Raw genomic sequence first — 67,221 nt, forward strand, 5'->3', positions numbered from 1 at the left:
GTGAGAAGCACATTGTTTTTATTGCTTAGAGGAGTATTTAAGTGGACCCCCGAAACCAACTTGAAAAAGTGTTACAAAAATTAAGGAAGGTATTTGTAGCGGCAGGAAGTCACAGTGCAGGTTTTCTATGATCCAGGCAAACAGGTAAAGGAGAGTCCAGGAGCCCTTGGTGGCTTTTCAGACTTTTATTAGGATTTTACCAGGTACACAGCAGGCCGGGGGGCTCGGGAGCCAGGAGGCTGGCAGGCCTCCCAGCCCCCAGCAAGTCTTCACTCTTTCTGGGCTCTCTGGCATTCTCTCCTCTCGTTCTCCTTGTTCGCTCTGCTCTACTTCTGCTTCTGCTACTCCCGTTCTCTTCTCCTGGTTCCCCATGATGCTGCCCTTATAAGCCCCATCTCTGCCCAGGTGTGCCCACCTATGCATGCCCACACCCCACTCCAGGTGTCTGCCATCAGGCATGCACGTAGGACCGCAGGGATCCATCATCAATGCTAATGGCTGGAGGGCAGAAAAGCCTGACATTCAGTTACCCTACTTTGAGGGCTACACTTGATACAGTCTAGGAGGACTGGGTCTTCTAGGTGAAATTGTGGGCATGAGAATCTGAGTGACCCTGGAAGGCAGCTGGCTCATAAAGTTTCATTTGGATGAAGCACAGCAAAACAATATGGAATAAAAGGCTGAAATCTTTTCCAGTATCTATAAGAAGCTCATGGGCAAGGCTGTTAATTTTGAGTTCCCAGAGTTTCAGTTGTGAACAGAAATGACAAAATGAAATATCATTCACCATAAAAATAAGTCCAACATGAGAGTCTGTGGGGTTCTGGGGGGGAGAGGGGGGAAGGGTATTGTGTTCTCCCTTGCAGCCATTACTCTAGCTGACACTTTGGATGTGGTTGAATTGTGTTTTCCCTCACTCCTTAAATTCACACATGGAAGTCCTAACCCCCAATACCTCAGAATGCAACCTTATTTGGAAATAAGCTCTTTGCAGATGTGATCAATTAAAAATAAGCATATACTGATTTTGGGTGGGACCTAATCCAATAATTAGTATCCTTATTATAAGAGGATAACTTGGGGACCTCCCTGGTGGCACAAGGGGTTAAACACTGCACTATGAAGCAATCTGCAGCCTCTGCAGCACAAGTTCGATCCCCGGCTGGCCAGGGAGCAACCCACATGGTGAAGCAGACCTCTCCTGTCTCACCCACTGCTCCCCTCAGCAGTGTGTTTCAGTCAGACTGCCTGTTCTGTTCCCCACTCTGTCCCTGATGAATCCTCTCATCCCCCCACATCTCTGGCCTGTACCCCAGCTCTTATATGCATAAATAAATAAATCTTTTTAAAAAAAAAAAACAAGAGGGTAACCTGGATACAGAGACACACATAAAAAGAAGACAACATGAAGAGTCGTAAAGAGAAGTTGGACATCTACATGCCAGGAGCAGATCTCTTTCTCACAGATTTCGGGAGGAGCCAACCTTGCCAACACTTGGAGTTTAGACTTCTCCCCAGCACAACTGTGAGACAAATTTTTGTTGTTTAAGGTATTCAGTTGGTGGTGCTTTGTTATGGCAGCCTGAGCAAACAAATACAATGGGAATAGAGGTCAGCTCCCAGAAGAGGAGAGGGACTGGCAGAGACCAGGCAGACTGTTATAGTCCAACAGGGGAATGAAGCTTCAGCTTCAGGGAGGAATGAAAATGAAAAAGAGGAACTGAAACAATTCCTGGTGAATTGGAGGCAAACTCAGTGAAGTTAAAGCTGTACGTGAAGCTTTCCCAGGACTCAGCTCCCAAACATGAAAGATATTATACCAAACACAGAGCGGCAAGAGCCTAGGAAGGCTGGTGGCATCCATGGGCATTGGCCACGTGGCTGGGTCAGGTTGTCGAGCAAGTGGAAGTTTCTAGGGGGTGTTTATAGGCAAGGCAGTTGTGTGAAAGAGGGTTTAAAATGTATCAAATGAAAGGAAAAATTTTGTCTCAAATTTAGGAGAACTTTTGATTTTTAAAGTAAAAATCTTGAATTTTAAAACATCACAGGAAATTTGGAAAATAAAAAAGAAAAATATCTCCTCCAAAGTTCCACTATCTAACCCAAATTAATCATACAATTCCTTTGTCTTTCTTCATATCTGTATGTTTTAGTAGTTGGATTTAGAAAATATGCATATAATTTGCGTCCTTATTTTTTGAGAAATAAAATTACAGTGCAAGCATTATCCCATTTGCTACATGATTTCTCATAAACATTACCTTTAGTGACTGCCTATGTCCATGAAATGGATGAACCATAATGAATTATCCCACTATTGTTGGATGACAAGGTTTTTTTTTTTTTTTTTAAAGAATTGATTTGGGGGTGGGGTACATTATCAATGCACACTGGGATGACTGGGGGAGCTTTATTTTTTTTTTAAGATTTATTTATTTGTACAAGCACTGGGGTACAGTCAGAAGCATGGGAGGGTGAGAGAATTCATCAGAGCCAGAGCGGGGAGCAGAACAGGCAGACTGATGAAGTACACTGCTGAGGGGAGCAGCGGGCGGCAGGAGAGGTCTGCGCGCCATGTGGGACCCTCACCCGGCAGCCGGGGATCTAACCGGGAATCGAACCGGCGCTGCAGAGGCTGCTGGCAGCTTCGCAACCCAGCGCTCAACTGCTGCACCACCGGGGAGGCCCCTGGATGACAAGGTTGTAACTGGTTTTTTCCTTATCACTATTCCTTCCAGTACTGAGAGTCTCTCATTCTATGATTGGCACTGAGAAATGAAAACCATTTCTTAAATTATTTTCTCCATCTTTAATTCCTCTTAAGAGGGACCTCTTGAGACATCCTGATGTGTTACATTGAATTTCCTGTATTTTTCTGTGAATAGCACTTTCACTAAATGATTTTAAGAAATTTCTGTCTAGTGTCTATCTTGGACAATATTTTTTCAGATGTAACAAAAAAGAAAAGAAAAATGCAAAGTTGGTTTGAAGAATTTCCATTTGCCGTACACCAAGATTCCACAGGACAATGATCAAAATAAGGAAATTAACTATGATATAATCTTATCAAATCTACCAACCTGATTCAGCTTTCACTAATTGCTTCACAGTATTCTTTTTCTAGTCCAAGATCCAATAAGGATCCAGGATGCATTCACCGTAATATGTCCTTAGCCTCTAATCTAGACGAATTCCTCAAACTTTCTTTGGTTTCACAACCTTGAATCTTTTGAAAAATCACTGACCAGTGATTTTTATCATATAATCCTTAATTTAGGTTGTTTGTTTTTCTTCATGGATTTTTTTGTACCACCATGTGATGATCTGTCCCATTACAGAGAATGTTAACTTTAATCATCTGGGGAAGGTGGTGTCTGTCAGGTTTCTCCACTGTAAAGTTGGTATTTTTCCTTACTATTTTGAGACTATGTAAAAATCCTTTTTCTCATACTTGCACTGACTAATTTGAACTTTCATTGATTGATAATTCTTCCCTGAACTAATTATTACCATGGTATTTTCCAGATGATGATTTTAAAAATAAGCTTTATTCTTTCTAGGGTTATTAGTTGCAATTTACCTTGGATAGGCATTATAGATTTCCTTAACCTATCTGGCTCTGATAATCCTTTTGTTAAAGCAAATGAAGAGGATATTTGCCTACCACCCATTCTGTGCTGTTCCTATTATCAGAGCACATGAAGATCAGTAAAGGTAGATCTACCCAGACAAAGGCATTCAGGTGACAGGGATCTTCAAGTATCTGCACTGATTCCTGATTTTCTGCCTCATTCTGCCTAAAGATCACAGGCATTGAAAATACCATGTGTATCATTATATTATCACTATAAGGTAATAAAGAAGTAGAAAATTCACCTCCATTCTATAGATGAGAGATATGAAAACCAGGGTGTTGATACAATGCCCTAGATCAGATAGTGGCACACCTGGGACTAGATCCCAGTGCCTGGAGGTTTTTAGTTCCTATCTGAGCTGTTCTAAAAATTACATTACTTCTGGATAACATGCTACATCTTCAAGAAAAGATATTGTTTTTAAGCAAAATCATTATTAAAAGGACTATCATTTCTTTGGTTAATGATTTATTTTTTTATCCATTCAAATGATGTTTGTTTTTCTTCTGGCTAATTATGTTGTATACTTTAATCCATTATAATCCAATCGATTATTTGCAAACAGCAATAATAGTTACTCCAACAAAAGCTCTTGCAGCTATACATTGCAAAAATATGCTTATCTCAAGCTGATTTCTTGATGATGAACTTAAATTCTTGATGATTCTTAAATTCATTATCCAGAATGATTAAGAAGTTCTGATTAACTGAACATTGCTAAATATAGCAGGATCATCACCTACAAAGATTCCAAACAAAAGATGAAGGAAAGTATTCTTTAAAATCTGGCAGTATATTACATTGTATGAACAGTGGCTCTCATTGCATAAGCCTCATTAAAAATCATCTTCTTGATGATTACCCTGTTTTCTTGTCATTTATATTTTTCCTAAAAATAGCAAGTAGGAGAAAAAAATTTTAGATTATGTGGACTTGCTGGTGATTGGTACCTTGAATTTATAAAATTACTAATATATCTGTGGTTAGACTAGCTTCCTTTCCTTAGGGCGCCAGTAATTAGAATTACTGTAATGGGACAGTAAGCACCTGCATTCATTCACACAGGCAGGACCCCCAGGGCAGACTCCCCTCTGGAGTGGTGGTGTTTTGTTTTATTTTTAAAATCACCTGTGTCCCCAGTGCTTGCCCCCTTTCTTGGCACTGGCTACATATTGGTGATTGATCTACGGACCCTGTGAGAGTCAAACTTTACACCCAGGGTGAGCCCAACTCCCTCCCCCTACCCATTTCAAAAAACAGTATATGCTCATTATAGAAACTTGTAAAACACACACACATACACACACACAGAGCAAAAATAAAGCTGTCCCCATCTTGCCAGCCATAGAAATGATTTATGCTATAAAGATGAATATTTCCCCATTTATTATTTCTTTAAAAACAAAATTTTTAATTAAATTTTTTACATCATTGTTCATTTTTAAACAATATTTGCTTCCCCCCACCCCCTCAGGTGTAGTCCCCGTAGAGTTTCCTTCAACAATGCACCTGTGCACCATCACCTCAGTCCCCTGTGCTCTTCCTTCCCTCTCTCTGATCCCTCTCCCTCCTCCTCCCCTGCAGGATGTCTCTGATTTGTAATTGTCTGTTTTTGCTTTGTTGTGTTTTGTACTGTTATTATTTTTTTTACACTGATGTATTATTTGGTTCACTTATATTCCTGCTATAAGTGAAGCCATCCGATATATCCATGTTGCTGTGAATGGCATGAGTTTATCTTTTTTGATTGCTGAATAATATTCCATTGTGTATATGTGTCACATCTTCTTAATCTAGTCATCAACTTTTGGGCATTTGGGTTGTTTCCAGGTTTTACCTACTGTGAATAGTGCTACAATAAACATAGGGGTACAGGTGCTCTTTTGAATCAATGTTTCTGTGTCCTTTGGGTAGATCCCTAGCAGTCGAATTGCCAGATCTCAGGGTAGATCCATTTTCAGTCGACTGAGGAACCTCCAGACAGCTTTCCATAGTGGTTGGACCAGTTTGCACTCCCACCAGCACTGCAGGAGAGTTCCTTTTTCACCACATCCTTGCCAACGTTTGTTGTTGCTTGTTTTTTTTTGATATGTGCCACTCTTACTGAGTAAGGTGGTATCTCAATGTGGTTTTAATTTGCATTTCCCTGATGATAAGGGATGTTGAACATTTTTTCATATGCCTGTTGGCCATGTGCATTTCCTCTTTGGAGAAATGTCTTTTAAGTTCTTCTGCCCATTTCTTGACTGGATTGTTTATTTTGTTAAAACCAAATTTTTAACTGCAATAGAAGGAACCATTTTGTAATGTGACACATTTTAACCATTTCCTTGTTGTAGGTCATAAGTTTGCCACCATAGGAGAGAACATAATCCACAGTAAACTCCCTAGTAAAGTTGATTATCAAGTTACTTTCAAAAAAGTCTATACCCATTTAAGTCTACTTGCTATTGCCCCATATATTTTCATTTTTATTTTATATAATTTTTACATGATTTTTCATTTTTGCACAATGTTTGTATTCTCATCTTGGTTATATCTCCATACAATTCCCACTCCCTTCATTTTGATCCTACTCCGTCCCCAACCCCCCCCCCCCCGCCATAGTGTGTCTCTGGTTCAGAGTAGTTGCTTGTTGATTTTGATTTTTACTTTATTATAATTATATTTTTCCTGGTCCTTTATTTAGGTTTTCTAAATTCCTGCTATGAGTGAGACCATCCAGCATTTTCTTTTTCTTTCTGGCTTATTTCACTGAGCATGATGCCTTCCAGCTTCATCCATGTTGATGCAAATGACATTAGTTTATCTTTTTTGATTGCTGAGTAATATTCCATTATATATATATATATGTATTACATCTTCTTGATCCAGTCATCTATTTTTGGGCATTTGGGTTGTTTTTACAGCTTAGCTATTGTAAATAGTGCTGCTATAAATATGGGGGTGCAGGTGCCCTTTTGAATTAATGTTTCTGTGCCCCATATACTTTAAATACTGACAGTTGAGAAACAAGGATTTCAAAACTCCTTTCCTTTTAAGCAGGCCCCGGTGTAGTGAGAGTGAACTAACCATTTCCTCTGGACTTAACTTTGTGTCCCTGTGAAGGAGAGGGTAAATCACAGGGGAGTGAACAATCTGGAAAACATGGCTGGAAACCTCACCCTAAATTGAGGAGAGGGCATTCACCTTTAAACAAAAAAACTTGTGAGGTAAAGCAAAGAAGTAATGATACCCCAAATTAAGTATTAAAAAAAGACAAAAGGACTAATATTGTTACGCTGATCATTGTCACTTATGGCTTCAAGTTAAAAAACATTTTCTCTTTAAAAAGAGAAAATCAGGCCTCCCTGGTGGCACAGGGCCAGAGCTATCAAGCTATGGCCAGCCCCTGCAACATGAGTCGGATCCCTGGCCCTGGTGCAGCAGACCTCTCCTGTCTCACCCGCTGCTCCCCTCAGCAGTGTACTTCAGTAGATCCGTCTGTTCTGCTCCCCACTCTGTATCAGGTGAATCCTCTCACTGCCCACACTACTGGCTGACAGCCCACTTCTTGTATGCATAAATAAATAAATCTTTTAAATAAATAAATAAATAAATAAAAGAGAAATCATTCTAGTTAAAAAGAGAAACTATTTTGGAGAAGACTCAGTCAAAAGGAGAAAGTTCTTAAAAGTTAACATTCATTTCTTCTCTGAAGTGTATGTATATACACTTATATATATATATATATGTTTCATTCTGAAACAAAAGTTTTATTTTCATAAATAATGAAAGTCCAAACTTAAAAAATTATTTACCCTTATAAAGAAAATGCTACTCTTGCTTGCCTTTTTCTGCTGCTGTGTCTTCCACCTCAGGTACTGGTAGACCAGGTGTCAGATAGGAAACTTGGCTCCACACCCAGTACAGGTAACCTTCAGTTCCTAGAATTAGCAGGCACAGTGTCTTCAAGGTACCATTTAAAAAGACTATGAGCAATCATGAGCATCAAATGTATCATTACCATTGCAACACAATAGATTATTTTAAACTTAACCCTTAACAGAACAATTAATTTCCAGGCCTTCAGTCAAGCAAGATTGCAGCTACTTGGAACTCTGGAAAGCTCCAGGAAGAGAGACCTGGGCTCTGAGCCAGTAATTTACTGGGAAACCACTATTTTAGAAAGAGGGATTTTTGGAATACAGTGAGAACAAGATAGAAATCAATCTTTATGTGGGACAATTTTGTTGAGAAGCCTGAGTAATTGACCCTTGTTTCATTGATTGTCATGAATCCAATTCCAGCTTATTTTCCAATCACAAACCCATTTATTACATTTTACAGTTTGATGGCTCATGAATGAACATTGTAAGCACCATTAATCAAAAAGAGGAGATTTTAAGGAGAATTGTGAAAATGTACTTTTACTAACATGAGGGTAGCTGTGAAGACAGGATTGATCCCAATTCTTTGTACATTTTTAAAAAAATAACCACATGGTTAACCCTGCAATTCTTACTGTATGATTGATTGAGAGAGACCTAGGCAAGTGGACCACCATTGTTTCTTCCAAGTCAATGATACCAAAGCAAGTTTATCAGCGGACCAAGAATGAGTCATATATATCTAGGGTCCTGATGTTTCTGGGTGCTGGGAAGTATAGGAACCATCGCAGTCTTTTTGTTACCGGAGACAAGGAACCTAAAGATATGCCAACAAACAGGAGAGGCACATGCAAGGGAGTGACAAAGAAACAGAGCAGGAGCTCCTGGGTTAACATGACTGAAGTTTGCCCACTCTGAACTTCTGTTACAAGAACACAAGAATGTTTTTGGTATTAAAGAAGAGTTTCTGTATCTTGGAACCAAAAATATTTATTTTACAGATGAGTAGAGGTATCTTATATGTAAGCAATGCATGGCTCATCGTTAGAGGCTGTGTCTTCCTTCTGATGCAATATTATAAATGGTAGTCAGTTGCACATACTAACTTAGAATGTGCATTACACGATACACTTGCAGACAGCAATACTAGGAAACAGAACTATTCAAGTATATAATAGTTTATAATGGGAGGGAGAAGAGAAGTATTTTCACAGTTATCACATTTTTCTATGAGAAAATCTGCTCCAAGTTTCAAACAGGCACCTTTAAAATAAGTGATGAGAGATCCTCTGGGTCTCAGGTTTCTCATAAGGTGTAATATTAGATGAAGTTTAAGGAATCTTTTAGCTTTAACGTTCTATGATTCTTTGTTACTGGTTCATTTAAAGTGAGTAAAAGAGAATCCCTATAATCGCACAGGCTTCTTGAATAATATGGATGGCATTTGAAGATTGTTCATTTCTTGTCCAGCAAGCTGTATCTTGTTTGTTTTCATAGCAGTTGATGACTTACCATCATTATTATAACCATTTTTAAAATTCTAGAATAGCTCTCTCATCTTGCCTCTAAATATTTATACACAGAATACCTTATTTCCTATAGCAAACTCACTTTTTGATTTGTCAGTTTTATGGAAACCTGAGATCTGAACAGGCTCATATTTCTAAGCAAAAGCAAATACTTATTTCCTCCTTCTCCACCCCGGATGAGTGAAAACAGGGATTTTTTTTTTTCTTAGAGTAGAGGTGTTTGGCATCTTGATGTTTTCAACACAAAAATGCAATGGTTTATAATACTATTGGTTCAGCACTTAAGTTAGAGATTAAAAAACAAGTGACCAACTAAACACAGAGAGCAGCCTGAAATAAAAATATTCATATTTCAAGTCATGGTTAAGCAAAACCTACCTTGCCTGAAAGTGTGGTAGGTGATCGCCTACCTGGTAGGAGTTAAATATTACTTAGAGACTCTGTCTCCTAATCTTGCTCACTAGATCACCAAGAGACTGAAATTCCACCAATCACTCCTTTAAGAAACTGTACTATACAAAATCTCCACTGAAACAACAATGTATCACCCTGATGGGCTGGTCATCATCCCATTAACTCTCAGTAGCACACTGGCTTAGATCAACCTGGTTGTTAGCTATTGGGGGGAAAAGGGGATGGATTGTGGGCAGGGAAAAAGGGAGGGAGTTAGCTCCTGAGAGCTCCTGGTGGTCACCTAGCACAGGGTATGAGAACAGGGACCAGAGGCAGTTTGACTTATCTTACACAATTACTTGGATCTTCCCATATATGTTGAGTCAAAAGAAGTCAATAGATCCCATTCTTCTGGAGTGTTAGAGGGTGTGCATTGGAATCTTCCATATCATTCCTATTCTCTGTTCTGTTGTGGCTCATTGTATGGCCCTCTACAAAGAAGTGTCCAGAAGACACATTTGCTGTGGCCTGGGAGTTGCTCTGACAGCAGAAATTCAACTGGAGGCAGCTTCTCTCCCCTGAATTTACTAAGCATTATGTCCCAGATGATGCCTTGAAGAGGCATCACTGAAGGTAAGCCCCTGAGTTGGTGCAAGGGGGAAGGAAGTGAGAGACAATAATTTTTGGTTTCTTCCTTATCTTCAGTTCACAGCTCCTATAAGTACAAAAGAAGTGAAGAAAATGAAAGAAAATAGGTTACAGGCATTTACACTATGTGTTGTGGAAAGAAGTAAATTAAGCTGATGTCAGTCTGGGTCTGTGCTATGGATCTATATGGGGTGCATCTTAATAGGTAGGCTATTCATAGTGACAGCTTTCTAAAAAAGGTTTTTTAGGGTTGGAACTTTACCTATGGTAATCATGTAAGGTGCTCCACCTTTTATAGTGTTGTGGGAAAGCATGTTAATTAATTTCCGTAGCATGTTTTGTCCTGTTCCTGTGTATTTGGGGTGGGAAGACTCTTGGTGTGGATGATGGCTGTTTTCTTCAGCTAGGTCACCAGTTCGCATATTAGGCACTTCCCCTGAATGAAGAGAAGCCTGGATTATCCCAAACAACACAATGGAAAACATAAATGATAGTATTCTTGAGTTCTGCAAAAAAGAAAGGAACTTAATTTAAATGAATCCCTCAGAAGTGACATTTATTTTTCTCATACTCTTTCCCCTTTTTTTGCTTTTTTTTTTTTTAAGATTTATTTATTTATGCGTACAAGAACTGGGGTACAGGCCAGAGATGGGGTGTGTGTGAGAGGATTCACTAGAGACAGAGTGGGGAGCAGAACAGGTATATTGTGAAATCCACTGCTGAGGGGAGCAGCGGGTCTTTCCCCTTTTTTTGGTATGCTCTTATCCTATTATATTTTTAATAGGTGCAGTCATAAATCTGTTTCTTTATGTTACACCTAATGGTTAGTCTCTTGAGACGGAAATCTGTTCCTTAAAATTAGGATGACAACCAGAGATGTGTGCACTCAGCCGTGAAAATGGAAGTGACACCCACGCTTCTTATTCATGGTGCTGGGGATGCCACTGACGTTTAAAAAATTCTTGCTGATTTGTACTACTAGCCTTTAATTCTTCTTTTGAATTGCTCTAATTGGCTTAATAAATTATTGACTAATATAGACAATGTAATATTTCATCTTATTTGCCAAGAATAGTTAGTTCTTTTAATCATCAGCAAAATTACATTTTTTACTTCAATGTATTTTATCATATTTTTAATTTCATTTTAATACATATATTTTACATTATTGTTCATTTGGTATAATGTATGCTTGTATGCTTTCTCCTCTCAGGTGTACTTCCTGTAAACTTCCCACCACCAATTCACCCATGAACAATCACCATAGTCCCTTGTGGATAATATAATATTTTACTGTGGCTGAATTAGGAGAAAAAATGTGGAGAGGGGGTGCTCCGAAGTTGGTGGTAGTAGAGTGTAGTAAAATATAAAGTCTATAAAAATATAAAGAGAAAAAGTCTTGCAAGTAAAGGAATGATTCCCACTGCATTAACAGTCTCAGAGCAACTCCTTTGTAGGTCCAAGCCTACAATGCCTGGGATTAGAAAGTGCCACGGGCTACAATTGGGATTAGTTTTGTATTAGGATTTTGGGATAAGAAATTGATTTATGCTATCATTTGATAATCAACTCTATTTAATGTAAACTCCTCCTTAAAGCTGATATTCAAACTTTCTGTTTGAAGATTCTATTTAGGAGGATGTAGAAGAAAAAGTTGCATTTAAAAATATCATGTAGAGGGCCTCCCTGGTGGTGCAAGGGGTTAAGTCTCAGCACTATGAAGCTATCCATAGCCACTGCATCATGAGTTCATCCTCAGCCAGGGAGCTACCCACATGGCACTGCAGACCTCTCCTGTATAACCCGCTGCTCCCCTCAGCAGTGTATTTCAGTCAATCTGCCTGTTCTGCTCCCCACTCTGTCTCTGGTGACTCCTCTTATCCCCCACACCTCTGGCCTGTACCCCAGCTCTTGTGTGCCTAAACAAATAAATCTTTAACAACAACAACAAAAACTATTGGCACATTTGCCATTGTGAAAACAGAATATTGGAATGTGCTGTAACAGAAAGGGTGTTTATGACTTAAATAATCCCCAATAAGGAATGTATGATATTCTATCTCTTCTTTATGCCTTTGATCACCTTCTTTTCTTTTTTAAGCCCTTGGTACCTCCACTCTCCTCATCTCCTTTGCCTGAAGAAGCAGCCTGAAATAGAAATTTGTGTTATTATTTATCAAACAGTTCAAGTAGTCTGCATTTGAGCCAGGCACTCTTTAAACAGGTTATAAACATTAAGTCACCTAGTCTTCATAACAATTCTTTGAGGTAGTTACTATCTACCAGCTCCTCTCCCCCTTTTTAACAGATGAGAATAGAAGGATATTAACAATCGTGTAGGACACACAGCCAGCGAACAGGCTGTAGAGCTGTGATTTGAACCTGAACCTCCAGGTTGTTAATCTCAAATATACACTTACTAAATTTAGCCACCTGCTGAGGTTATAGACAGATTTGTTGCTGATGCATCAGTTCCATCACTGGGTAGGATCTTACCTATTCACAAAGACTGCTTCACTTCTACCCAGAGAACACTTAGCTCTCTAGAGAAAGATACCTTTGAAATGCAAAGGTTGTCAGCTTTATTTGTGGATCCACACTGTGGTTTTGGTTAGTATCTGCGGGCATCTGCTAAGTGGTTCAATCTTTTAAAATGGTATAATATTCACACTGTTTTTGTTGGATAATTGCATGCCTTTAATTTGTGGTATTCTAAACAGAGCAGTAATCTGGTTCAGGAGTAGCCAAAAAAAGTTATTTGATATCCATTAAGTCAAGTTTCTATTTTTATTCACTTCTGTAGAGGTGAATATTATTATGGTCAGGAAAAAGCGACATCATAATACACTGTAATGGATATCGCCTGACAGGATAGTTTTTTAAAAAAGGTAGGCAGCAATTCTATTTCTCTCTTTAATAGGTGAATACAGTTTCCCCCTTAGAATTATAACATTTTAGCTCATGAATCTATAAAAAAAAAATCACAACTTTTTAAATTCATGAACTGGAACAATTATTTTTTAAAAAGAGATATGTAAACCTCTGCTACTTAAAATGTTTACCTTATGCAGACAAATAAAAAATGAAATCACGTAAAATAATTACTTACTTGGTAAATACAAAGTCCCTACATAGTAACCATATTGGAAGTAAGGGTTTTCATCTTTGCTGATTGCTATTCATCCGTGTTCTGTGATTTAGTTGACTTGTCTTATATTTAAAGGCAAAGATTTTTTTGATAGTATCTTCCATGCAAGGACAATTCAGTGATTTGCAAACATGAGCCTAAATTAACTCTTCAGTCTTTGGAGATGAATCATTCCTTTTGTTTAGCCCACTGGTGTAGTATTTAGATTAACTTGTAGGTTAGTATTTAACCTGACAGAATTCAAAAAGCCAGATCAGACATATGATAACGGTCTTCCGGGACCCTGACAGAGTTACATGCAGGGAGGAGGACCCAAGTCATTAGTTTGTGATTAATGTTTGTAGAAAGTAATATTTCTACTATTTTATGAATGGAACGGCAGAGGCACTGAGGGGTTAAGTGGCTTCCCTAGATCACAAGGCTGTTTTAGTAGATCCAGGAAAATCAGGCACTCACGCAAGTTGACTAATTTGGCATTCAGTTCTCACCAACTTTAAATTTTGTAAGTTACAGTTCTTATAGCTGCCCATAGACAGCTTATAGACTGAAGACAGAACGAAAATGAGAAGTTGTGATAATCACTTTCTAGGGGAAGGTTTGTTTGAGCTAACAGGGCTGACATAGGGGCTAATGTTCCACATGGATCCCAGTCATCTCAGACCCACTAGTGCTCTGCTGGTCCCCCACAGCTTCTGTCCATGAGGATTCAATCAGACTCTGACCACTGGCCGGGGTGGGGGGCAGGAGGACTGTAAATCTGGGGAAGCTGCAAGTATTCGGGGTCTTGAACTTTATCAGGTTTGAATGTGTGATTGTGAAAGTAAAGAACAGAGAAACGACAGCACTCAGTAAATCAAACATAGAGAAGATCAGGACTGTCAGAGGCAAGAGAAAAACAGGCTCTGGGCACAAACCCCACTGCAAACCTGCAGGGAGGGAAAGACTTTCATGTTCCCTGCAGACTTCGCCTTCTGAAAAACAAATCTCTTTCCCTGTCATTTTCTCTAGAGAACAGTATTCTTTGTTATGGCTCACGGATTTCTTAAAGATTTCACTATTGACATTTAGATCTTGTTTTAGAAGATGGGGTGCTATAAGACAAAACCAGAAAGAAAATCAGTTGAAAATGTCTGGATTGGCCTAGATTTTCCTCTACCAATGACATGCTCCATAGCTTCTCAGAGGTCTTTATTTTCTTAGTCTTAAATAAAATGTGATTAATGTAAAAGGTCTCCTGCATATATATAGCAATATCAAATTGGAAGATTAAAAGCATAAGAAAAGTATAGTCAGAGGACCAAGTCAACTCAATTAGTTCTTTTTTTTCCCTCCTTATATCTAACGCCAGTTCTCAAGGTTGCACATCTGTGAATTCACTCCTCTCTGCTTTCCAGGGAGGGGTTCTGCTGAGGACTAGGATTCTTTGCTTTGAGCAGAAGATGAGCTTCAAAATCCAACGTCTTTGTCCTAAAGAAGACGTTGGAGTCTACTGCTGGCATTTGTGAGTGGAACAACGAGGAGCGTTTCCTTTTCAAAGGAACCAAAAGAAAGTAAAGTAAAGGGCCTCCTCCCCTTTCCTACCATAATGCAATAAATAAAGTGCTCACTGCTGGTATGTGGAAAAAGCCTGAGCCCTCTAGTGAATGATGGGTCTCAAAGTTGAGTAAGTGTTCAAAGAAGTTCTTTCCCAGAAATCAGTTTAGCTCTGAGAGACAACTGAATTAAATAAGAAATTGAAATTTGATGTGAGTCTACTTACAATTATATAGATAATGGTAATAACAGTTCACACTTACATATTGGTTATTATGTTCCAGATACTATTATCACTTTACATAGAAGAAATCTCTTAGGGCCTCCCTGGTAGTGCAAGGGGTTAAGATGCAACCTATGAAGCTATCTGCAGCCACTGCAACACGGGTTCGATTCCCAGCCAGCCAAGGAGCTACCCACATGGTGCAGCAGACCTCTCCTGACTCACCCATTGCTCCCCTCAGCAGTGTATTTCAGTCAGTCTGCCTGTTCTGCTCCCCACTCTGTCTCTACCCCAGTTCTTGTATGCATAAATAAATAAATCTTTAAAAGAAAAAGAAATCCCTTAATCCTTTCAACAATCCTGTAAGGATGGTACTTTTATCATTCCCATTTTACAAATGAAGAAACAGACACACAGAGGCTAGGCAACTGGTTATGGTCACATAGCTAGTAAGCAGTGGGATAAGAATTCAAGCCCGACAGGCTGGCCTCAAGTCCAAGCTCCTAGAAATTTAGTGTGTGAGCTAGACTGACTCCTATATACAAACTGACTTTGAAGACTAGATGACAACCTGAGCCTGGATACTTTTCTAGAGAAAGGGGGAGGGGGGAAGGATCTGACATCTCCCTGTATCGTAAAAGTTGGTGGTGGTGCTTTGCCTAACCGGCTGGACAGAAGTGCAAACCTTCTAGACTGTAAACACTTCAGAGCTGGGAGCTAACTCTTCTAGTTCTTCTTTGTGCAGTGCATACTCAGTAATGTTGGGCAAGTGCAGGAGAGTGGAGACTGCACATAGGTAGACAACCCTTTGGTCCTAATTCTCTGCATATTTGCAACATAGCTGAATGGAGAGGTCATATTTCTGGGTGACAAATGCAGAAATTTTCAATTTCTTGGGCACTTCCCCCACTTGAGTCAAAGAAGAGTGTTCCTTAGCAAATCTCCAAAATTCTGCTACCTCCTTTTTCTGCTTCCCCTTAGCAACAACCCCCGCCCCCAACATGGCCCTGATGTGGGGGGAGCAGTCAGAAAGGTCTCTTAGCTGAGGCAGCTCTGGGGCAGTAGCATCTGGACCCTGACCCTAAAATTGCATTGCCTGCACAACTAATAATACCTGCAAAATCCAGGGTAAGCCTGGGTTCTGCCTGTCTGGAGGGTTGGACCTTCATCTTTTCATCTTCTTGGGAGGGAGCAGCAAAGTTCCCTTTCTCTCTTCTAGAAATTCAGACTCACACTGATTTTTTCCATTCCCAGGGGCTGGGTGAGGGGGGAAGAATTAGATATGGTGGATGACTTGGGCATTCACCTATTTGGAGGGGGACCATAAAAAAAAAGGGGACCCAGCATAATGTCACAGACAGAAACTGGAGAAACACTGCCTTTTGGAATTCAGAATCCTGTTTCTAACAGCCATCAGAGAACAGATGGGAAAGGCAGAAGCCGCACTGCAGAGAAGCCAAGGAGTCTCATCAGCCTCCCCCAGCTTCCTACCATATTTCAAAGTAGTAGAAAGGCTTGTTGAAGGTCTAAAGTCTGGGGGATGCTCTACCTACTAAAGGTGGGGGTGGGAGGGGGTATGGGGTGGAAGGGAGGGGAAAAAGGACTCATGGGGGAAACACGAAATCATGGTATCTGATCTCTCAAGCCCACTTTCCTGGATCTGGAAACTGGCTATTCCCTGCTTCACCTTTGCTGAAAGGGAAGGGATCACCCCAGGGGCAGAGCCTCCACCCAGCTGGCAACCCTCGGCCTTATGTATTGATGCCAGCAGTAATTAATAATGATAATAAATACCACACTTCATAACCAAACCCAACCTGCGGATGACTGAACGATTGGACCTCCGCCTCCCACCTGCACACTGTTAGTCTGCGAGTCCACACCCTCCCCTTTAGCCTCAGACTAACCCAACTGCCCGGTTCCTCCCATGGCGCTCTGACCCGGGTTCAAAAGAAGGTCTGCTTACCGCCACCAGGGACGTGGGTAACACTGCCCCTCAGCAGAAGGGCAGTGAGTGAGTGGGGCGGCAAGGTAGGGTGTTACTTTTGTCTTATCAACATCACAGAATAATCAAAATGGGCTAGCAATTCAAACCTCACTGAACTCGGCTGGGTTTTTCTGCCAAGTGCAGGGGTGGGGCTCTGTCTTGGGACCCCAGCCCGGGTCTCGAGCTCCACAGCTGCTCAGACCCCAGGGTCTGGCACCCTTAGGTCCGGCAACCTGTGGGACCGCCACATTCCGGGTGCAGCAGACACAGGTCCCGACATCTGGGCGGCTGACGTGGAGACCTCAGGGTGTCGGGCGCTACCAGGCCGTGGGGAGGGCGGCCGGCGCCGGAGTGGAATGTCTTTATCGGGATCCGAGAGCCACAAGCTTGTCCTCCGCTTCTTGAAGCGATCACGGGAAGACACCTTTCGATCTTTTGTCAGACATCTTGGGCCTTAATAGCTAAATTTATTTGGTTTAAAGCGGCCTTGGGAGACACAGAGGGGAAATCTTTCGTCGGTTATTGGGTGGCCCAGATAACGAGCTTTAAAAAAGAGAGAGGGAGAAGAAAGTAAAAAGGTTAATGGATGAGGGGAGGGCTGGAAGGCGCCCAGCGTGGGGCTTTTACAGCGACCCTCCCCCGGCCGCCCCCTCGGAGCGGCCCTGACTTACCCGCGGCGCAGAAGTACATTAAGTCGCGTAAACAGGGCGCGGAGAGCTAGGGCACCGCGGTGACCTTTCGTGCGCCGCCGCAGCGAGCCCACCTCCGCGCCACGCTGGCGGCCGCCGGCGGCGCGGGGGTCGGCCGGGGGCTGCGGGGCTCGGAGCCGCCTGCCCGGGCCCTGGCGCGGCCCCGCGCGGCTCTCACCGGCAGGGGCCGGCGGCGGGAGGGCAGGGCGGGGAGCCGGGGCAGGGGGTTGGGGCGAACCCTGGGCTGCGCGGCGCTCGCGCTTCCGCCGCGGCCACCTGACATTTCTTAGGATTTAAAATCCCCGGTTCCGCTCCGTGCCGGGCTCTCTGCAGCTGAAAACGGGGGACTGCGAGGGGACCCCGTGTCTTTGGCGAAGGAGTTCCCGGGGACGGGAGGAAATGTGGCATAAGCGAGAAGGCCCCATCAATTTGGTTCTTTCTTTCTTTCTTTTTTTTTTTAATAGCTCAAGTTAAAACTGTGCTTTAAGTCGGAAATTGTATTCTTTCTGAAACGCCGCAAAGAAGCCAGGAGCTTTGCGAAGTGAAAATACAGTGGAATTACGTTTGTGGGGGTCAAGGCGTGTGGGGACGCGGGTCCTCGCTGGGGTCTCGCCGCTGGGGCCAAAGCGCACGCTGGGTGCCCAGACACGCGTTCCTGTTTGGCAGCGAAGCCCCCGCCCCCTGCCCAATGGGCTGCGGTGTTCTGGCTGGATTCGAGTCGCTAATGGTGGTGTGCGCGGCCCAAATAAATCAGCCCTGGGACAGGCCGCGCCCTGGATCCAGCCCCTCTGAGAGTGAGAAGGGCTGCTTGGGGAGGGACGGCTCGCTCTGGAGGGACCGTTCTTGGGCTCTAAATAGTCTGGAGAGAAAAGATTTCGTTTCCGATTAGCAAGCCTCAAAGAAGAGGCTGCGGAAGGGAAAGGAAAACAGAATAGAAAGAAACCACGAAGAGAAAGAGCAATTTCTCAGAGGCTGCCTGTCTTCGTGGGGACCTCTAAGGGGATCTTCTCCTGCACTTGGGACCCTCCCTAGTTTGGGGTACACTGCTTCCCTCCGCACTCCCATTTTGCCGGTTTCCCGGAACCTGCTGGGGCCCTCAGAGGAAGCTCTGAGAACCCGGCCTACAGGCCCTGGGGGTGACTTTGAAAATGTGTCGCTTCCCGGGGTGTTGCCCCCAGAGCCGAATCAGCTGCCTTGGGAAACTGCAGACTGGAAGGGTCAAGCAACCTGGCTTTCTGTCTAAACCAACTCTATGCGTTAAACAGTTTTGTTCTGTTTTCAAGTTAACTGACAAAAACATTTTACTATACATTTCTTTCTTTGGTTGAAAAACCAGTCTAAAAACAATTTGTGACCCCGCAAATAAGCAAACAATTATTTCCCACTCTCTTTTAGGCAATGTGAAAAGGAGACTGGGAATCTGGAAAGTAAAACGCTGAGTCCATTCTCAGTTCTTAGAACCCTTAAGTTGTAGAGCCCTCCGCGTCAGCAGTTCCACTATGTTCCAGCATTGCCGGGCCAGAACACCCTCTTAACGCTGCTGGGTTGCTACAGGAAAGGCAGGACCCTGGGGGTTAGCTATTGTCCTGGGAAATTCACACGGACACCCGGGTACTTGCAAAAATAAAGAAACGTACACAACAGGAATCAGGTTTGCGCAGGGGGTAGGGGCTGGGTCTCCAGGGGGTATCAACCCTGGAGGCCATTCCCAGCCTGGGCTCTAACTTAGCCAAAGGATTTGTTAACTAGTCTTCATTAGAAATCATGTTACTGAAATATGAAATTAAAAGCATTGCTTTTAAGAGCAAACCAGAGGAACATTTCAAAACAGTGGGGCTCTAAGGAAATCAAATGTCCACAACATTGTGTAACTGCTTACAAATGAGCTTCTGAAAAACTTAGTCTACTTAATAATTTGGTAGGAACACAAGTAAAAACCAAAACAAAAGCACTCTAAGCCTAGGTTAGAGTTAAGTGTGCGGTGGACACCAGACTGTCTCTTCTGGTAGTCGTGTTCGATCGAACTCGGGTTAAATTTTAAAGCCCCTGGATCCTGCCCCAGTGGCCAGCCGCAGATCCAGAGTTTTCTACCTCAGTCTTTCCGAAAAGCAGCTACACTAAAATTGAGACCATTGCAGTGATTGTGGGAGGCAAAGAGGAATGTAATAAAAGTGACTAAATTGGATGAGAACGGTTTATGGACCATCTCAGTAGCAATTTAAAATTCAGAAGCGTTTAGCAGCAATTTACAACGAAGAATGAAAAAAAAAAAAAAGAATTATCACCAGCTTCCTTGATTCCACGCCCTCCTCCCCCGCGTTGCCAGACCCTGTTCTCTTCTGTGTATCTGTGAACCTAAGATTTACAGGTTCACAACTCACTTTATAGAGAGAGGAAACATTTAGCGACGAGGTCTGAAATCTCTGGAAACCGTTTTACCCTGCCCCTGCCTACCCCGGTTCAGCGCTACCTAGGCTTCCCTCCCTTTCACAACTGGAAAAACACAAAAACAGAATCCAGCCGCTTTCAGGGAGACTGACCTTTAGAAAATCATTTACTTCGATTTACCTGGAAAAAGTGTAAAAATCCATTCCCATAAAACAACTCCTCCTGCCCTAGTTAAAATTCTCTCTCCGCAGCCTTCTGGGGTCAGGTCTGTCGGAAGAAATCCTTTTTGTGAGCGAAAGGGAGCGAGGCAGACATCCCCGCTCTGCCGCGGACGAACTTGCGGGCGCTCAGCTCGCTGCTGACAGATCGGCGCTGATAACCCCGCGACGTTCATTTCCAGCCCTTTTGCTGGCTAAGGACCGTATCAGTTTGTACACAGTTGTGATAACTGTTTGGAGGGATCGACGTAGGGGTGTGTGTGTGACAGAGAGAGAGAGAGAGAGAGAGAGAGAGAGAGAGAGAGAGAGAGAGAGAGGTGTGGGTTGAGGTCGCCCTGGGTTGAGGGAAGGTGTCCCCCACCCCCTTTTCCAAACGACTAATCTGAGACTTACCTGAAATTCTTCAGGGAAAGCTCAGAGCAAACGGGACACAAAAGCTCGGAGTGCGTCTTTGGGCGCAACGGGAGTGGAAGCATTTTTCCCATACTGCGCACCTCAGGATTCATCTTTAGGTGCGCCACCGCCCCGAATTAAAAGCTCTCAAAGGTTAGCTGGGGAGTGCCATGTGAATTCCCCCAAATTCCCAGGAATTTAGTATATTTCTAAAACGCAGGGCAGAGAGAGAGAGAGAGAGAGAGACAGAGAGACAGAGAGACAGAGAAAGCGAGAGCGAGGAGCTGGGCATCGGCGTCCCTTCTCTGCCCCACCAAGGGCGCCTCGACTCCCGACGGCCACCACGACCTGAGCTCCTGGGTCTCGAGAAGAGGTCGGGGAAAGTTTAAGGTCGGTTTTACACACATCTGCGAAGCAGAAAGCTCCTTTAACGTGGAGGGAGGCGCGGGGAAGGCCAGCAGAGCAAAGCACTTCCCCCCCTTATTGTGGGGGCGCGCTGACCCGGGAGTCGGGGCGTCCCTGCCGCGGCGGTGGCTACGCGGGGCTGCGCGCGGCCAGCTCGACCCGTGCCTCCTTCCACCCCCGCCCCCCTGAATGCGCGTGTAACTGGGGGCGGAGGAAGGCGCTCCTCCGCGGATGGGTGTGGGTCGCCGGCCAGGTCAGGCGTTCCGCCACCTACGCCCCTCCCCCGGCGTCCCTGGGCCCGGCGCCCCGAGGATGGACTCTCCCCCCCAGCTCCCGGGACGGCGCTCGCGCTCAGCCCACACCCTCGGGCTGCCGGGCGCGCATTGTCTGCCCCGCGGCGCGCTCCCCTCCCCCACCCGCCCGCCGATCCCTCCCCACCCTCTCTCTCCCCTCCCCTCGCTCCCTCCCCCTCCCGCCTCTTCACCTCCAGCGCCCAGCTGCTCGCCGAGCGCAGTTCCGACCCACAGCCTGGCACCCTTCGGCGAGCGCTGTTTGTTTAGGGCTCGGTGAGTCCAATCAGGAGCGCAGGCTGCAGTTTTCCGGCGGAGCAGTAAGAGGCGCCTCCTCTCTCCTTTTTATTCACCAGCAGCGCCGCGCAGACCCCGGACTCGCGCTCGCCCGCCGGCGCCTTCGGCCTCTCCGCGCTCGGGAGCACCCGCCGCCGCCGCGGTTCTCCATGCGCTGCGCCCACCCGAGGTTCGGCTGTTTCCTGCCTTGCTCGTGCCCCCCCCTTTCCCTCCTCCAGCCCCCCCCCCCAAACCCGCAGGCCCCTCGGCCTCGTCTCTCCGGCCCTCTGAGGGCCGCGGTCGGTCCCGACGTGTCTCCCTTCTCCCCTTCGGCGGGCTGTGGCAGCAACCAGGTTCCCGGGGCACCGCGAACCAACTTCTGGTATCTTTTGCTCTCCCCGAAGCGCTTATCTGCGCTCAGCCTTATCTCCGAGTTATCTCGGCGCAAAGGGGCGGGAGCCGGCGGTCAGGCGGGCAGAGAGACTTATTTCTTGCTATCTAGCCTGGGTCTGTGTGTGGGCATTCATTTTAGTGTGGTTATCTCCTGCGAGCCCAGGCGATTTGGAAGAGCAACCTGGGGGAGGCCAGCCCGGCTGCCTTTCCCCCCCTTCCCCACCCCCTCCGAGTCTCCCTGTCATTTCTTCCCTCTCCCCCTTTTGGGGTGGCCTTGGCTCCCGGGCCGTCTCCCCCCGCCCCCGTTGTCTTTACCCCTCCTTTTCTCTGCGCTCCGCTCCACCCCGCTACGTCCGATTCCGGAACGATCTGGCCTCTCCGCGCTGCGGCTGACCGCGGGGTGGGCCGGTGGCGGGGCCGGCGCGAGGGCACGCGCTGGTGGCCGCAGACGCGAGCCGCGTCCAAGGTGTGCCTCGGCGCCGGGGCCCGGGTGGGCGTGAGGGTCCCACCCCTGGGCGCCCCGCGCTGCCTCAGGCCGTAAGGTCGGAGACAGCGCTCGCCGCCCTGGCGCCCCACCTTCCCGGGCTGCGTTGCGTTTCTCTCTGGGGCTCGCGTTCCGTCTGGTCGGCGCAGCCCGGGAAGCACTGGGAGGCGCGTATGGAAGAACTTGGCGGTTTCGTTTTCGGGGACAGGTTGGCTTCCTTGCGCTTCTGATTTTCATCGGGGCCACCCTCACGCCGAGGCACTGCGGGCGAAAGGCACCCGCGGGGAGGTGGGATGAGGCAGCGCTGACGCGCCCTGTTAACTTAAAAAGTTCTTTTGTGTGTCATCTGCCGGGGAGGGGAGTCACTTTGGGGCGGGAGGAGAACCTCGGCCAGCCTCGCCATCGCCCCTGGGGTCCAGCGCGCGCGGAGCAGGGATGCTGCGCAGGGGGTGGGCGGGGAGGGCGAGGGCGAGAGACGGCGGGGCTCGCAGTCTTTGGCGGACCCTCCGGTCGCCGTGTAGACTCCATCCCGCTCTGCTTCCCCGGCCCCCGCGCCAAAACCCGGGACCTCGGAGGAGTCTTATTAGCTAGAAAAGAGCGTGCAAGTGCGACGTCGTGCAGCCTGTGCTTTGGTAACACCTTTTTGTTTGTCCTTCTGTCCCTGTCCCCCCCCCCCCCCCGCCCTCACCCTACCGCAGGAGCTAGAAGTCATCTTGGAGCGGCGCGCGGTCGTGGATGGCCTTGACTGACGGCGGCTGGTGCCTGCCGAAGCGCTTTGGGGCGACGGCTGTGGACGCCGGCGACTCCCGAGCCTTTCCAGCGCGGGAGCCTTCCACGCCGCCATCCCCCATCTCCTCCTCTCCCTCCTCCTGCTGCTCCCGGGGTGGGGAGCGCGGCCCCGGCGGCGCCAGCAACTGCAGGACGCCGCAGCTCGACACGGAGGCGGCAGCAGCGGGGCCCCCGACCCGCTCGCTGCTGCTCGGCCCCTACGCCTCGCATCCCTTCGGGCCCCCCCACGGACCTTCGGCGCCCGGGGTCGCGGGCCCTGGCAGCGCCCTGTCGAGTTGGGAGGACCTGCTGCTCTTCACTGACCTCGACCAGGCCGCGACCGCCAGCAAACTGCTGTGGTCCAGCCGCGGCGCCAAGCTGAGCCCCTTCGCCCCCGAGCAGCCGGAGGAGATGTACCAGACCCTCGCCGCGCTCTCCAGCCAGGGGCCGGCCGCCTACGACGGCGCGCCCGGCGGCTTCGTGCACTCGGCGGCCGCCGCGGCAGCAGCCGCGGCCGCGGCCAGCTCCCCGGTCTATGTGCCCACCACCCGCGTGGGCTCCATGCTGCCCGGCCTGCCGTACCTGCAGGGAGCGGGCAGCGGACCCGCCAACCACGCGGGCGCAGCGGGCGCGCACCCGGGCTGGCCGCAGGCCTCGGCCGACAGCCCCCCGTATGGCAGCGGAGGCGGCGCGGCGGGCGGCGGGGCCGCGGGGCCTGGCAGCGCCGGCTCGGCCGCGGCGCACGTCTCGGCGCGCTTTCCCTACTCGCCCAGCCCGCCGATGGCCAACGGCGCAGCGCGGGAGCCGGGGGGCTACGCCGCGGCCGCGGGCGGAGGCGCGGGCGGCGTGAGCGGAGCCGGGGGCGGCAGCCTGGCGGCCATGGGCGGCCGCGAGCACCAGTACAGCTCTCTGTCAGCCGCGCGGCCCCTGAACGGGACGTATCACCACCATCACCACCACCACCCCAGCCCCTACTCACCCTACGTGGGTGCGCCACTGACGCCCGCCTGGCCCGCCGGACCCTTTGAGACCCCGGTGCTGCACAGCTTGCAGAGCCGGGCCGGAGCGCCGCTGCCGGTGCCGCGGGGCCCCAGCGCAGGTAAGGGTGATGCCGCAGCGTTAGGGTGGGACAAGAGGCTTGGGGAGCGGCTGCTTGGGCCTAGTTTTTAGGGCTTTCCTGTCTGGGTGACCAGTGGTCACGCTGACCCCGGGCAGGATTTGCAAACTTGTGGCAGAGTCTGGTGGCTTTGATGTGGTGCTTCTGTTTGTACAGATGAGACCTAGCTCATGTATGTATGTATGTATGTATATATGTATGTATGTATGTATCACACACGTACACACACACCTCAGTGTCTTGGAGAATTTCGAGGGACTTGTTGGATGGTGGATAAGCAGGGCAATCAGAAAATGTAATCGGGGAGGAAAAAGGAGGCCTGACCTCGAGTGAGCTGGGGTGGCAGACCCCAGTTTGCTTGAGTGGAAAAGCAGGGGTTAGTTAGTTTAGGAGAATGTGGGGCACTTGATTTAACCGCTACTCAGATACAGAAGCCATTTCACCAGCTTAACTCCTCAAAGGTGAAAAATTGTGTGTGTTTTCCTCGAGAGTAGTTAAAAGGGTTTCACAGTGGGAAAAGACCCAAGGACCTAGCTGGATCCTCCCTTGCCTTCAGCCAGAGAGGGAAGGAGCAGACCCTGCACTGCTCAGTCTCCTGCCTCTCTGGTGAGAAAGAGGGACAGACCCTTACTGGAGACATTGGCTGGAGAGGGAAGCTGGGCTGTTGGGGGTGGCAGGGTGAGGCTGGCCTGGGGCTTGCTGCCTCCGCCCTCCCCTGCTAGGCTGGCACTCGGGGTTCCCAGGGTCCCACACCTATCCTTCCTCCAGAGTTCAGCCCACCAATTTTTAGGTTTCTGGTTCCATTCCTACTATCATTCTAGTGTCTGAGGCGATTTAGATAGAACTTTGAAAACAGAATTGTCAAAATACCTGGACGTATCTGAGCTTGAAAAGTGTCTTATTCTACTCAACTAAAGGAGGGTGTGAATTGTTGTCTGCCTGGACAAAGGCGCTTTGGCTTCTTTTCTCTGCTGCAGCGTTCTGGCTCCTTGGTGCTTTCATCAGTCTCTTTTAATGTGTTTGGTAACCTGACAGATTCCTGGAAAAAGGTTCCCCCCCCCTGTTTTTGAGGAGAAACTGTGGCAAAATTGCAAAGAGGAAGGAGGCACATTGATCGAAGTTCTCCTAGCTGGTGCTCCTGCACCCCGGATCTGGGCTTTTCCTGGGACAGCAAGTGTTTTAGGGGACCTTATTGGTTAGGATAAAGTGAAGCATTGTGAACCCTGTCTTCAGAAAACCCACTGGAAATACTAGTGGCGTGAAAGTGAAGGATCTAACTTGAATAGCTCTGTCTTAGTAACATTGGGATGTGGCAAGAGGCTTTTGGTGGTGAGCCCTTCCTCTCTTACTCTACTGCTTCTAAGAGTTTGGTCACAAAATCCCATCTTTCTTCCCCTGCCAAGCTGCCCCCAGAGACCTTCTTTACTGTCAGTGTGAAGCATGGGGGTGGTGTCCTGTTGCCACTTGAGAACAGAGCACTGTCACCCTTCCTGTTGCATAGGGACCTGTGTCTGGCTCCCAGGAGCAGAGATGGAGGAATGAGGCATCTTCAAAGACTGGGAGGGGTGGTGGTCAGTGTGTGATGCTTTCACAGTCAGGAATCCTGCAGGGAGTCAGAAAGGTATTCGAGTTGGATAGGATAGGGGCAGCTGCAGTTGGAGCCAGACCTTGCTGCTCTGACTGCTTAACACAACTTAACTTGAGCTCCGTATTCCTTATATGTGAGAAATATGAGACAGAAATGGTCCAAAATACATTATTGGAGCCTTCAGATGTTTAAAATAACTGGTTCTCTATGGAAAACTCTTTAAGAGTAGTAGGGTGTAATTGCAGAGAAGATATAAATTTATTTTTATTTTAATTTATCCTTTCACTAACCTGTTCATTTTCTGAGTGGGTCACTGCAAAGTGAGAAGAATCTGTAGATCCAGACTATGTTAAATCAAAATGGGGATGGTTTGGGAAGAAGTCTTTTATTTGAAGAAGGCATGGGGGAGGCGAGTGACCCTAACTTTGCTTGTCCTCACAGGTGTTCTCATGCTAGAGACCTCCACTCCAGCTCCCCTCCTCCCAGATTTCCTACCTAGTGTCCCCACTTAGCCACTTTGATTTTCTTTTTTAAAAACCTTTTTTGGAGGCACATTTTGTTTGATCAAACTGCAGGGCTAAACCTGAACACTGAGCTTTTTCAACATGCACTGTGGAGGCCTTTGGGAATGCGTTCTGTATACCTCTCCGTGGTTTTGGTGGGAATGGGGGTGAAGGAGGTCCTCACAGCCCTCAGTCCTGGGGTCCAGTCCTCTCCTAAGCTTTTGCTGAACTGTGTTCATTGTCTGGGTCCTGGGATACAGTCACTGGCTATGCCCTTCCCTCCTGAGTCTATTCGTTCCCCCCCCCCCTCTGTTAGGAGAAAGAAGATGGGCAGGGGAAACTGGTGAATGAGCTTTCAGCACAGATTTTGTATAACTTTTATTAAAAACAGGATTTTTCTTATTTTAGGATCATAGCTTGCTGGGTGAGTGGTAGGAAGAGGTGTAGGGAGGGAATGGGGGGCATGCATTTTATTTGACTAAAAGTAAGCTAATTGTAAATTTCACTTATCCAAAGTGGACTTAGTTTTGTCTTTAGGTTTTCAGATGACTGAAGAGATTTACCTGGAGCGTTCACACTTTCTTTTCCTGGGAGTCTTATTGTTCCGAGCCAAAGGGAAGGAGGCCAGGCGTAGTAGGGCTTGGTTCTCCAGGGAATGCCCCACTACTCTGTGGAGAAGGGGCTCTGATAGGTAACATTTTAAAGTCAACAACAAAGACAAATACCTTGTTTAACTTCAGTGTCCTTGAAGTCCTGAGTATTTTACTGATTACCGTAGTCAATAGTGGCTTTTAGGGCAGAGAAGAATAAATCTTTGTGATGTGTTGTAAGTTGCAGTATCCCCATGACAACTTTGAACTCAGGTTATGTAGGGTGGTAGTTTTCTTTTAAACTTATTTCTTGAGGAGGAAGGAGATTTGTTGTCTAGGGCAAATAGTATTAATGAAATTAGAGTTTTCATGACAAAATCACATTTAAACGTCTTTACAACTGTTGATGGTAGATACAAGCTGTTAACTGCTAGGGAATGAGATGGGATAGAAAAGGCTCATTAGCACACCGAGTCTTCAAATAAAACTCAAAAAGTGCAATGTTTATTCATTTTAAAAATTGATTCAGAAATAACCCTTAAAGCATTGGGACATTTATGATCCCTAAAATATAAAGACCTAAATTGAAATTTGTGTATTAAAAATGCTAAATAAAGTAATAAGTGCCTATCATTTAAGAGAATATTTTTAATTTAAGGGGAAGTAATGTTATACCATTGATACTTAAGATTTTTTTTATTAGCACCATTAGGTTAGTTGTGAACTCTAAAAACTAATCAAATAGCAAAGTGACAAACATAATTGAGATTGCATAAATGGAAATTGTATTGTAGGAAAATGTGAGACATTTTTATGCAGACAGATTAGCACTGTCTTGTAATTTTCTGAGTCAAAGTATCAGCGGTCTGTAGAGTTTTTGCATGATAGAATCAATTAGACTTACTTTGAAATCAGATTATTTTAGTGTTTGGTCCTTGTGGTGTGAAAATAAGCCATTTTATCTTCGTGCTTATTAATGTTAATGTCTTTTATTTCCCTGAGGAAAACTGATTACTTTTCTAATTAATTGACATCAGTGCCCAAGAACAGTATTTCTAGTTTCCCTTGTGAGTTTTATTGGGGCAAAAAGAAGTGTGTCAGATACAGAAAGTACTTTTTAAAATTATTTGAGATAAAAAATAAATACGGCAGCCTAGCCTCCCGGTGTCCCGGGATATTTATGGGTTGGAGCCCGGGTCAATAATCGGTGTTGATATGGTGTGTCTTGCTTGGGTTTGGCAAGTGGCATACTGTAATTATGATGGATTTTAGTTTGTGAAAAGCTTGGGAACAGCCGGAAAGGAGGGGTCAGGGGACCCAAACCGGCCTCCTCACAGCCCATCTCAACTCAGGACCTCGGAGACGGAAACTAATGGTTTTCAGCCTCAGTTTCCAACACTGCTCCGACTGTGTGGGTGTTTTTAGGGTGCAGAAGAACTCGAGAAATCTATCGTGGCTAGATCGATAGCGACCACAGGGGCTGCCGGTTTCTATCTGGCGGCTGAGCAGGAAGGTCCGCCGGGAAGGGCTTGGGCGGGGGCGTCGGGCAGCGCGGCGCAGCCCTGGGTCTGGGGGTTGTGCGTCTTCGGGGGACGCTGCGGGGCTGGGCGGGCGGGCTGGCGTGTCCTCCCTCGGTCTCACTCGGCCTCGTGTCCCCGCTCTCCCCGCAGACCTGCTGGAGGACCTGCCCGAAAGTCGCGAGTGCGTGAACTGCGGCTCCATCCAGACGCCGCTGTGGCGGCGAGACGGCACCGGCCACTACCTGTGCAACGCCTGCGGCCTCTACAGCAAGATGAACGGGCTCAGCAGGCCCCTCATCAAGCCTCAGAAGCGCGTGGTGAGTGCGAGCGCCGCCCGCCCCTGGGGCCTGGCTCCCGGCCGCGCTTCTCCTGCGGGACCCGCGGCGCTCCCTCCCGGCCCGGCCCACTCCTGGCTCGCCTGGGGGGCACCTTGAGCTGCAGCCGGGGGCCACCTCGGTGAGCCCTGAGCGCTGGGACCGAGCTGCAGCGTTCCTTTCGTGGCCTTTTCAAGCCCCCACCCGCCGGTGCCGGGTGGAGGTTATCCCGAAACTAGTGTCCGGGGAGCGGAGACCGCCTTTCCGCATAATTACCCGTGGGGAATAAAGTCCCTAAATAAAAAGGAGGGAGGGAAAAAGGATGGTGTACAGTGTTACCATTTTTTTTTTAAAAAGTACGTAATGTATACATATATTTTGATGTGCTTCTAAATGCACGGAAATAATTTTGGAAGAAACACAAGAAATTAGTAATGGTGGTAACTTAGGGGAGAAAGTCGGGTATACCCACCCTGGTGAGCTGAAGGAAGAATATTTGTTAGCTATATTAGATCTCAAGGGTTCTCATCATTGAAAACCGTGCTCATCCATAACATCCAGCTCCCCTAAATAGAGTATGACAAGTTCACTCTGCCTTTGTCCTCCCAGAACCATTCTGGTTCTTTTTATTTTGTCCCTTCTTTCCTCTGGATCCCTTCTATCCCTTCTCCTCCAAGTCAGATAGATTTTAGCCCCAAATTCCTCAGTCTTTTTTGGATTGTCCTTGAGTCTGGTGAAGATTGTTCACTCTAACCTTTTGTTATTTAGATTTCTGATCGTTCAGAGAATTACATGGAACTTGACAAAAAATGTAGTCTGTGTAATTCCAAAATTGAGGATTTTGCCAATTAGAACACTGTGCTTGAAAGTGTGGGATTAATCTCATTGTCATTGTTATGGGTGTTTTGGAAGGAGGGTATTTACTGCAGCAGTGATTGGAGAAAATAAAGCTTCCCCAAGCCCCATTGTAAGGTTAACATGTTTAGTCAAGCATTTATATTCTAATGCCTGTTAAAATAAAATATTTTATAGTTAGATGCCAGACATCTTAAGTATCTAAGTAATTTATTTAATTGTTATACTGTAATTAGCAGGAACAAATGCTACACATGTTGTTTGTGTTAAATAGATTAGAGTGAAATTGCATCACAATGTAAGTCTGACACCTTAAAGAGAAGCAATTAGTTTTATGGTTGTTTTGTTTTTAATGCGTTTAAAATAAAGTGGCCAGGGTTAATTAATGAGTGTATGTGCCTTAAACTTGTCACACCTCCTACAGCTTAAAATTTTCTTTAAAGAGCATCTTTAAACTTCAGTGCCTGACTTCCTATGGATTTCATTTTTCTCACCATGCATCTTCTTGACAAAGAAAAAGTAGAGATAAAAAAATGTTCCCAGGAAGTTCCTTGTTTTTATGTATTGGCCAATGTCTGCGGCATAAAACTGTTTTCTTCTTCTTTTTTTTAATATTACTGAACTGAGAATTAGCTGAGAATTAGCTGAACTGAGAATTAGCTGAGCTCGGACAGGTAACATTTTCTCGGAGATTGGATGAAAAACTACAGGTTCCAGTTGCATTATAAATTCGATCTAGTAACATCTGTAGTTAGATGTGCCATTTGTTTTGTGCATTTACCAGTACAAATAACCAGAAGAAAAGGTTTTAACATCTTTGAATCAATTAGTTTTCCTCCTGTATGGCAGGTGTCTTGGCAGTAACCAAGGTCAGTCAATGTGCTTTGTAAATGGGTTATAAATGATACCAATTGAAGGGTGTGTCTATCAATTAGTTCTCCTTGTAGGCTTCTTATTTATGGTTTTGATGGATCTAGCTTAGTTCTCAGAAGGAGAATGTTGAACCCATGTTTGTTTAGCCAGCAGTATAGAACCAATCACTGTGAATTTGAACTTGTAATACATTGCAAAATAAGAGATTTATGGTGTAACTTGAATTCCTTGTCAGTGATGAATATAACTGAGTTCACTTGTTACAAGGAACTTTTATAACCATTCACCTTCATTTCACATGTTTATGAGCACTGGCTTCACTTATGATCTGCAGTTGACAGTCATAAAGTTCTTTGTTATAATGGCAAATTCTGATAACATGTTTGCTTCACATTGGCTCCAAATTCCACTGGAAACTGTCATAAATTACTTATTTGTAAAATGAACCTTCCTAGGTTACTGATTTTATATTTATGAAGAGAAAGAGGTGTGCTCTTATATTTTCTTTAACCATAAAAAAGGGGGAAAGATGCCCTGGTGTGTTAAGATTTTATATTTCCATTATTTTAGCAAAACAATTTCCCAAATAGTCTGTCAGCCAGGTGTATTCATTTCAGCCAGAAGTCTACTTGATTCTTAGCAGTAACTTAGAAATGTTATAATGCTGGGATGTATAACAGTGCCTCTGTATTTATAACTTGTTTGTAAAAGAGTAATCTTAGAGTACAGTATAGCAAGCAAAATACTGCAAGATATTAATTATAAATGCAGCATTCAACTTTATCTTTTTAAATCTGCAACTATTTAATACATGTTCAATTTATATTTTTGTTGTTGGTTCTTTACATCTTATTGAATTTATTGGCATAGCTAACTTTTCCAACTCTGTAACCTTTAACTTGCTTCAGTCTGTAGATTACCCCTCTAGCTCTCCTTTTACTGAAGTCGTAGCACATTTACTTGCCTATCTTGGTAATTTTAGAACCTTAGATTTTGCCATTCTGGAGGGGAATTTATATTAGCTTAAATCCTCTCTCTTTGTAAAAATAATTTACATGTCATGGGCATAAAGGAAACATGGAAATTAGAGTAACAGTGGGAGGCAGTTGGCCTTTTCGTATAACCCTTGTATGAACAAAAGTTTTGTGTTATACTGACCAGTAAATGAAATAGATTATCACTGTTTGTAAGATGATGCCAGCATTAAGACAACGCTGAACATGGCCGATCCTTTGTAACATGGACAGTACTAAAATTCAGGCAGCACGTGATAGTGGTACTTAGGGAAGGTATTAAAATATATATTTTTATTTTTAACAAAATTTGGTGCCTTTTCCAAGATTCATTTCTAATAATATGTATAGGTCCTTCTAAGATTTCTGGTGTATTCCTCTATACATATCTCAGATTATTACTGATTATCTCCAGTTTCAAGTGAAATGGAGACTGCTCAAAGACACTTAATTAAGTACATTGGCAGGCCATTTGTGATTGCATTTCATGACTCTTGTATCTCAGACTTCTGACAACAGTGAGTGGAGTTATTGGCTAATCTATAATCTATAGACTGGAGCAAACAAACATGTAGGGGATTGAGCACAGTGTGCAAAATGAAGTTACTTGGTCCAGAAGGTCAACCTAATTACATTTCAAATTTTTTCTTTATGGGTGCTTTTATTTATAGTAACCAGGTACATACTTGGTGATGACAGAGACGTAATGTTGATGTATGTAGCATATATGTAAGTAATTTGTATCTGTACACTTGCTTTCCAGCCTTCCTCCCGGCGGCTTGGATTGTCCTGTGCCAACTGTCACACCACAACCACCACTTTGTGGCGCAGAAATGCCGAGGGTGAACCAGTGTGCAATGCTTGTGGACTCTACATGAAACTCCATGGGGTGCGCCACATACTCCACTCATTTGTGTCTCGTTTGTACATTGTTTCTGTTTTAAAAAGTCAACACAGGAGAGGGGATAGAAATTAAAAGTCTAATTTTCTTTATGCATGTTACTTAACCTAGGATGCTATTAATTATAATATAAATTGTTATCATATATCCCACTAAGAAATGAACAGTGCTGACAGTTTAATAAACTGTGATACACATCCATTGCAAGACATCCAAGTTTTAAAAATATTAATATGTAGAAAAATGTGCTCTTTGGTTTTGATAACTTGGTAATAACCCCCTTTTAAAAAACACAAAAATTCCATGCAACTAAGTAGGAATACACAAATAATTTGTCTTAAAAAATTTTGAGTTCAATCAAATACATTGATACGTGTCTAGAAAGGAGTAATTATACCTGATAGCTATAGAGAGCCTATATTTCATTTTAAGAACATCACATAACACCTTAATGACCTCAGTTTTATAAAGGAAGATAACCCTGGATATGTAGAAGGAAGAGAATATACGATCCCTTTAAAATAAAAAAGTTTATACTCATTGGTTTTACTCTATAATTAAAGTTGATTAAAGCAACACATTATGTTGAAGGAATGAATTCCCTGGCAAATCACTACACTTTAGGGAAGGAGTCTATGCATTTGCTCAGGAAAGTATAGTCTTTTTGTACTTGAAATTTATTGAATGTATATAAAAATTGGATTGAAATGTATGCAAATTATTTGAAAACAGGGCTTTTGGTATTGATGATTGGATCTTAAAATTTGTTTTTTCTTTAATAAAATATTTATTGTACTTATAGCCTATGTAAAACATTTTTTTAGGTCCCTCGACCTCTTGCAATGAAAAAGGAGGGAATTCAAACCAGGAAACGAAAACCTAAGAACATAAATAAGTCAAAGGCTTGCTCTGGTAAGTGGTAAAATCTTTTTGATTGTAAAGTTTTGACAACCTTGACTGTAGAGGACATTTATATTTATAAGGTTAATTTTGAATGTTGCAGGTAATAGCAATAATTCTGTTCCTATGACTCCAACTTCCACCTCTTCTAATTCAGATGATTGCAGCAAAAATACTTCCCCTACAACACAACCTACAGCCTCAGGGGTAAGTGTTAAAGCAGTAGATTCTACGCTAGAGAGTTGCTCTCTACTATATTATCTCAAATTTTATCTTATCTGGTAGTGCAATAATCTAAACCAACAGTTCAGTTTAGTGAGCTGATCTCTAAGAATAGTTTTTAGGGGAAATTACATTTAAATGTAAACAAAATGACAAACTTAAGTACTTTATAAACCTCTTAATTAAGATATCATTTTTATGGTTAAATTAATCCACCTGAAAGCAAGAAGTTTTGTGGTTTGAAGTGGAAATGAAATATATATTTGTATTTTTAATGTAAATCAAAAAGGCTTCCAGCTCAGTGGTCTAAGGTATCTGGGTGCCCATGACATTTAAATTACTTTAGCTTATCATACCAACTTCAGCTGCTTTTTTCTTTGTCTTCTTTTCTTCTTTATCTTTTTCCCAAAGCAAAGCTCATCCTAAGTGTCACGTGTTTCTGTATTCCCTGACCTTCCTTCACCCAGCTGTCCTGTAGCGAGGAGGCCTCACTTCTCTAAGTGCATGTTAATTGTACCCAGGCTTGCTTCAGCCCTGTGATAAACCTCCGAGCAATTTGGTTTGGGAGCATTTCGTGCCCCTGGACTTGGGATGCCAGGGTATTGGGGAAGATCACATAATTAGTCTGTAAAGCCATGACTGGAAATCAGTTTTCCTTAAGAGCATTTTTCTTAACCTTAGTGCTTCCTTAGTTTACCTGGAATGCTCTTTTAAAATGACCAGGCCTCACCCTCCAAGTGAGATGCGGGGCGGGGCCGAGGCATGGCTGATGCTAAGACAGGTTTAGGAGGAAGCATCAGGGTTAAAATCCCTTTTTAGTTAGTAATAGTTTTCTACATTTGGTTTTGCCCTATTTGGGGTACTTTAAAATACTACAGATTCCTGGGCCCCACCCTGGATTTTCTGAGTCAGTTCCTGGGGGTGGGGCTCAGAAATGTGTGTTTTTGAACCAGCGCTGCAGGTGAAAAAGAAATTACTGCCCTCAAGGTGTCTTCCTTGGTTTGGGAACCAGAGTTGGTTTCTGTTGCATTTTTACTGACTTAAACAAATAAAAATGTAACATTAAACATAAATGGTGCTTAATTGTATTTGGTATTTCTTTTTGTCCTCCAACCCAAATTCAGTTGGGCTTTTATTTAATGAAGCAAGAAGTTCAGAGTTTCACAGGGGTAAAGTTTTTCAGTTTTTGTTTGTTGCAAACACTTGTTAAAGAATGTTTCTTTTTAAAGGTGTATACTTTTTATGGTAGGGTTAGATGAAGCTTTAAGACTCTAAAGTGGTAAATAGACAGTTCTTTGTGGGGAATTGAAAGATCAAAATTATTTTTAGATTTTTTTTATTATGCCCTAAATTCTCAGAAGCAATTTGATGCTTACATAGGAAAACAATGTTCTGGTCTTGTAAAACATTGGGAGCTGTCAGGTTTTTTGCTCCATGTCTGGTGTCTGTCTCTCTGAGCTAAAATGACAATTGCTGCCAAAAACTTGCTTTTGTTGCTAATACATTTTGGTTGAGGTGTGGCAAAATCCAAGTTTGAATGATAAATGACATCAAATAGAGATTTTTGCCCAAGAATGGGTTTTGGGAACTAGGAAGCATAGTGGGTGAGGTCTGTTTTGCTCTCCTGGTTTTGTGATGTAAACTTTCAGAGTTGGCTATTTATAAGCCTAATCAGTTACCTGCAGGGAAGGAACATAAAATGGCTGTAACGTGGTCCTGCCTTTGCTTGATTGGACGAGGGACCTCTCCTGCAGCGGGTGCCTTGACTGTTTTGGTGTCCACGTGTCCCTGTATCTCTTACCTTAGACCTAGCAAGCCTGAGGCAGTTAAGCAGCCAGTGCACTTCAGAGGGAATCTTAGTCCTCAGCCAGGAGGCAAAGCAACAAGGATTTCAGAACCTGGGGGAGTTTGAGTATAGTTCCAGACAAGGACTTTTGCTTTGAGCTCCCTTCCATCCCATATTCCGGCAGCCTCCACGCAAACCAGCTAAGTGAGCTGCAAACTAAGGGCAGCTGTCATAGTCCAGGCATCCAGCCACAGAAATGTTTCCTGACAACTTTCCCCAGGGCAGGGGTGGGGCTTGCCCTCCCTCCTTCTAACTCCCTCCAGGGACCCACTCCTGACCTTGGCTGGAGGCTGAGTTTGTGCTTGCCCATTTTCCTCCTACGGTGAGCCTATCAAGAATGTCTCCACCAGTTGGTTGCCTTGGGCTTCTGTCCCTTTCAAGAATAGTGTAGCCCCACTCTGTCTGGTGAATCCTCTCACCAACCCCCCACACCTCTTGCCTGTACCCCAATCTTAAAAAAAAAAAAAAAAGAACAGTGTAGCATAATCCCCTTCAGCAACATCCATGTTGCTGCAGATGGAGCAACACTTTTCAGGCTTCCCTGGATAGACTGAGCTTTGTATGTGTGGCCAGCATGACAGCTGAGGTGTGTGAAGACCACCGTGAGGGAGTTATCTGTGAGCAGCTGGCAGAAGCATTTATGAAAGGTCACTGAATTGACCAAGATGTGTCTTTTTCCCGTTTTGGTCATGGTGTGTGATGTTGGAGAGCAACTGTTGTTGGGACTACTGCTTTATAGGCTTTCGTGAAGTGCTGCAGGTGAAGAAAATGTTAAATCCACATAGAAGGGTCATAGCTGGTGTTTAGACAGTGAATGTGTTCCACCCCACCGTGGTTGGCTCAATGTTCCAGCTTCCTATTGTGATGATGGGTCCATCCCATTGATCTCCAGTGGCCCCTACAACTGATATGGTGAAAATTAGTATTAGAGGGATGTCCTAGCTTAATCATGGCAACCAAGTTAAAAAAACAAAGGGCAATTTAAAACAGGAACTGGGGGGCCACTTTCTTCCATTCAGAGATGGCTGTGATTGTCTGCTTGTCTGCCTTTCCTTAATGAGTGTGAGTTACAGCAAGGAAGTAGAAAGCTGTTACAGAGGTCCCTATCAAACTTGACATCATATTAATGCCCCCCCCCCAAATCAACTGTAGGAGATGACCCTCAGGCAGACTTCTTTCAAACCCTGATGTTTCTGCCCTGCCCTTCATGTGTGCATGTTGTTGTGAGGGCACCTGGTCTCCATCGTGGCCTGACTGGAGCTGAGTGTTCTGTAGGGAGGCTTCTTACTGGTCTGGCACTGTAATCAGGGCTCCAGGCCGGGTTCCCCCTATCCTGGCCTCAGCAGGATCAGATCTGTGGGTAGGATTCCTAGCACAGGCTTTGCCTTTCAACATTTTTTGCAGAACAAGCATCATAAGTGCCATGAAAGTCATTTCTGTGATGACCATAGCCTGATTTCTTTGGTGTTTTTTCATGTCTTAACTTTATGTACTTGTTGCTAATTTGTGTTTTCCCTAGATCTCTCGGTAAAAAGGAAACATACCATTTGATGGCGCGCTTATGTCTCGATTTCTTTTCATTGTGCTTGTGTGGTGTGCACCAATAAGAGGTAGAGGGAGGGCAATTTGTTTCCTGTATGAAATCAGGAAAATCTGCTACCATGTAGCCCAGTATTAAAAAGTCTATCTCATTCCTTTGGAATTCTTGGTACTTATTAAGAAATGTGTGAAATTTCTGATAAACTATTGATTAATTTTTGTGACTTTTTTACTTGATGATAAACTTAACCAAAATAGTCTTTCATTTTGACTAAAATTTTCTTATAAATGCAGATTTACTGAAAAATGTGTATTTAATCAAAATAGACGTTAGATTTTCTCTGGTATTCACATCCTCTGGATTTTAAGATTAATTAAATCTTTATTGAATTTCATTTATTGACTGAATTGTTTTATAGATTTGTTACTATTACTGAGGAGGAAAATGTGGTAACATGTTCTGTTTTAGCAATAGATTTGATAGTCTATAAATATTCTCATTTCTCTTACACTTGTATCTAAAAATTGTGAAATTGGATACTCTATCATATAATACATACGTATGTATTACATATCATATATAAACATATGCTAAACTTAAAAAAAAAGATTTATTTATTTATGCATACAAAAACTGGGAAATACACTGCTGAGGGGAGCAGTGGGCAGACAGGAGAGGTCTGCTGCGCCATGTGGTTTAGCTCCCTGGCCAGCCTGGGATGGAACTCGTGCTGCAGTGGCGGTGAGAGCCTCATAGTCCTGTGTTTAACGCCTACACTTCCAGGGAGGCCCCTATATATACTAACTTTTAAGCTTGGTTACCAAATTTGTAGATTAAAAACTACTTCCTTTGTGATGGGGGGATTAATTTGGGGATGAAGTTATTAAGCAAATTATTATTGCTTATTAGGTGATAAGATAATGTATCTGACTAGTCCTTGCTTTTTTTACTGGTTGTTGTTACAGTAAGCATTTTTTATGGGATCCCTATACCATTTTGTAAATCAAGGCCTCTGACCTCATTGTTCATAACTTGGTGTTAGGTATGTGTGTGTGGGGCAAATATAGACAGACCTTACTGTTCGTTAGATTGGGAGGTGTTTTGAATGAGTGACAAAGTATAGTTGGAGTTGAAAGGAGGGAGGGAGCAGTGAATTCTGACCGTAACATTGGAAATGAGAGGGATGTTTGAATGAGTTGTGTAGGATTTTTGCAAGGGAAATGTTGGAATAGAGATAGCTAGGAAGAACAGCACAGGTGTCTCTTATAGTTAAGGAATTATTGTTTTAGGAGTTGGGTGTGGCTGGAGTAAAGGGTATAGAAGCCAAAGGCAGAATAAGAGTCTAGTCAAATAGGTGAAATTAGATATTTCAAATCACTATCAAGTCAGTCTTATTAAGAAGGGTCCAAATTTCATTCATTTCTAAATGATGTGCTTTAGTTAATGCCACTAACCCCATTGTAGTGGCAAGTGTATTTCTGTGTGTATACTGGAGTCAACCAAAACATTCTTAATTGAAAATATTTTGATAGTTGATATAAACAAATGGTCCTACTTTTTACAAGCTGGGTTTCCCCTCACAATTAGTAAGGAACTGGCAATGTGTGTGAACCTCACAGCTTCCATTGTAGGCCTGTACTTTAGTTTTTTTTGGTTTCTTAGAAAGATGGTTTGGGGTGGCTGTTGCCTGGTCTTTCTGAATGAAATCATATCAGGCATGGTATATTAGTGATAGGAAGTGTTTCGTGACCTTTGTGGTTCATTTTGGGTGACAGATGACCTCCACAAAGAGAGGCAAATGTCCCTAGATGAAGACGAGGACCACATTTCAGATGTGTCACTGGGTGACTGCTCAAGTTTCTCAGTATTAAATAGATGTCTTTATTTATTCTTACTGCCTTACTTATTCTTCTGGGATGCTGTGTGCCTAGCAAGAACTGTTCCCTTACTGTAGTCACTGCTTGGTAATAGCTTATTCAACACTGATGTCATGAGAAATACTTATCCTGAGCTGCGAGGTGCTAATCTTGTGTTTGAAGTGGTTTGAAAGAGTTAATACACATGCCTAAGTGCTTGATTTAGGGACAGGCAGTGATTTGGGGACTGACACATTAAGATATCAGAATGTCTTTGAGACTTTTTGAGGAAATATGCTTTGTACTTTTGTAAAGTACAAAATACCTCATGTATTTTAAATACATAAAAATAGACTATTTTTAGTATTAATATTTGCATTCTGTGGTGAAATGTAGAAAATGCACCTTTCGTTATTTAACTCACTTTTAGCATATGTATATACTCCACTGTGTTCTTTAAGTAATTGACTCACTTGGGATTTCCTATGGTATTGTGGTTCATCACAAAATATTATTAACTGTTCCTTATAATAACTAGATAGCTGACAGGAACATTCATGAAGGCCTCACACATAAAGTATGAACTATTTTCACTCAGGAATTTAACTATGAAGAGGGCCTCTTACTTGAGAGCCTGCCGTAGCAGGGACCAACCAATGTTGCCTAACTCTTAACTTGAATACACTACAGAGCCTCTAGAAGACTTGAGAACAGAGCATTAGTGGATTAGTCTGACATTTTATCATAATACTGCTTTTTTTGGTGAGACATTTTCTCCCACACTTTCTCATTTATAAGATAATGAATGTAAGAAGGGGGAAACTAACTTCTGTCGAGTAACCTTCATGTGCCAGGTGTTCATGAACATTTTCTCTTTTATCCCTAATTATTACTCTACATCTGAGGTGTTTTTAATTTAATTTTTCTTTGGGGGAGTGAGACTTAGAAGATAACAGTCTCAAGGTTATCAAATAAGAGGCAGGACTTGGATTTCGACATAGGTGCAGCAGCTGTGGAGCCAGTGTTGTTATCACTATAGTATACTAACTTAATATGTGATAGGAAATATTTTCAGAAATATTTTTAAGGAAATATGACAGGTTTTGATTAGTAACTTCAGCATCAAATATCATTTCAATGAAACAGATAGGAAAACAGCTTCAGAAATGTCATTTGCTAATGACCCAAATATGTAAGGCACTTTATATATAAAGTGCCTTAAATATTTATATAATATTATTATGTTTTATATCTGTTGTAATACACTAAAATGTATTTTAATACTAAGATTATGTTAGTTGTATAGTATAAAATAATAATAGGTAGTAGAATTTACTGTTGTTGATATACCTAATGTGATTATAAAAAACACTCAAAATATTAAATATGAATATTTAATAGCAAATAAATATCAAAACTTATAACACTGTGATTTAAATCCATATATACAAAGGGCTAAGTTAGTGGCAACATTTCAAAATGTTCGTGTCACTTCCAGTGAATTTTTAGGAAATTAAAAGAGCATTTCTTAATAGGCAAATGTCCATCCTCCTACCCCTAGAATTTATGGTTCAAGATATAGTTCAAATGAATTTTAAAAAGAGTTAAAAAGTCATTAATCTCTCACAGAATCTGTGAAAGAGAGCTGCAGTTAGGTATTATTATTGCCTCATTTATAAACCAGGATCCCAGTGACTCCATAAGGTCACAGAACAAGCCTGTGTTGAAGCCGGGACTGGAACCGATGTCTCCTGCCTCCCAGTCCAGGGCTCTTTCTGCTCCCCGGCAGTTGACCAATCGTCAGTTATTAATATCCCACTTGCCACTTGCTATGAGCCATGAACATAAATATTTTGTTGGCATTTTATCTTCATGCTCCCTGTGTGCCAGGCTCTCTTTCTTTTCTTCTTTCACAGCCCCTTCTAATAACTCACGTTCCTGCTGACCACATTGGCCTTCGCCATGAAAGTCACACGTCAGCCTGGCAGGGAGTGTTTAAGCATGTGGAGCTTGCATACTTTCATTTTGATCTCAAGGCCCTTCTAGACTTCCTTCCTTTGCGTGTGTGTTTCATGGGGAAAAGTAGTAGTTAGAATACGTTATATTATATTAACATCCAAAGCTTTGGATATTAAGTGTGTATATTAAGAATCAGTAAAATTGTTGCTCTTTAAGTAGTTTATAATATATATATCTACCCAATTTATCACAGGGCTGTGGTTTATTTAATAAGTGACTTATCACAATCTGAAGGCTGGAATACTGGAATACCTAGGTAAAGAATAAATGGGTCAGGTTATTTGCCTTTTCATATTGCCTATGGTTAAAAGACTTCCTCTCAGAACATAGCTTTTTTCCCTCCAGATTACTGATTTTTTGCAGTTTTTTCCCTGTCTCTATAAGAATATACACAATTGTCACAAAACATGAAATAATGTTACGGGAAAACATGGCCAAATTTAAGAAATCTGACTTAGAATGCTCTGAAATGTTATTGCTAAATGAATCTTTGAAGAAAATGAATTCCTTTACTGGAACAAAAGTAATTTATTATGTATTTCATGGGTGTCTGCCAAAAGAGTTGCTAGCAATATGAAGATCTAATGGATATGAATTAAATATAATCTGTTAGCTCTGTTCTTGTTTAGACCTACCTGTTAATGTTCTGAAATTTTAATAACTTTAAAAAGCATCTCCAGAGGCAGGTGCTCCCATATGTGATAACTCATAAGTCAGCTATCTATCACATCAGGCTCAGTACTTAGAGTTTGTGAGACTGAGTATAAAGAGGTTATTTCATGGATCTCAGATTTTAAGAAAGATGTGAACAAATGAACAACAGGTACTGATTTAGTGTTCTGTTGGAGTTGTATAAGTAAACAATTCCAAGTCAGTATCTGATGATGTTTAAATGATGGTTTACACGGTAGTTTTTAGCACGGTGTGGTTTCACCAGAATTGGGGGCTCATACTCCAAAATCAAGTCTGTATACTACAAAGCACAAATATGTTTAATTTAAAGCTCACAATACATTTAGCATTTGATTCATGGCAAAGCCTGAATATAGTCTGAAGTTTATTTTGGGGGTTCCTGGTTTAGCAGATGGAAGGAAACATTTAGGCAGTCCGGCAGCTTTGTGTGTGACTAGTGCGAGCTGCCAAGGTTTTGTGAAGCCTCTGTTTTCCTCCATCTAAAAAAGGGAAAAGTAATTCCTACCATCTGGTTCTTAGGAGTATTGTGTAGTAAGTTGGAGATGCCTGCAGACCTCTTTGAAGCTCAAGAAGAATAGCACTATTTAAATATGATCTTGGTAGTTAATAATGATGTGCTTTATTTGCATGGCATTTTTAAATCCCGGGACATTATGATTAAATCCTTGACTTTTCTAATGGGAGAAATGTAGCAATGTAGAGGTATTGTGTTAATAAAGTAACCATAATTTAAATATTTTATTTCTCTGATACCAACATTTTTTCAATCCTTGTGAAAACTTAGTATTCATAATACTTTCTTGCAATTACTGCTTGATTCTTGGACCATGGTATGCTTTCTCTAATTGAGATGGTGAGATTAAATGCCCGTGCAACCTCCTAAAAAGTTGGGTTTTTAAAATTAAGATCATAACTCACAGATTTTAAATCTTGCCTTGGGATCCTTTGCCACTTAATTTGAAGACCAGAATAGTCATCAGTTTTGATTCATTTTACAAGATAAACTCTTTCTTTAGTTGAGGGACAAGCCCTTCCCACTGCAGTAACAACCCCAGGGTACTTTTAAACTTACAGCCATGCCTTTCTTCACTACAACATGCTTGCTGTTTGAGATGGTAAAACAATTTGCTCCCAGAACAGATTGTGTGGGTAGAATTGTTCTTCCCCCCTTGAAAGGGGCAGCATCTCTTGAGATGGATATAACCTGGCCTACCCAGTGGGAGTAATGGGGAGTCAGCTGGTGAGCTTCCTAGTAAGGAATTTATTCGTTAAATTACAAAAAATAGTGTTCTGCTGAAAACTGAGTTAGGTCATCAGTTCAGATGACTGCACTTCTCCCCTCTTGTGAGAGAAGGCGCCCTTGATCTCTTGCTTTATTGAGCTGTTAGGGGCGAATTGGAGGGTTTTGTTGTGATTGATGTTCGCATGTTCTGGTAGAGATGGAACCTGTGTGCATGTGTATCTTCCATATGTCACCTCCTAACTATTATGGAATCACTTTTGTGGCTGGTACTGTTACCCTCATGCAAGCTGAAATGAGCATGGCTTTTTAGAGTGGACATTAAGATTTATCTGAGTTTCTTCTTTGTTGGAACACACACATAGTTTTAAAATTTTTCTGCCAAGGAAGACTGCTTTAAAGCACTATGAGAGTCTAACTAACCTACAGGTTACAAAAGCAGATCAGAGTGCTTTGACAGTGAGGGATGCCTGGTGTCCTCTCACACAAGAAAAAAAATGAACCGCCAACTTAACTGTAGGAAGGACCGATCAGAGGCCGTGGAAGCTGACCATCTTGATTCCAGCTAAGCAGACAGCATGAGCATCGTTAAAGTCTTTTCTTCTGGAATGAGACCACAGTTGCCCTCACTCTGCCTCAGCTGCAGTGTTCTGCTACTTCAGATCGAGGCTGCATTAAGAGAGATTACAATGTGGAGCAAGGAGGGACATTGTTTGTGAGCCACCCTCTGCTGGGCAGTGACTATATGTATTAATCACATCAGAAAACCTTGCCTTTTCAGAAAATAAGTGTCTTCTTTCCATGTCCCAGTCTGCAACAGGTGTCCCTGAAGTCGTTTATTCCTTTCAGAGCTCCGCTCTGCCCAGGCTCCCGCCACCCAGCCTGGTCTGCTTTCAGTGCTGAGCCCAGGCTGGGTCTGCGGCTGATAACACATTCTTTTAACAGGAAGTGCCTCCATTTTCAGTTGTCTGTGGGAGGGTGGAGGGCAGATAAGCCCTGAATGGAAACACAGAACAGATTTCTGCTCCACCCTCATATTGCACTTTGATCAGAGAAAGAGTCGGGACCTCTGCCTGCCTGAGGAGGAAAGATGGTTCAGTCGTGGGGACGCCAGTGCACTTTCCTCTCATTTTGTTTAGGAATACTTGTTAGTTTAGGTTAGTGAAGTGCCTGCTTTTGCTGAGTTGATGTCTGGTCTGAACTAAAGGGCTTCAAGGATATAGCTAGATGAGGGAAAACATGATTAACTTACTGAAATTTTTATTCGTGTGTGTGTGTGTGTGTGTGTGTGTGCACGCGCACGCGTACTCGGTCCAGGGTCACAGTAGGTTTTTTCTGATTTTTCTCCCCCACATTGAACTGATTTTTGATAAGCGGTTTTTGAATGTCACCAATGAGGGTGACTTAAGATCAACAATAAAACGAAAAACCAGATTTCCTAAGGAGAGTCATGTCAGTTCTCAACTCTCACAGTAGAATACCAGTTTCCAAAACTCAGGTTAGTGAACCCATGTAGTGTGTTTGGTGTTTTAACTAATGTGGAACCGTGTTTCACATGTGCATGACTGGCTAGGCTCCCACCTATGTCAGGTGGCATGGAGATACTTTGGGGATACCTGGGGACTCTTTCTGATCCTCCCTTCTCTCTGCTGTGCCTCCACTCTGAAAACTCCCTATTTTTTCATGCTACTTTATGATGCTGTCCAGGCCAGCTCCTCCCCCAGGGCTTATGTCTTATGTTTCTGGTGCTAGAGTCTTTTCCCCAAAGTTAGACTGCACTGCACCTTTGAAATTAAAAAAGAAAGGTATAGATGACTATGGGTTGATTCTCTGTCCCGCATTCCCTCCTGAATTCTCTCAAAATATTTTGCATGTGCATGGCTAAGCTGTCATGATGCCATAGTTAGAATTTATATCTTTTTGTTTTTCATTTAACAATGCATTATGGGATTTTTTCCATTTTGCTACGTGAGCTTGTTATTTTTAATAATTGCGAAATAGTTCATTGAGCGGATATGCCTTGCTTTTTCAAGCCATCCACATATCATTAGACATTAGATTATTTCCATGGTTTCCACTATTACAAGTAACCCTGCAATGACTGTCTTCCCATGTGGAGCCTTTTTTCCTTCCTTTGAATTCTTTCCTTATGGTATATTTCTAGAAGTGAAATTACAGAGCTAAGGAGGGTGTCAGTTTTTTGGTGGCTCTGCTAACTGCATTCTAAGTTATGTACCAGAATGTGGACTGCTTCCCACTTGGACATAAATGTGAGGGTCCTGGGGTCATTACAATTTCATCATTATGTGTCATCATGGGATTTTTAATCGCTCTCTTTTTAAGGTACAGTCATCTTACAAAAAAGCTGTGTATTGCAGTATTTTGTGTTCAAATATTGTATTTGAAAATGACATTCTGAAACAGTGTGTAAAGTACTTGTCCTATTTTCTAACAGATGAATAATAGGGCTTTTGATTTCAAATGAGCTGATAATTTTGCAGGAGCCCATCACTTATGTGAATTAGTGTTGCCTGCCTTTGGAATAGGACTCTCAGACTGCCATACACCATAGTAACATTGCCTAAATAAAGAAGGCAATAGGTATTTTAGTGGTAGCTTTTGGGATCTATTGTTCAAGTATAAGAATAATTCTCAAGGTATTGGGATTTTTTGAATGTGGCTTACATGAACAAGGATCAGTGATCCTCTTAACATCTTACAGAGGCACCTTGCTTTCTCTTTTCGAAGAGCTGTCGTAACAATTAAAATAAGGTCATCGCTGAGGTGATTTTCATTTTGTTCTGTTCCCTCTCCTGTTCCCATCCAGAGATGATGGTGGCCCGAGTACCTAACCTGGGCTGAAGGTTGAAATTGGGAAGATTAAATTAAGCCCATATTCCTTAACAACAGTAATAAAATATTAATGGAAGCAGTATATACTTGTCATCTTTAATGCTGCCAGCACCGGTATAAGGGCTTTAACAATAACTGATTCAATTCTTGCAACAGCCTTATGACTTAGTTGCACTTCACTTTGTGGAATGTTTAACATGGCAAAGCATCATGCTGACAGTTTTATAAACATTATCTCATTTAATTTGCACAAGCACATATGAGGTAGGCAAGATGCAGGCCAGTTACCCCGGAGGAGGCTCAGGGAGGAGACCACACTCAGGAGGTGGCTGCGCCAGCCAGTACTTGGAAGCCTAAGCTGCGCCCCACCATGCAGACAGTCTGAGGCCCTTTCGCAGGCATCCTTTCCCCTCTGCAATTCCTTTTCTCACCATTCCCTTCAGCCCCTTGTGTCATTCACTCATCATTCATAGTAGACAGTCAAGCAGCTTACTTTCTAGTCTGTTTCCTGACTCTGAGGAGGCCTAGGAGCTTCTGCAAGGCAGCAATTTCTTTGGGGCTCATATCGTAGTGCCTCACAGGTACCTGTTGGTGCTTCTTTTTGCTGACTTGTGAAAGTGGTACTTGAAAATCATAGTTTTTTTTTTTTTTTTGTCAGACAGTATGCGCTCAGCTATTTCAACAATTTCACACGAATCTATTTTAAAACTTTAGACATTTTAGTGACTGAAATTTTCTTTTTTTATACATACATAGCCCTCAGTGTATATTTTTAAGTGTGTGTTGTTAATTTATTTTTAAAATTTTTAATTTAATTAGTTTTTTGAAAGAGTTATTTTTTATTATTTATGTACACAAGAGCTGGGGTGTAGGCCAGGAATGTCGGGGATGAAAGAATTAACCAGAGACAGAATGGGGAGCAGAACAGACAAATTGACTGAAATACATTGCTGAGGGGGAATCACCAGGTGAGACATGATAGGTCTGCTGCACCATGTGGGTAGCTCCCTGTCCAGGGATGGAACTTGTGTTACTGTGGCAGCCGATAGCTTCATAGTGCTGAGACTTAACCCCTTGCACCACCAGGGAGGCCCCAAGTTGTGTTGTTTCAATAAAAGTTTGTGTTGGGGTTGCTTTTTGCTAGGAAAGAAAAGTATTGCATGCCTGTGGGGGGCCTGGACTTGGCCTGTCCAGTTGGGAGGAAGTTGGGATGGGCAAGGCAGGAATTCATGTGCTCAGACCCCCTGGAGTCTTGCTTCCCAGATTTACCAGGTTACTGCGAGGATTAGAGAAAACCAGAACTTGGCCTAGCGGAAGAGCAGGATCACATTTACTTCCAGTCCCACAAGGGGTCCCTCAGAGGCTCTGTGACTCTTCTATTCAGTTTACCCTGTTTCTGGGCTGTAATATCAACTGTAACATCAACTCAGCCGCACAAATGGATAGTTAAGGATTTAATGGGGTTGTGTATATAAAAAGGGGAAGTTTTGAAATGTACAAAATGTTCTACCTATGTCAAAAAAACAAGTGTCTAGAAATTTGTGGAAAAGTACCCTGAAAGCTAGGAAGAAATAATGGGCTTCTGAGTTTTTAGAAGGAAAAGCATGATTTAAAACACATGATTATTCTGTTTTGATTCTACTAAAATAAAATGTTTCATATTCAGCCTCTCATTTTGATAGGAGAAGAAAGGAATGAAATAGAACAAGGTGACCTGTTTGCCGTGATCATGACAGATATAGGGTGTGGGCATTTTCTTTATAATGCCATCTGCTTCAAACATTCTCTGTTCTTGGAAAGAATTAGGTGAAGTAGATAAGGTCTGTGTATGCATGGGTTAATTTTCCATGAAGTCAGTGCTCAAAAATTTCGTTTATCAGGGGCTTCCCTGGTGGCGCAGCAGTTGAGCGCTGGGTTGCGAAGCTGCCCGCAGCCGCCGGTTCAATCCCTGGCTGCTCCCCTGCCACTGGAGGAGGGTCCCACATGGCGCGCAGACCTCTCCTGCCGCCCGCTGCTCCCCTCAGCAGTGTACTTCGGTTCTTCTGCCTGCTCTGCTCTCCCCTCTGGCTCTGGTGAATTCTCTCACCCTCCCGCGCTTCTGACTGTACCCAGTGCTTGTATAAATAAATAAATAAATCTTAAAATTTTTTTTTTTTCATTTATCAGACCATGCTGAACTGTGTAGCCTTCCTTTTTAAGCTTTGCCATGGCTGCTAAGCCTCGAGGTGCTGGGGTGTGTGTGTGTGTGTGTGTGTGTGTATCCACGCTGCTCTGTACTTTTTTTTTTTAAATGATTAGATTGGTGGGCATCATTATCATGTTTATGTGCATGGTATGGTTTATTTCACGGTCAGATCTGAGAGTTTGGCACTTCTTTTTCTTTTACAAATAAGCTCCCTCCGGTTCCCCTTTCTTACCTTTGTCTGGCTGCATCTTGCGAGCTGGTTACTTCCATGAGTTCTCAAGTTAACCGGAGAATGTTTCTGCCTGGGTCAGCTCAGTGGCACCACACACACAGTGAGCTGCTCTCCCAGGGTTCACTGGCTGTCTCCTTTGTCCCCATGTGCTTACCTAGCAAGAGTGTGCCCCCTGACAAACTTATCGTAACTCTCTCTCCCCTTCTCTCTGACCCCTCTTTGGCCAGGCGGGTGCCTCGGTGATGTCTGGTGCTGGAGAGAGCACTAATCCTGACAACAGCGAGCTCAAGTACTCAGGTCAAGATGGGCTGTACATAGGCGTCAGCCTGGCCTCTCCGGCTGAAGTCACATCCTCGGTGAGACAGGATTCCTGGTGCGCTCTCGCCCTGGCCTGAGCCACGTGGGTGGAGCAGAGGGCGCTTGCAGGGCCCCACTGGACCAGACCCCTGCTGACTTTTGTTTTGTCAAGCAGTCCACACTGATTGATGCAAGTATGCTGACAGAACATGCCTCTGACGCGTGATTTCCGTGCCTTTACTTTGAAGAAGATGTGTTTCCCAAGAGGTTCGCTCTGCCTTACTACCCAAGCCCCATCTCTGAAGAGAGACAGAAGACAGGTCTTCCTGGGAAGGGCCGGTGCAGTCACAGCGTTCAACCTGGCCACCGCCAGCCATCCTGCTCCAGGGACTGCCAGGGATTGATGTTTGCTGTGCCACTTCCAGAGACCGGGACTAGGACCGGGGCCTTGCCTGCTAAGGGATATTGAGAGCGATTTTTAAAAAAAGATTTTATGTCTATTGCCCCAAATCATGTACTTCTTCTGATTGGTTTTGGTTATTCCAGAATTTCTTCATACCTTTTCTACACCCAAATTTCACATGCGCTCATGGAGAAGACCATTTGAGGCCATTTGGTACACACCTCTGGAGGCGGAGTCGTTCACAAGATCTCTTGTCAAAATGTTTCTCAGTTTTCGAGACTGCATCTTAACTGTAACTACACTGTGACTGATGTTTCTCAAAGTTCATATTGTGTGACTGATCTGAAGTCAGTCGGAATTTGTAAACAGGGTAGCAAACAAGATATTTTTCTTCCATGTATACAATAATTTTTTTAAAAAGTGCAATTTGCGTTGCAGCAATCAGTGTTAAATCATTTGCATAAGATTTAACAACATTTTTATAATGAATGTAAACATTTTAACTTAATGGTACTTAAATAATTTAAAAGAAAAATGTTAACTTAGACATTCTTATGCTTCTTTTACAACTACATCCCATTTCTATATTTCCAATTGTTAAAGAAAAATATTTCAAGAACAAATCTTCTCTCAGGAAAATTGCCTTTATCCATTTGTTAAGAATTTTTATACAAGGACACCAATATCTCCCCTTTATTTTACTGTGGAATATGTGCTGGAAAATTTGCAGCAAAACTTTACTACCTAACAGATAACATTTGTAAATACTTTAGGCATCTGTACACACTATGATGAAGTCTCTAGTGTGACTAACCCACAGGCAGGTTGGTTTACATTAATTTTTTTTTAATGGGATGTCATATGGAAACCTATTTCACCAGAGTTTTAAAAAATAAAAAAGGGTATTGTTTTGTTTTCTGTACAGTGAATTCCTTCCCTTTACGTTTCATTTTAATACTGTATGTGGCTACAGATATTCATATAAAACAAGTGCATGTGGTATTTGCAAATTGCCTTACAGCCTTCATTTCAATGAATTGTCTTTTTCGGAACTGTTTATTACTTGGCTTTTTTGAAGTTGACAGTTACCACTTTGAATTTGCATTGGGGGTGATTTTTATAAGTGAAAAGGACGTGGGATTCTATGACATTATCTGTGATAATAAGCATTCTGTTTAAGGTCAATTCTTAAAATCATCAAAATGTTCAGGGTGTTTTTCCCTCTGAATGTGAGACCACAAACTGGAATGGTTTCTGTTCTAGTTTTTCCTTTTACAAAGTGCACAAAGTATTAAAACTCTGCTGGGATTGCAGTCCTTACACTTACCAGAAGATGTCTAATGAGCTGAACAGACTCTATCATTGGGGGATTTCAAAAAAGCAGGAGGCTGTTTCACCACACAAAAAGGCAGCATTTCATTTTGGCTGCCTAAGGGTAGGTTTTGACTTCTTTTCATATACTGATTACAGTTATTCTGTGTGATCCCTTCTGATTCTATTAGCTGATGGGAATTCTTCCCTTTGAGGTGGGGTTGTGTTGGGAGTCAGATTCAGGGCTGGTGTTGGTGTGTAAATCACCAAAGCTGAATGCACTGTGATACCACCTAATGGGTTAACAAGGGTTAAAAGTGCAGGGTTTGGAGTCAGACCATCAAGCTTCTGTTCCAAGCTCTGTGGTCTCAGGTAAGTTTTCCAACTCTCGTTTTCCTCCTCTATACAATAAGGCCAATAACGTATAACTCATAAGATTAAATGACATAATCCACTCGAATATGGGAACCTTGAGTGTTAACTTGGTTTTGAAGGAGGGTAGTGTGAGCTCGTATAATATGGGTAGATTGAATAATGTATTACTCCCTGTGCAGTATGGAGTATCAAAATTTATGGTTCTGAGAGTCTGTTCCTAGTCTCACCTGCACTTTCTGAGCAAGGCTGGGGAGCATGAAATGTGGGATCCCTCCCAGCATGGGGAGGCAGAGATGAAAAGATGCTTGAAGGATACCAATCTGAGTTGGCGGGATGTTTTATAGAACAAGGCTGGTCTGACAGTAGGAGCAAATAATTATTTACATGAGCACATTTCCCCCTTTCCATGCACTTACTCAAAGCATTCGTTACTTTGAGTGCCTTGTGGTAGGCTGAGGACTGTTAGTTATTATGTTTTCATTAGAAAATGAATTTTTTTTATTGGGGTGTCCAAACGATCTTTTTTTTCTGAGGTGGACTCAAGTAGTGTTTCCTCAAACCCTAAGATGCCATTAGGCTCTAAATTCCTCTAGCTTCCATGAAATAAATTATGATGGCGGAAGGGGAGGGAATTTCTTATAGTCTGTGCTAACACAATGAACTCCACCAGCTTGGGCCTTTTTATTGGTAATTTTCTTACATGTGATTGCATGAAGCAGAAGCTTCATAATTTCTTCCAAAACACAATCATAGCAACTGTCCTCTAAAGTGCGGCATTAAAAAGTAAATCATTTCTCAATAGGGAGTGTATTTTAATAGACATTACACCTCAGCTTAGAGAGTCCTCAGATCCAATGCTGTGCGTTCTCACTGGTGACTGATTTTAGATCATCTTATGTAACTGAAGGCTCTACCTGGGGTCTCTCTTCAGGGTCACTTAGTGTTGCTTCCTGGTTCCAATGGGAGGGTCAGGAAAGCAAAGGGAGACATTCATTTCCCCCTGCAAATAATTTAACTTCTTGCTCATGGGAAATGTTTTCTCTAGTCCTTGGAAATTTGATGTAATTTGAGATCATAGATAAACTAGCTGCTGGGAGGTTAGTACAGCAAGCCATTGGTGGTTCTGCCAGATTCTAAGCTGCTTTCAGTTTGGGGCATTGTGGTGGCTGCAGTGCTAAGTTCTTTCTATGAACTGTCATTGTCCACAGGAGCTTTGGATCCTCCTGATTGAGAAGGAAATAATATTTGTGTGTGGGAGGGAGGAGGGTAGTTAGTGGAAGGACAGAGCAGAGACCAACCATCAGAATAAGGGCAGTTCTAGCTAGCTGGTGACTTGTTTGGGGCTAGAAATAGCAAGTCAATTTGGCAACATTAGTTATCTCCTATTGTTTGGCAGTTCTAATGGATAGTCAGATATGAGTTTGATTATTTAAGTGAGAAATAGTAATAAATTTGTCAGACAAAAATCTTTCAAAACTAATGTCTGGGAATAAATATTGGGTACCTACAATTCTGGCCAACTGAAGCTTTGGGATAGGTTCTGTGTGGCTGAAATTTCAGCAGCAGCTGGATTCTGGGAGGAAAGGAAGCATGTAGTCTTCAGTTGGTTCAACTGAAAGATATAGGTAAGCTAAGAGCCTAAATAAATGACTCCCTTTCTGTCTTTGTTTTTTTTGCATAGAAGAACTGCTGGGGTGTAGGCCACTGGTGCCCAGAGGGAGGTGAGAGGATTCATCAGAGTGGGGAGCAAAACAGGTGGATTTTACTGAAATACACTACTAAGGGGAACAAGGGGTGGGGTGGGGGCAGGAGAGGTCTGCTGCTCCATGTGGGTCATCTCCTTGGCCAGGGATCACTCAGGACATGGCAGTGATAGTGCTGAGACTTAATCCCTAGGCCACCAACAAGATGCACTCTCTCTCTCTCTCTGTAAATAAAATATGTAAATAAATTATGGTTGATAGTTCCTAATATTTTCTGAGGGAAAGTTCTGATGTTACAGGTGTTATAGGTGCATGTGGAGGGAGGATCCACAGCATTTCTCAATTCCACCCTGGGAAACTATTGGGACAGTTGGCACCTTGCTCTTCCTCCTGCTCAGTTGCTATCCCTAGAACTGGCTGTCCTACAGTTGATGTTGCTATTTCAGTTAAAGAGATACTTATTTGGTTTGGTAGCTTTTTTTTTTTAATTAACTTTTTAAAGATGTCTACAATATAGCTATTAATGATGAAATAGCTGATGAAATGATGTTTAATTAGCAGAAGAGTGTGCATGTCTATTACCAGTGGGCCCCTATGGTGAGAGATTCTTCCAGATATTCTTTAGTTTTGGAGCAAGTCATTTCCTGTACCTCAGTCTCTGCTGCAGATAAGTCAGGCCATGAGCAAAGGTCCCATCCATCTGCATGTGTTCCCCACAGTCCCTTATGCAGGTAATATGCAGTGAGGTAATAATGAGTCTGTGGTCTGGTCTGGGGTCCCAGAGTGGAGGAATCACTTCAGACCCTCTCCATGACTAGGGATGCTGGTGGAATTGGAATCTCCTTCCAGTCCTTTTCCTGCTGCTTCACCACCTTGGTTTTCATCTATAAAGCCAGTCCTCCTGCTGCCTTGGACACAGAGAGTCAGTCCTGGTCATAGTCACGAATACCGGGGCTTGGTAGGAATTGCCATGGCCCCCTAATGCTAACCTTGCTTGGTCTGGGCCCACTGTTGTAAACCTTATACAGTGATATGGACCCAGACCGGAAAATGGAAAAGTCTGGCAGCTGAGCAGTCCCCCGAACAAGGAAAAAACAGCTTTGCTTTGCTTGGCCCATTACTTCAATATCTTGTAGTTGGTTTTTTAGTTCTTGGAAACAACCAGCTTTTCATTGTTTGCTTTCTGTGTCTCTCTTTAGCTATTATGGAGTTTCCCTCTCTGTGTTTTCACCCCTGCTCTCAGTTTTACCCGTATTTTTTGTGAATTCTATTCTTTAACACTCCAAGAATGGCCTGAAATTATATTAGCAAGTTGTTATCTAGCATTTACTATGTGCCAGTTTCTATACAGAGTGCTGTACCTATATCAGTTTGCTATCCTCACACCAAGTGAATTAGGTAGTGCTTGTCCCATTTTTCAGATGTGTCTACAGAGACACAAAAGTTAAGCAACTTGTCTAAGATTACACAGTGGTAGAACTGGCATTTGAATCCCATCAGGCTCCTTCTAGGACAATAGTCTTAATCATTCTACCATATTACATTTTATGGTAATATGGTAGATTTGATTAAATATTTTTTTAAATATTGAATTGAAGAACACAGAAGAGGGGTCAGAACTGTCTGAGATTTCACATGTTCTTTATTCCCAGCATCTCAGAAATACATGGTTGTATTTCTAGGCAACACAGGTATGCCTCGGTTGAAGAAAGCTAGTAAATGTGTATGCTTCTTCTAGTTACAGGTTTCTTTACAATATGTTGTAGATGCTGTTGTACAATATGCTGTTGTACAATATGTTGTAGATGCTGTAACTGGAAAGTGGTGAGTTTGGAGGTTTCCATCACACTGTCTTTGAATAATTCACTTCTCTCCTGTGCATGTAATATCAAGTAAGGCTCTTTCCTAGCTCAAAAGATTAGGATAAAGCATTTTGCAAAATCTAGAAAGCTGGTGAAATTATTTTTTTTTAAATATTTATTTATTTATTTATATAAGCACTGGGTATAGTTAGAAGCGCGGGAGGGTTAGAGAATTCACCAGAGCCAGACCAGGGAGCAGAGCAAGCAGACTGACAAAGTACACTGCTGAGGGGAGCAGCGGGCGGCAGGAGAGGTCTGCGCACCATGTGGGACCCTCGCCCAGCGGCCCAGAGGCTGCGGGCAACTTCGCAACCCAGCGCTCAACAGCTGCGCCACTGGGGAGGCCCAAGCTGGAGAAATTATTTTATTTATTTTTAAAGAGGCATGCATTATTTATTTATTTGTTTGTTTGTTTATTTGTTTGTTTATACAAGCACTGGGTACAGTCAGAAGCACGGGAGGGTGAGAGAATTCACCAGAGCCAGAGCGGGGAGCAGAGCAGGCAGAAGGACCGAAGTACACTGCTGAGGGGAGCAGCGGGCGGCAGGAGAGGTCTGCGCGCCATGTGGGACCCTCCTCCGGTGGCAGAGAGCAGCCGGGGATTGAACCGGCGGCCGCGGGCAGCTTCGCAACCCAGCGCTCAACTGCTGCGCCACCGGGGAGGCCCTGGTGAAATTATTAATAGTGTCTAAAACTGAACAGCAGAGAGAACAAGGAATACTTCATTGGGTGTAAAATCTCTTTGTGGTTGTGCCAAAGGACTTTAAGGAAAACTTGTTCAAGATCTTGGCAATGGTTCCTCAGACTTTATCTTTTTAAATAAGTGTTCATTACTGCTGACATCATTGTTGCCTTTCTTTTGATAAGTGTGCATCGCCTGTGATCTGTTAGGGTTCTCTAACTTCTTTGTGTGCAAGAATCACACATAGTGTTTGCTAAACTTGCAGAGCTCCTAACTCCTTCTCCGGGGAGTCTGATTCTGCAGGTTCTTTGTAAGACTGAGGACTCTGCATTATTTAGTCTTTGCATTCATTAAATTTTCTTGAATAGTACAGCATTCAAAAGTTATAAAGGGAATATAGTGAAAAATAATTGCCCTTCTAACTAGTCACTCAGTTCCTCTCCCAGATAGAATATATTTTATTGGCTGTCAATATATACACAAACATTCAAGTATATATGTTTTATACTTTTACACATACAATGCACATTGCTTTGCATATTATTTTTTAATCTTCATAAATCTGAGTAGATCATTATTTAATCAGTGTTGAAGAACATTTGTTTCCAGTCTTTTGCTATTTAAGCAATATTGCAATTATTTTTTTTTTAAAGATTTATTTATTTTTATACAAGAACTGGGGTACAGGCCAGATGCACTGGAGGGTGAGAGGTTTCACCAGAGACAGAGCAAGGAACAGAACAGGTAGACTGATGAAATACACTGCTGAGGGGAGCAGCGGGCGAGGCAGGAGAGGTCTGTTTTGCCAATATTGCAATTATTGTCTTACATATAGTGTATTTGCCTATAAGTGGCATTACTGAATGAAGGGATGATTCTATTTTCGATTTTGATAGATTGCCAAATTGTTCTCACAGAGGTTTTTCTAATCTACACATCAAACACTCTGTTTTTTGAGTTTTTTTGCTTTTTTTTCTTTTTTATTTTGCATTTATTGTATTGTTAGTGAGGTCGAACATCTCTACCTATGATTGAGTCACAAGTAATTCTATTTGAACTCTTTGATTATCTCTCTTCATATTCTCTACCTATTTTTTTTTTCTGTTGAATTACTAGTTTTATAGATTTGAGAATTTCTTTACCTATTGGAGGAAATTAGCCCTTTGTTTGAAATATACTTTAATGATGTTTATCCCTAGTTTTTCATTTCAGTGACTTTGTTTTCACTTTTTTAAAAACCATGATTTTCTTTTATAAAAGGTAATTTAATTTATCATTCTTTTGTGATATTGGAGTTGTTTATGATACATAGGAAAATCTTTTCCATTATTAAGATTATTTTTAAAAGTTCCATGTTCTAATTTTTTTTATGGTATTGTTTTGAGGTTTACATTTTGTTTCCATCTGGAATTTTGGTTGTTGGTTGTTGCAATATGTATATTTTCAGTCTTATGTCTTTCTATGTGGCAACCTAATTGTGCCATCATCATTACCGGAGTCATCCATTTACTCCCACAGATTCAAAATGGGAATTAAAAAATAAATATAAGAATTCACATAATATGCATTCTTGTAGAAATTCTTATGGGGATATATGTTTAACATAATTTTTTTTCTATATCTGCGTATTTCTGGATTTTCTATTTAAATATAATCTGTTCATATTTTGATACCATTTGACTTGGGCTATTTATATTTTGCAAAATATTTTAATATCCAGAGGGCTAGCCCCTTCTTATAATCTATAAAAATAGATTATATTGTATTTTTACTTGTATTTTTACTTATTTATTTTTCCACATAAACTTTAGAATCAGCTTCTTCAGTTGAAAATATCCTGCTGGTATTTTTATTGGAATGATATTAAAATTTTAAATTAACTTAGGGAAAATTAATATCTTTATTATGTTGTCTTCTTATTCAAGATAAAATGTATCTTTTCCTTTTAAAAAATAATTTTCTGTGTCCCTCCCTCATTAGCATTTAAACTTTTCTTCATGTGGCTATTGTACATATTTCTGGTTAAGTTTACTCCTGGTTGTTTCATACATTTTGATGTTAGTGTAACTCTTTCAATTATTTTTGTGCATGCTAAGAGTATATTAAGCTTGCTTTTCAGAATGATTTCGAATTTTCATATCCTTTTTTTTTTTCAGTAGATTCTCTTATGTTTTCTGGAGATAAGATGCAGTTTCTATTTGCACTGGTGATGGTTTGGGTGTTGGTGGGAAACCCTGCCCTCACTGTTCTCTAAGGAGATAGAGACTATCTTACTCTCCTAAATCCTGGAATCACAGTAACTTTAGAGATGAAAGGGACCTTGCTGAGGTCCAGCTAAGGAAATTGAGTCTCAGAGTTTAGTTCTGCTGGTCAGTATGGGACCTGGGTTTCTAGATCCTTTGGCCAATGGCCTTGACTCTAGGCTAAACTGGGAGATCACTGAATGATACTTGGAAAAGACTGTAACTTCTTACTACTCCATTAATCAGTTTAGGAATTAACAAGCTTCTGAGACTTGGTCCAATAGATTTTTGCAAAGATTGCCTGTGTCCCCAAACACCAGGGAGTAGCACAAATGACCATGGTCCCTGGTGAATCATCGGGCTGCATTTTGCTGGAATAAATGAAAGCATTGTGAGAGCAGGAAATCTCTCTCTTGTTATACTTGCTACACCTACACTTGCTAACCCAAACAACTTCTCTTTCTGAGTCTCTGGAGATCAGTTATCACCAAATGGATAGATATTCTCTGCAAAGTTTTTTGCAGGCTTCACAGCTTGTAAATAAGAGACTCTATTCTTCATGCCTCCCTCTTGTTGAATCTGGCAAAGGAAAGCTCTCTGACTCCAACTGGCTTGGGCAATGACCAGTAGCTGGGCTGGCTGGGAGAGAGTGAGAACTCCAGTTGAATGACCTTCGCAAGCCCACTATACTTAATCCAGACACCCTGTGTTTTGAGAATACAAGACATCTTATTTATTAAAATCATGTTAGGAGCACCTGTTGTGTATTATCTATCATTTATAAAGCTGTACAAAGATACCAACTGGACCATGGAACACACTGGCATAGACTGTGCAATGTTTAATGTTTCTATAATTCTTATCCTGTTTACTTTTTTCTTACAAACTTTTATTCTTTGTAGTTTTACCAGCATTTTTGTTTGTTTGCTTATTTCATTTTGTTGATTACTTGAGTCTACAGGAAACCTTTTTAACTCTTTGACACCACTAGATTCAGTGGTGAAATTTCTAGTTGGGCCCTTCCTGGAGAAATTACTGAAGGTGTCTCCTCTTCTTTACAAATATATGTTAGAGATTTTTTTTTTTATTTTGGAACTATTCATAGGAAGCCTTTATCAAGCTGGTGACTCAGGTTGAGAGTTCATGCTGAAGTCTTGAATCTGAACTTTGCAGGGTAGGAGGCCAAACTCTCAGGCAGGATTTCTTGGATCATAGAAGTAAAGGGATCTTCTTCCCAGTTCAACATTTCTTCCTTGACTGCTTTGAAGCACTTGCTATTGTGGCCCATCCTATTTTTTCTCCAACCTTCCCTTTGGACTTTCATGACATTATAGATAAATCAGGGTTGTGATGAAGTGGAAAGACGGTGGACTTTGGAGTCATGCAAATGTAGCTTTGAATCTTGGCTCCAGTACACCAAAGTCTGTGGCTTGAACAAGGTACTTAATGTCTTCAGGCCGCAGTGTTCTCATTGCAAAAAAAGATAATAGTCTTATCACTGTGTAATCCCATCATCAGCCTTGCTGCTGGCCTCAACTTTAGCTTTATGAAAAGAGGAACAGTGTTTGTAACCCTAGCCATGAGGCAAGTATAATGCCTGCATGAAATAGACACTGGCTTAGTCCCTTCCTACCTTCATGTGCAACCTATAGCAACATCATTCATTCATTCATTCATTCTCCAACTTTTAGTCAGGGTTTTGTTAGAGAAATAGAAGAATTCATATATATGTATATATATGTGTGTGTGCATGTATACACATATAATTGCTCTATAACTTTATATATTATTTATAGATCTTTGTATATAGTATATTCCTATATTTATGTCTGTGCACAAACACATACACACACAGATTAGGAAATTAGTTTACTTGATGCTTGTGGAGCTAGCAAGTCTGAAAGCCATATCACAGACCAGCATGTCAGCAAGTCAGGTTAAAAGCTGATGCTGAAGGGCCTCCCTGGTGGCGCAAGGGGTTAAGCACTGCACTATGAAGCAATCCACAGCCTCTGTAGCAAGAGTTCGATCCAGGCCAGCCAGGGAGCAACCCACATGGCTCAGCAGACCTCTCCTGTCTCACCTGCTGCTCTCCTCAGCAGTATATTTCAGTCAGTCTGCCTGTTCTGCTCCCCACTCTGTCTCTGGTGAATCCTCTCAACTGCTTCCCCTCCCCACTCCAACCCCCGCCCCCTGGCAGCTCTGGCCTGTACCCCAGTTCTTGTATGCATAAATAAATAAATCTTAAAAAAAAAAAAGGGGTTGATGCCGAAGTCTTGAGTCTGAGCTCTGCAGGGTTATAGGCTAGATACTCAGGCAGGATTTCTATGTTGAGTTTTCTTTTTATATTAATCAGCTTTATTTTTTTATTATTTTTTAAAATTGTATATATATTTTACATCGTTCTTGTATGCTTTCTCTTCTCAGGTGTAATCCCTGTGGAATTCCCACCACCAATTCACCTGTGCACCATCAGCATAGTCCCTTGTGCGCTTCCCTCCCCTGTTTTGATCCTTCACCCTCCTCCTCCCCTTCTATGTTGTATTCTTGAGGAGTTTTTCTCCTCCTGCCTTTAAGCTCTTCCACTAATTGGATGATACCCATCTGTATTATGGAGGGTGATCTGCCCTACACTGTCTACTATTAGAACGTAAATCACATCTAAAAAATACCTTCACAGCAACAATCTATGCTGATACGTGACTGGCTGAATCACTGGGTACTATATTCTAGCCAAGTTAACACATAAATTCCATCACACTCCACAAACTGGGTCATTGACCCTTACATCTGAGCCTCAGATATGGTTAATAAAGGGCTTTATTGCAGTGGACATTGTGATGACACCACTTGGAACAGTCCTTAGGGACCTGTTAGAATTCACTCAGAATGAGTATTCTGTCTAGAATATTTCTCGGGGACTCTCTCTTCCCTAGGGGACTGTTTGTAGAGGGGGTGCTGTATTAAGTATGGGAGCTTTCCATCCCCAGCTGCTCAGTGCTGGTCTCACTGTGGCTTTGCTCTGTGACTCCAGACAAGCCATGGGCCTCAGCTTACTTGTCTATAAAGGGGAGAGGGGGGCGGCATTTTGACTTGATGTGCTTAGGGTCCCTTCTCAGTTTCTAGCACTGGGTTTCTGTTGTTTTGGTGTAAGATTTGAGGAGATTTGTTAGGAATTTATGTCTTGCGATTGCTTCACTTCTTTGGAAATAGCTCCATATTTTCAAATAGCATTAGGAATGAACATCAAATTTATTGGTCTGAAAATTGAGGTCTTATTTTCACTATGATGTAATGATGTCATTCATCTAGTGAGTGCTCAATAGATGTTTTTGGATTAAAAAATATTTTTAAAGTGTATGTCTTATAAAATAACATGTTCACAGCAGGAGCTCCAGGGTAATGATAGCTCGACTCACCCTCTACATTAGATTTCCTGAAATTTAGGGAACTGTAGAATATATTGGAAAGAACCAAGGCTTTGGGATAAGACAGATCTAGACTTAAATCCTGGCTTTACCACTTACCAGCTGTGCCAGCTTGGTGATAATATTTAACTTTCCTGAGCCTCGGTTTACTCATCTGTAAAACTGGAGTAACGGGATAGCTCATAGACTGTGAAATTAGGTGAAATCCCCTCTGTCAAGCATTATGCATGACAATGTGAAATAAAAACGAATTTCCTTCTTTTTCCTCAAATTGTTTCTGAAGTTCCAGAGAAATGCAAAGCCACAATTAGGTTTGAGGCTAGAGGCTCACTTTCAGAGGGGTCAGGAGCTTATCTGTCTTGTTTTTCTAAAACTGCATAAGGGTGTGGTCACCATCTCAGCGTGAGGAAAGGGGAGGGTTAGGCCCTGTAGTACTTTGCTTTTAAAACAGCAGTCTGTATTCTAGGAATCAGCAGTTTTTCCAGTCTAGGAAGAAGTGATGAATCATTACAGGAAATATTGTATATTTTTCCTTAATACCTCACTGACGATGTTCAGAGAATAATTTTAGGGGGAGTAGGAGTACTCCAGGATTGGAGCCAATATTTTAAAATTAATCTTGGTTTCCATGATCTCTTGAAGGCCTCAAAAAGCTTGAATAGTGGGGGTGGGGGAGAGTTATTAAAATACTACTTTAAGTCAAAAGATTTAGAATACTATCATTTATAGAAATAATGGTAAATAATCTTCTAAATAGTTAACTAAAAACAAGGCTCTGTGGTTGTTGGAGAAAAATTCTTTTTCAGCTGCAGAAAGAGTTTGGAAGATGCTGTGCTGCTCAGGCTGCCCAAATGCCCTGGGCCAGTTGAGGGTCTGTTCAGGGTCTGTCCAGCTGGTGGACAGCATCACTGGACCAGAACGCACTTGCCTTCTTTCTCTAGCTGCTGTAATTGAAGCCCTGAATTGCTGTGAATTACCATTAGCTAATTTCTTTTTTTTTAGAGGTTTATTTATGCATACAAGAGCTGGGGTGCAGGCCAGGATGTGGTGGGTCGGGGGTGAGAGGATTCACCAGTGACAGAATGGGGTGCGGAACAGGCAGATCCATTGAAATACACTGCTGAGGGGAGCAGGGGGAGAGACAGGAGAGGTTTGCTGTGCCATGTGGTAAGCTCCCTGGCCGGGGATCGAACTGGTGCTGCAGTGACTGCAGATAGCTTCATAGTGCTGTGTCTTAACTCCTTGCACTACCACGGAGGCCCTAACCAATTTCTTTCAACTGTTCTATTTTTCAAAGAAGATAGGTTCTAAATTTTCCTTTCCTTTAATAGTGGCTAGGGGCCACATTACTGCATTCTAAGTATTACAGTGGTCCTCTCTTGTCTGAACTTTCACTTTCCATGGTTTCAGTCACTTGTGGTCAACCATGACCTGAAAATATTTTGTAAAGATATTTCTTAATTTCCAATACTTTTATTACAGTATATCATTATAAAAATTGTTTTATTTTATTATTATTGTTGCTAATCTCTTATTGTGCCTAATTTATAAAGTAAGCTTTATCATATGTATGTCTGAATAGGAGAAAACAGTACAGCTGACCCCTGAACAATGTGCGGGTTGGGGCACTGACCCCCCCATGCACTTGAAAATCGTGTATAACTTCTGACCCCACCCCAAGCCTAACTGCTGTAGTTAACTACTAGTAGTCGACTACTAGTAGTCTGTGGTTGACTGGAAGCTTTGCTGATAACATAATTGAACCACACATGTTTTGTCTGTATTACATATAATGTACTGTAGTCTTTCAATGAAGCAAGCTAGAGAAAAGAAAACGTTATTAAGAAAATCATGAGTGGATCATCATAAAAGTTTTCATCCTCGGGCCTCCCTGGTGGCGCATGGGATTGAGCACAGTGCTGTGAAGCTGTCCGCAGCCTCTGCAGCGCGGGTTCGATTCCTGGCTGGCCAGGGAGATACCACATGACGTGGCAGACCTTCTCCTGTGTTGCCCTCTGCTCCCCTCAGTAGTGTTTTTGGTTGTCTGCCTGTTCTGATCCCTGCTCTGTCTCTGGTGAATTATCTCACCCTCCCGTGCATCTGGCCTGTACCCCAGTTCTTGTATAAATAAAAATAAATCCTAAAAAAAATTTAAACAAATAAATAAAAGTTTTCATCCTCATGGTCCTCTTGTTGAATAAGCTGTGGAAGAGGAGAGAGAGAGGGCTGGAAAAAATCCAAATGAAAGTGGACCCACATAGTTCAAATTGTGTTGCTCAAGTGTCAACTGCATATGTAGGGCTCAGTCCTATCTGCAGTTTCAGGCTTCTTTTGGGGGATCTTGGAAGGTATCTCTTGTGCACAGAGGGACCTACAATGTATTAATTGACACCCCTTCAATCACTGGAGATGGAGCTTGGTGTCCTGCATGTCCTTGAGCTCATACCTTCTTTGGTTACTGCAAACCAGCCAGGTCAACCTCATCATTCAGCTCAGCTCCACCTTCATGTGGGGTAAATAAAGTCATTTGCCACAGGGCTGATTTTAACCAGGGGCCAAGGATTTGGGGTTCCTGGTTCTTCATTTCCAGAGTCAAAAGCACTTTAATTTCTACTGTAGTGGATACTCACTCATGTTTCAAGTACAAGCAGCTTTTTCAAAAATGATGACTGAGACTTATATGGCAAAATAGAGAATGAAAATGTGAGTGAGCTGTTTCTGTCCAGTGCACCCCTTTTAGAGTTGGACTGAGTAACAATGGGCTGCAGTTTGTTGCCTGTCTAGCCACTTCCTGTTTCTCATCCAGAGCTGAGGCTGCTGAAGTGGGATTTCAGGATGGGTTCTGTTCTACTCACCTAATTGGCCTCTTTTCAGGCAGGGGTTCCTGGTGACCCAGCCTCATTCTCGAATGTTAGAGTCCTTTTCACACATTCTCTTACTGAAGGTTTGCTGCTCAAATTCCAGCAGGGTTAGGAAACAAAAAGCCAAACAAGGGAAAGAAATACAGAAGGCGGGACCTCATTGGTGGCGCAAGGGATTAAGTCTTAGCACTATGAAGCTATCTGCAGTCACTGCAGCATGAGTTCGATCCCTGCCCAGGGAGTAACACCCATGGCACAGCAGACCTCTCCTGTCTTGCCTGCTGCTCCCCTCAGCAGTGTATTTCAGTAGATCTGCCTGTTCTGTTCCCCTCTCTGGTGAATCCTCTCACACACCCTACCCCCACACCTCTGGCCTACACCCCAGCTCTTGTATGTATAAATAAATAAATCTTTTTTAAAAAGTACAGAAGGAATATAGAGACAGGGACAAGCAAAGATACATTCAACTCTCCTCTAGTGATTGGCTCATCCTGCTAATTTCAGGTTGAGTAGAGAGTAGGAACTGAGAAGACTTTTTCAATTAAATATCTTTATTTTAGTGAAATTTACAGACAAAAGAGTGTGTATATAGGTATTCTTTAACCAATTATATGCCATATATATGTATATGCCTGGATCAACTTTCTTCTCTCCTGTCTTTTCCTGCCCCCTCCATGGGCTTTGAGAATGATGTGGATGTGAGACCCAGATGATCCCAAAGACTGCAGTGCTTGGTCCTGTTTCAGGGTGGCCATCCCTCTTCCCTGTCTGGACCCAGATGAATTTTGGGGCCTGGAACTTTTTTTTTTATTACTATTATTTGATTGGTTTGTAGTTTAAGCAGTTGCCTTATTTGGGAAGAACTTGTTGGCGTTTGTGATTGGTTGTCCTTAGGTTTTGATTTCTTGAACTTGAAGCATTATGGGCTTAGGTTTGGTTTGTTTACTTAGGCTACTTAGCTATTCAAATCACCTCAGCCTAATGGGCTCCTTTTTAAATTTAATTTAACTGATGTAAACTTCACTTCTGGTTCCAAGAAAGAATAAGCATCACTTTGAGCAAATAACTAAATCTTCTTTGATCTTCATTTTCTTTTCTTTTTTTTTTTAAAGATTTATTTTTATTTATTTATACAAGCACTGGGTACAGTCAGAAGTGCGGGAGGGTGAGAGAATTCACCAGAGCCAGAGCGGGGAGCAGAGCAGGCAGAAGGACCGAAGTACACTGCTGAGGGGAGCAGCGGGCGGCAGGAGAGGTCTGCGCGCCATGTGGGACCCTCCGCCGGTGGCCAGGGAGCAGCCGGGGATCGAACTGGCTCCGAAGAGGTCGCGGGCAGCTTCGCAACCCAGAGCTCAACCGCTGCGCCACCGGGGAGGCCCCGATCTTCATTTTCATATTAAAATGAGAGAACTGGGCTAGGACCCCTCAAGTTCTGTCCAAATCTACTATTAAATAACTCAAGTGAATACTTGTGAGGCCAGATGGGAAAAGCTGATGTATACACCAGGGACTTGAGGGAGAGAACAAGGACACAGAAGCCTCCGACTTCCCCAAAACCAGAGTAGAAGAAAAAAAATTGGAATGTATTTAAGATACTGGCTTCCATACATCATTCTATTAACTCATTTGTTAACCTGGTTGTATGAAGTGTTCTGAGTGAGATTAAATGTGAATTATTTGCAAAAGCGTGTGTTTTTTGTCTGAAAATGGTTACTATGCTTTTTATGCTACATTAGGTAGAGAAGAAACTGATCGAAATCAGATATAACATAAGAAAAATAGCAACAAAAAGAATACTAGTACGAGTTACTCAGCAGTTTGAGTGCCAACTCTGATGAATTTTGCATTCTTTATTACATTGCCTCTTCTTGAGACGTAGATTTGATCATCCCATATAGTTCTAACTATTGGCTGGCTGGGAAACCAGCAAATGGCAGAGCTATGATTTGAACCCAAGTTCACTTAACTTGAAAGCTCCCCTCCCTGTGAACACACCTGGAAGCCAGAGCTTCATTCTTCACAGTGTGGTCTGATGTCTGGCAGCTTGGGTGTCACCCGGGAGTTTTGTTGGAGCATCCCAGGCTCCACCCCACACCTAGTCAAGCGAAATCTGGAGTTGACAAGGCTCTTAGGGGATCTGCATTCACATGAAAGCTTGAGGAGCACCGGCTTAGATGACTTAAAAATAAACAAACACTTCCCACATGTTAATATGCATCAAGTGTTCCTTGCTTGATGACTGCAGAAGAAAAACTTCACACTGAGAGAGGGATGTTTTGGCATGGAGCACAGAGTCCTAGCTGTTTGATTGGTTTGGGGATTTCTGAACCCATTTTGTCTATTTCCTTCCTTGAAGACTATGTCATAGAATGCACAACACCGAGCATGAGCACCAATATAAATTATGGCCTTTTAACAAATGCACCGCTGGATAGCCATAGTGGGGGATGCTGCGCATATAGGGACGGGGGCACATGGGAGATCTTTGTACTTTCCATTTGATTTTGCTGTGAACCTGAAACTGCTCCAAAAACTAAATTAAAGGGCCTCCCCGGTGGTACAGCGGGTTGAGTGCCACACTGTGAAGCTCTCCACAGCCTCTGCAGCATGGGTTCAATTCCCGGCCGGCCAGGGAGAAACCCACATGGCGCGGCAGACCTCTCCTGCCTTTCCCACTGCTCCCCTCAGCAGTGTCTTTGGTCCTTCTGCCTGTTCTGCTTCCCGCTCTGTCTCTGGTGAATTCTCTCACCCTCCCGCGCCTCTGACTGTACCCCAGTTCTTGCATAAATAAATAAATCTTTAAAAAAAAAAACAAAATTAAAGAAGAAGAGCCCAAAACAATTGAAGGTGAGCTGCTGGCCTTGCCAAAGACAGGACAGTCAGTATGATAAAGCCTGTTAAATTCTTTTTTTATCCATTGGATAAAAGGTACTTTTGAAAGAGGGTTTGTCAAGTACTATGATCTCATTACCTGGCAACACCGGTGGGAGAGGATCCAAGGGAAACCCAGGGCGTTGACATGTGAGTGACTCAGGGGCCTGTGCCACTGACAGTGAGCAGCCCCGGGCTTGGAGTTGGTGGGAGAGGGCGGAGGACCTGCCTCCTTGAGGGCTGTGCTCATTGGTAATGAGAGCCTTGAGGCTCCGGCTGTGGGCTCCTACCTGCCCAGAAGTGCTGGGCGTTGAGTTTTACTTTGCTTGGGTTTTCTGGGTTGTTTCCCCCTTTGTTCTTCAATAGATGGCTGTGGCCTGTGGGGGGGGCTCATTCAAGGGCTCCGCTAACACTGGGGGGCTCTGGACCTTGGTTACAGATGTTCTAGGCCAGTTCCCAAACTGAGCAATCAACTGTCAGTTTTTGGGGCAGTTCTCATACCTGAATCAGCCCATGTATGTTTTTCTTTTTTTTAAAAAAATTAATATGACTATTAACATGCTTGCAACTTTAAAAACTTTATCGTTATTCTTACTTCAGTGCCTGATAAAGGAATGGATGAATGATATATTAGGGAGTCTGGGTTGGTGTTAGTTATCCTCTAGATAATTGAGACAGATTCAGTGAGTGCAGTAATTTACTTCAGCTCCATGCTGATGGTATCATGAGCAGCGGTTTCCAGGACATCTCCTTGCTTTTCTCAAGATTTCCTTCCATGCTCTGGAGCCTTCCTTGTGCTGCTTCAATAATAAGCCAGCAAAGAAAGTGATGTTCTGCTTGTTAGTCATTAAGGGAGAACCCTGTTTGTGTTTGCATTTAGGGGCATTCCCCAAAGTTAACACTTTCTCAGGAGATTCAGTGTCAGTAAAAAACAATAAGCTATTCTTTCAACAGACTTTATATTTATTTTTTTCATTTGACTTGCTGAGTTGCAGAAAACTTAGTCTTTCTTTGTTTTATCCATGGTGCTGAGTTTTTTTTTTTTTTTTCAAAGGA

At 42.8% G+C, this 67,221-nt stretch overlaps 1 protein-coding gene across 1 annotated transcript; it reads left to right on the forward strand.

Annotated features, from left to right (window-relative positions):
- Positions 1-23,236: 23,236 nt before the first annotated feature.
- On the forward strand, positions 23,237-48,524 carry GATA6 (GATA binding protein 6; the record flags this gene model as incomplete). Its single annotated transcript, XM_084252100.1, has 6 exons — positions 23,237-24,368; positions 28,738-28,904; positions 32,406-32,531; positions 33,368-33,455; positions 33,547-33,650; positions 48,357-48,524. The coding sequence occupies 6 exons, from the start codon at positions 23,237-23,239 to the stop codon at positions 48,522-48,524; spliced, it is 1,785 nt and encodes a 594-aa protein (XP_084108226.1).
- Between the last annotated feature and the right edge of the window lie 18,697 nt (positions 48,525-67,221).

The sequence above is a fragment of the Talpa europaea genome (assembly GCF_964194135.1).
Source record: "Talpa europaea genome assembly, chromosome: 13".
Classification (NCBI taxonomy): Eukaryota; Metazoa; Chordata; class Mammalia; order Eulipotyphla; family Talpidae; genus Talpa; species Talpa europaea.